The sequence below is a fragment of the Malania oleifera genome, chromosome 3 (assembly GCF_029873635.1).
Source record: "Malania oleifera isolate guangnan ecotype guangnan chromosome 3, ASM2987363v1, whole genome shotgun sequence".
NCBI lineage: Eukaryota > Viridiplantae > Streptophyta > Magnoliopsida > Santalales > Ximeniaceae > Malania > Malania oleifera.
The window spans coordinates 24,402,735-24,474,823 of record NC_080419.1 but is presented as its reverse complement, the minus strand read 5'-3'; the positions used below and the strand labels follow the sequence as shown (position 1 = coordinate 24,474,823).

Below are 72,089 nucleotides of genomic sequence, written 5' to 3'. Positions count from 1 at the left end.
ATCTGTAAAGCATATCTTTCTTTTCACAATTTAAAATATGTTGTATCATCTGTATTTTCTATTTTTCATACTGCTAATATCATACTATACTCATCATATACTATAAAATTATATACATATATATAACTGTGCTTTATCCCTAAGACTCTATATGTCATGATTTGACCCCTCATGACAAGGTTGTGCGGCCCATAGTTCATCTGGTCGGTCCTCCAGATAAGTCAATATACTCTACTCTACCTCAGCCCGGCCAAACTACATCAACTCCTAGGCTCGAGACTGGCTACTACCTCGTCAAACCGGCCCCCCTCCACCCAGTGAACTGGGGAGCTGCAACCTCTCTGAGCATGACTGACGGTACGCACACACTATCTGAGATATGTGGTTACACTCTATCTGTATATAGCAACGGTACCGTGTTCTGTAATCTATATATGTACTGTATCTGTCTGTAATCTTTCCACAAGGATCTAATACTATATACATATATACATATATACTCTTTTATTGTTTTCATCATGTTTCCAAAATTACCATAACGCTATCTTTCTGTACTGTAAATACTGTAATCTCTGTATACTGTATCTGTAGCATTTTGATGCTACCTCTGTATATCTGTCTGTATACTCTGTCTATATACTCTGTCTGTATACTTTGAATGTTATGGTAATAGGAAACATGGCATGCTATAACTCTATATACACTGTTCTATATAAAGCTGTAGTATATATACTGATCTAAATACAACTGTATACATGTATATGTATGTGTGCGTATATATATATTCGTTTCATGAAACTATTTGTATAAAAGTTGTATATGCATGTAAATTTCTCTATATAATCTCTGTGAATATATATCTATATATGTATATTCTGTATAACTCCATATACTGGGAAAAACTATATAAACTGTATATACTATCTATATCTGTGTATTCAGTATAGTATGATACATTATAAAGGCTATATAAATTTCTTCGTCTCATGAAAATCTACTCAGGTCACACAAACATTTAAACTCATATTCTGTAAATACAGTATAATAAACTGGTATAAATATATGTCTATGAAATCTTTGATAGCATTATGAAAATTCCTAGTATATATATATATATATATATATATATATATATATTTGTTTCATATATATATATATATATATATATATCTGTTTCCTGAAACTATTCGTATAAAAGTTGTATATGCATGTAAATTTCTCTGTATAATCAATGTGAATATATATCTATATCTGTATATTCTGTATAACTCCATATACTGGGAAAAACTATATAAACTGTATATACTATCTATATCTGTGTATTCAGTATAGTATGATACATTATAAAGGCTACATAAATTTCTTCATCTCATGAAAATCTACTCAGGCCACACAAACATTTAAAGTCATATTCTGTAAATACTGTATAATAAACTGGTATAAATATGTGTCTATGAAATCTTTGATAGCATTATGAAAATTCTTAGTATATATATATATATCCGTTTCATATATATATTTGTTTCATGAAACTATTCATATAAAAGTTGTATATGCATGTAAATTTCTCTGTATAATCTCTGTGAATATGTATCTATATTTGTATATTTTGTATAACTCCATATACTGGGAAAAACTATATAAACTGTATATACTATCTATATCTGTGTATTCAGTATAGTATGATACATTATAAAGGCTATATAAATTTCTTCATCTCATGAAAATCTACTCAGGCCACACAAACATTTAAACTCATATTCTGTATATACTGTATAATAAACTGGTATAAATGTGTGTCTATGAAATCTTTGATAGCATTATGAAAATTCCTAGCATAGTATATTTTCCTTACTTTAACTTTGAAAAGTCCCTATAAAATTCTGGCTCTATACCCGCAGGGTTCCTAGCTCAACATCCTGAAAAAAAAATCCCCCAGAACAAAGTATCAGTATTTTCTTACCTATAACATTTCTTATAACTGAGGGAAAGGCAAATACTGAACAAAATATCTTACCCTGAGATTGGGACAAAATCCAACCCAACTTTTCCAACAATCAGCTTCGGTAGACTTGCAAAGAACTTCATCAGGAGTGTCGTGGTAGCCTCATATCTTCGATCTGGCGAGAAATAGGCCTGAAAATGAAGAGAGAAGTGAGAGAGGGACGTAGAGAGAAAGAGGAGAGAGAGAGAGAGGAATCTTGAAATTAGATAAAAATTCGAGTTTTTCACTATTTATAGGGCCAGAATCGTCGACGAGACACATCATGTCGTCGACGAATCCTTTAATAATTTCGTCGACGAACCTTACCTCCTTATCGACGAAATTCAAACTGCCCAAAACCCTCTCGGTATTTTCTCGTTGACGAGACATGGCTTCGTCGATGAAGTCCCTTATGCACTCGTCGACGAATCCCCTGTATTCATCAATGATATCCTGTGCAAAAATCCCAGGTTATTATAGCTGCACCTTCTGATCTACTATCTATACCAGAAGCTCTTCATATGCTAATGAATCATTGATCTCTAAAGGCTCATAACTCAACACATGCGAAGGATCTGACACATACTTCCTCAGCACTGATACGTGAAACACGTCGTGAACTCTGGATAGTGCTGGGGGTAATGCCACTCGATGAGCAACCAAACCTACCCTTTCAAGGATCTCGAAGAGCCAAATGTACCGAGGGCTTAGTTTCCCCTTCTTACCAAATCTCATTACTCCCTTCATGAGAGCAATCTTCAAGAATACCATATCTCATGCCTCAAACTCTAGCTTTCATTGGCAAGTATCAGCATAACTCTTTTACCGACTCTGAACTGCCCTGATTCTCTCTCTAATCAGCTCAACCTTTGTAGAGGCCTACTGAATCAATTCTAATCCTAGTATCTGTCGCTCGCCTACTTGATCCTAGTACAATGAAAATCGACACCAACGACCATACAATGCCTCATATAGTGTCATTTATACTGGCCTGGTAGCTGTTGTTATACGCAAATTTCACAAGTGGTAGATACTGTATCCAACTATCCCCAAAATCCAGTACACACACCCATAACATATCCTTTAACATCTAAATAGTTCTCTCTGATTGTCCATCTACCTGCAGGTGAAATGACGTATTGAATGTGAGTTGCAATCCCAAGGCATCATGTAGACTCTTCCAGAATCGAGAAGTAAAGCGTGGGTTTCGATCTGAAATGATAGAAACTAGGATATCATAGAGTCAAACAATCTTCTGCACATATAGCTCTGCTAGCTTATTCAAAGAATAGCTGACTCTGATTAGAATGAAATGTGCAGTCTTCGTCAACCGATCTACCACAACCCTTATACAATTTTTCCCATGCACAGTCGTAGGTAACCCCGATACGAAATCCATCGCGATATGCTCCCATTTCCACTTGGGAATGTCAAGTGGCAAAACAGGTTCTGTTGGCCTATGGTGCTCTGCCTTGACCTGCTAACATATCAGGCATTGCTCTACAAAACGAGTAATCTCTCTTTTCATGTTCGACCACCAAAAAGATTCCTTAAGGTTTGGTACATCTCCGTACTTCCAGGATGTACTGTGTAGAGCGAACAGTGTGCCTCCTCTAGAATGACCTGTTTAATCTCGACGTTATTCAATACACAAACCCTGCTATGGAATTTTAATATCCCATCATTAAAGATATTGAAATCCGGCTTTAACTCACTTTGTACCCCTTCGATAACCTCTACCAGCTCTTCGTCCTTCTTCTGAGCTGTTTTGATCCTCTCCTGTAATGTACCACCAAGCTAGCAAGAAGAGCCTAATGATTTCCTTCCACAACCTCTAAAACCAACCTTTCCATGTCAATACGGATCTGATGTTGAACTTCCACTACTGAGATTGATGCATAAACTAACTTCCGACTCAGAGCATCAGCTACTATGTTTGCTTTTCCTGGGTGATAGCTAATGGTACAATTATAATCCTTTATCAAAGCCATCTGTGCTGCCTCATATTCAGCTCTTTCTAGGTGAAAATGTACTTAAGACTTTTATGGTCAGTATAAATCTCGCACCTTTCACCGTACAGGTAGTGCCTCCAGATTTTCAATATAAACACTACCACTGCTAATTCCATATCATGTGTCGAGTAGTTCTTCTCGTACTCCTTGAGTTGACGAGAAGCATGAGCAATGACCCTTCCCTGCTGCATTAGAACACACCCAAGACCTTTCTTAAAGGCGTCACTGAAGATAACAAATCCACCATCCCCAGATGGAATGATTAGAACTAGAGCAGAAACCAATCGTTGTTTCAGCTCTTGAAAACTCAGCTCGCACTCATCTATCCAATCATACTTCACGTTCTTCCTCATGAGTCGCATCAATGGACCCGCTAAATTGGAAAACCCTTCTACGAATCGTCGATAGTATCCTAAAAGACCCAGAAAACTTCTAACCTCCTGAACATTCCTCGGTATAGCCCAATCTACCACTACTTCTATTTTACTCAGGTCCACTGATTCCCCTTCTTTTGTCACTACATGCCCTAGAAATGCAATATGTTCTAGCCAAAACTCGCATTTCTTCAATTTAGCATATAACCTCTTTTCCCTGAGCATTTGCAGAACCAATCTTAGATGAACTTCATGTTCTGTAGCACTCCTAGAATACACCAGGATATCATCTATAAATACCACGATGAATCAGTCTAAATATTTGTGAAAGACCCTGTTCATTAGATCCATAAATGTCGCAAGTACATTCGTCAAACCGAAAGGCATAACCATAAATTCATAATGGCCATACCGGGTTTGAAATGTTGTCTTCGGAACGTCCTCTGCTTTCACCTTCAGTTGGTGATACCCAGATCATAGATCGATCTTAGAGAAAATCTGTGTGCCCTGTAGTTGGTCAAACATATCATCAATTCAGGGTAGTGGGTATTTGTACTTTACTGTCACCTTGTTAAGCTCTTTGTAGTTGATAACATCCTCATCAACCCATCCTTCTTATTTACAAATAACTCCGGTGCTCCCCGGGGCGAAACACTCGATCAAATATACCCCTTCTCTAGCAACTCTTGTAGCTGCTCTTTCAACTCTCTCAATTCTTCTAGAGCGATACGATATGGAGCTTTTGATATTGGTGTCGTACCTGGTACCAACTCTATAATGAACTCCACCTCACAATCTGGAGGTAATCCCGACAAGTCCTCTAGAAACACGTCTAGGAACTCGCACACTACATGAATCCCTTCCAGTTTATATTCCTTGTTCGGCGTGTCTTTCACAAACGTCAGGTACCCTTGGCGGTCTAAACACCACCTCTCTCCTATAGCAATCAATACTGGCATAACTGGCAAATAACCAGTCCATCCCTAAGATGATATCAAAGTCATGCATGTCAAACACAATAAGGCTGACTGGTAGTACCCTCTCCTGAATTTCTACTGTGAAATCATGGACTACTTTGCTACATACGACTACAGACCTAGATGGCGTAGCTACTACCAGTTCATAATCTAACTGTTGCACCTCTAATCCACACAATTTAACGAATCCCTGGGAGATAAAGGAATGCGTTGCCCCTGAATTGAATAATATAACAACTTTATGAAAAAGCATGTAAATGGTACCTGTGACTACATCACCAGCATTCTCTGTGTCGCTTGGAGTTAGGGAATACACTCTAGCCTGGGTTGTACACCCTATTGACCACCACACTGCGCCTAGGTATCTCCCTTGTATGGCTGTTGTGGGGCTTCGCTGTTCCCCCGCATGCGACAATCTTTCTCCAGATGTCCCTACTTACCATATCGCAATAAAGCCCCTATAGTATTCCAACATTGCCAGAGTGCCCCTTATCACGCGTAGGGCAACCACGATAGGATGTGGTGCTCTGAGATGTACCACTACTGCTCTTCTTCCAATTGCCCTTCCTTGCACCAAAAGAAGAATTGGGAGGCGCTGGCCTCTTTTTCGGTACCTGAACCTCTATGTCCTCCAACAAATTCTCCTCTGCTACTGTGACTTTGTCTACTAGTGTAGCAAAATCCTGCAACTTCAAAATCACTGTTTGCCTCTGAATCTCCTTCTTCAGACCCCTCTGAAATTTCCAGGCCTTCATTGCCTCATCCGGTATTATGAATGAAGCAAATCAGGATAGCTCCTGGAATCTGGCAGCATACATGTAATGACCCGAAGAATAATGATATTTAAATAATAGAGAGAAAGGGAAATTGAAACAAAAACAGAAGGAGGCAGCGCACTTTGGGAGGAATAACCGAAGAAACTTATCAGGTCCTCATCGACGAACACAGGGGATTCATCGATAAGGGTACAAGAGGGCCTCGTCGATGAAGACAAGTTTCTTCGACGAGAAGATACTGAGAGAGGATTTTTAGGGAAGTTTAAAATTCATCAACGAAGGTGCAGGTTTGTCAACAAACTTTCTACAAGACTTATTGATGAGGTGACGTGTCTCATCGATGAATCCGACCCTATAAATAGCAAAAACTCATATTTAAATACAATAAATTAAGAAAAAAATCACTCACTCTCTCTCTCTCCATTCGGTTCCTCTCTCTTCTCTCTTCGATTTCGGCTCCGTCGCTCATTGGATTGACGATCTGAGGCCATCATGACGCTCCCGGGAAAGTTCTCTCCAAATCTGCCAAAGCGGATCGTTCGTGGAAGTTAGTCGAAATTCATCCCTGAGTTGAGCTATGGATTTTATACCAAATTTGGTCCTACTATAGTTATAGGAAATGATATTTACGTGAAAATACCGAAGTTTAGTTCTATGAGTTATTGTTTTCAGAGAGTTGAACGAGGAACCCTGTGAGTGCGGGACCGAAAATTTTAGGGGGTTTCTTTCAGTGTTAGGTAAGGAAATAAACTAAAGCAATTATTTTTCATGCAAATTATTATTATTTATCAGTAAATTAATTTTCAGAAAAGCATGTATTATATCAGTATATTACGAAGGAAATGCACATTTGGAAAAATACTGCTATTATGTTAAAATGTATATATATATATATGAGATGCTAGAAATTATGATTTTAGAATATAAAGTATGGTTTTATACAGAAAATGTGTGGCATGAATATTACTTTACGTGAGAAGTATTATGATATGACTATGTTATGAATGAAACATGTTTTCAGGGATATGAAATATTATAGTACAAAATTATGTTAAAATTACATGATAATTGATTTATTATTCAGAATGATATGTATGAGATATTCGGCGCAAGGCTGTATTTATTAAATGTTCGGCGCGAGGCTGTATTTATGAAATGTTCGACACAAGGTCGTATTTATGAAATTATAGGAATGCTATCAATCTATTTATGTTAAATGTTATATCATCATGTACTATATGTTATCAGAATCCGGATGTTAGTTTAGTTCAGTTTCAGGAGCACGATACCGTAACTTATAGATAAGATATCTATGATAAGATTGGTGCTAACCATCCCACGAGAGGGTGAGAGATGGATAGTCGATGTGGCTTTCAGTGTAGAGTGTAGATGTACACCTAACAGTCTGGACTAGGGTATGGTGGGCCCATCGTACTTACAGACATTTTTGACTCAGCAGTGGTTGGCCAGCCATTATCGGGTCCCATTTTCGGGCTGCACAAACCGTCATGGGGGGTAATACATGACATTAACTAGCTATTCATCCTGAGTATGTTTTTCAGTATTATTAGCTATACCAGACAGTTATGATTAGTATGATTTATTAGAAATATGAAAGTATACGTTTTGCAATTATTTAATGATGAATGTTTTTCTGGTACAAAGATTGTACTGTATATCTATATTATCATTAAGTATTCATGTTGCCACACAACTGTATTTAGTTTATTTTCCCTTACTGAGAAGTGTCTCACCCCTAAATATTAAATGATTTTCAGGGAATCCAGAAAGACCGGCGGATCAAGGCCGCCATTGAGATAGAGTGGTGCTACCCCGTTAGGATGGTAAGTTCTAATCTAGGGGCGGGAAATTTATATTGTAGGTCCCTAGACATGAGTGAATTTTTGGAAATTTTTGGAGACTGTATATAAATACTATGCTTTGGGATTATAGTTAACTTTGGTATTATATATTTTGTGGTAATGAGGTTGATGATTTACATTCATTGCTACCTAGGTTTCGCTGTGTACGACAGGTGTCCCCACTACCCATGGGTTCGTGTTGACTAATTTATTTATTATGTTTTATTATATATTTAGATAAGCAGGTCATTACAGTACAACTACACTATTAGCAACTCCTGTGTCAGGCTCATGAATTCCTCTATCTTCGCGTTTCTGACCATAGCCGAAAAGTACTATTCAAAGAATAATTCTCTGAAATGGGCCCACTTCATCACGACTAGTATCGGTCGGTGCTCCTCCATCTTCTTTACCGACACCCACCATCTCTCTACCTCCCCTGACACACTTGAACATTGCAAAGGTTACTTTTTGCTTCTCTGTGCACTTTAGAACATCCGGGATCTTCTTGATCTCCTGGATCCAATTCTCAACTCGAATTGGATCTGAACTTCCTATGAAAACCAAAGACTTCAGTTGAGTGAACTGGTCGATGGAACATCCCATCTCAACTGTGGGACGGTCTTGCCCCCTATTCATTCGCACCACCTCAGCCATAAGCTATTGTGCAAAGTCTCGCAGTACACTCGTGGAGTCATTGCCAGCCTCATTGTAACGACTTGCTTAATTTACCACATACTAACCATATTAATTATCATTAATTTAAACCATAATAAAGTCAAATCGAACCAGTGGATAATGGGAACACACGTGTCATACACAACGGAAACCTAAGCAGTAATAAACGTAAATTTCATTCATCCAACAATAGAATACAATATACCAGAGTTACCTACATTCCATCATAATACTGTAAATGTATATCTACAATCCTTAAACACCAAAAGATATAACTAGGATCTAATGCCAAAAACTAGCCAATCCTAGCTCAAAAATCACCCTCCTAGCGGGGTAGTAAAATTGCCTCAACGGCGGACTCGATCCAGCTGTATTTCTGGGTTCCCTGAAATGATTTAAGTTGGGGTGAGACACCTCTCAGTAAGGGAAATAAACTAAATATAGTTGTGTGGCAACATGAATATTTACGTGCTATAATAAATATACAGTACATGTCACATGCTTAAAAACACTGATAATATCATAACTGAATAAACTCATACTGTACTTCACTGTTTCTAAAATCATCTAATATAACTAGTAATTTTGAAATTTACCCAAGAAGAATAGCTAACTGATGTCATGTATACCCCATGACGGGTTGTGCAGTCCAAAGGCGGGACCTGATAATGACTGGCCAACCACTGCCGAGTCAAAAATGTTTGTAAGTATGATGGACCCGCCACACCCTGGTCTAGACTGCCAGGTGGACGTCTACAACTCTACACTGAAAGCCACATCGACTATCCATCTCCCACCCCCTTTACTAGCAGGGGCAGTTAGTACAAGTCTGAACTGAACTGAACTGTATAACTACGGTACCGTGCTCCTGATAACTGATTTGAACTATCATCCAGGTTCTGATAACATATAGTACATGATAATATACTGTTTGAACATAAATAGATTGATAGCATTTTTTGAATTCTGTAATAACATAAATAATTACGGCCTTGTGCCAAATATATTCATAACTGCGGCCTTGCGCCGAAAACATGCATAACTGCGGCCTTGCGCTGGCTATCAATCACGGCCTTGCGCCCAACATAACATACATACTGATCTGAATAAATGTACGGTTTATCATATATTCTGAAATCATGGTTTACTATATTATCATGCTATTCTTGAAAATAACTAAAACATGTTTTTTCTGTAAAATTGACTTAACATAATACAATTTGCGTAAAATAATATTCATGCCACACAAACCGAAGAAAATCATGAATTCTGTTTTGAAAACATTTCATACTAAAAATACATATTCCTCTGTAACAACAGTATTTTTCCAAATATACATTTTCACAAATACACTTATATATAGTACATACTTTCTGAACATAAACCTGCTATTAAATAATAATAATTTTCATAAAAAATTTCTGTTTTAGTTTACTCCCTTACCTGACTACTGAAAAACCTTTAATATAACTAGTCCTACACCCGCAGGGCTCCCAGCTCAAGACCCTGAAAACAACATCTCCCTAAACAAAATTTTAGTATTTCTTCAAGTACTACATTTCCTACAACTGTGAAAAAGTCAAATACTAAATAAAAAGTCTTACCTTGAATTTGGGATGGAGTTTAAGTCAACCCCACCAACGATCCACTCCAGCAAACTTGAAGAGAACTTTCCTAAGAATGTCATGGCGGTCTCGGATTGTCGAATAGGTAAGAGACCAGTCCCATTCTAATGTCATTATTTCTATGCATTACAGTCTGTATTGTCTTCTAGCTGGCCCTTATTGACTTTGCCACTTTGGTTTGAGATCTTGAGCTTTACTACAAACCTTCCAAACAATAGAAATATTGATTTAGTTGTACTTGATTGAGCTTGCTATAGATGCACTCTTCATGTAGGCTTAGTTATCTAATTGAATCCTCTTATGTTTCTTATATTTCATTTTCATTCCCTTTGTGCTGCATTTGCTTGCTGAGATGACATAGGTCAAATGAGAAAACATACAAATTTAAATTGTATTAGCTATGCTTTATTATTTCAAACCCCTTCCTTTTATTACTAAGAATAAAATGTTGGGTTTTACTGGTCGAGTAATTAATGAAAAATAAACAAAGCACACACACACCCAAATATTGACACCAAAGTTACGTGGTTCGGCCAAATTCCGACCTACGTCCATGGGAGCGAGAAATTACTATGTACTGGGAAAAAATATAGAGGAGGAGGAGGATACAATAATCACTCAACTCTTACAACTCTCTTACAGTTCTCACTCTACACAGCCTCTCATCTCTCTCATGCACACTTATATATATATAGAGAGAGAGAAAGGGGAAGATCAAAAGATCAAAGTTGGTAGGCTGCCAAGTTTTGACATTCTGGGCAGCTGGTGTCAACAAGGTTGAAATGGAGCAGCCACAGCAAAGATTGACAGAGGAGCAGCCGGCGCCGAAAATGTTGAAGGAGCAGCAGCCGATTGCTCTTGATTGGGTATGGATCCATTAATTCTCCCCCTCCATACCCATAGGAGGAGAATAATATGTTAATCTTCAATTGACGTCCTTCCCAACTATATCCCTACATAGCTGGAGCTTCTCATAAGTAACCCCTTTTGTTAACATGTTTGTCGGATTCTCTTTAATATGAATTTTGACTAGCTTCAACAATTGTTGTTGCATCACTTCGGGTATCCAATGATAGCGAATGTCAATATGTTTTGTTTGGGAATGGTACTTTGAATTCTTGCTCAAGTCCAGAGCACTTTGACTATCACAATGTACCTTGTATTCTTCCTGTTTGACCCCTAACTCTTGAAGAAACTGCTTTAACCACAACATCTCCTTCCCAGCTTCCGCTGCGGCAATATATTCTGCTTATATTGTGGATAGGGCAACACACTTTTGCAATTTTGACTGCCATGATATAGCTCCCCCTGCAAAGGTGAACAAAAAACCTGATGTGGACTTTCTTCCATCAAGATCACCAGCCATGTCTGCATCAGTGTAACCCTCCAAGATTGGTTCAGCTCCCCAAAACATAAGCATAATTCCGATGTACCTTTCAAGTACTTAAGAATCCATTTCACAACTTTCCAATGGTCTTTCCCTAGATTGGAAAGAAACCTGCTCACAACACCTACAGCGTGGGCAATGTCTAGTCTCGTACACACCATTGCGTTCATCAAGCTTCCAACTGCTGATGAGTATGGGACTATTGACATTTATTCCTTTGATGAGTGAGACAACTTCTTGCTTAGCTTGAAATGATTAGCCAGTGGAGTACTTACTGGCTTAGCACTTTCCATGTTGAACTTTTTGATTACCCGTTCAATATACTTCTCTTGTGATAACCATAATTTTTTGGCTTTCCTATCGCGACTGATCCTGATGCCTAGGATCTGCTGAGCTGGGCCTAATTCCTTCATTTCAAATGACTTAGACAACTCCATCTTTAACTTGTTGATCTTGCTTGCATCCTGACCTGTCATCAACATAGAGTAGTAGTATGGCAAGATTACCATCAGGAAATATCTGAATATATGCATACTAATCTGCTGCAGTCCTCTTGTATCCGTGACTCACCATGAAAGAGTCAAATTTTCTATACCATTGTCTCGGTGCTTGCTTAAGGTCATAGAGACTTTTCTTCAACCTGTAAACTAGGTGTTCCTTCCTTGGAATTTCAAATCCTTCTAGTTACTCCATGTAGATGTCTTCTTCCAAGTCTCCATGTAGGAAGGTTGTCTTCACATCCATTTGTTCAAACTTTAGATTTAACTTGGCTACTAATCCGAGTATGACTCGAATTGTTGTCATTTTCACTACTGGCGAAAATATCTCGTCAAATTCAATGCCTTTCTTCTGTTCGAAACCTTTGACGACCAATCTGGCTTTATGCGTCACTATTTGTCCACCACCATCTTTCTTAAGCTTGAACACCCATTTATTCCTTAGTGCTTTCTTCCCTTTGGGAAGTCTTACCAGCTCATACGTTTGATTCTTATGTAAAGAATTCACCTCTGCTTTCATAGCTTCCATCCATTTGGTTTTGTCAGTATGAGATTAGACCTCTTGGAAACTTTCTGGTCCCCCCTCATCAGTGACTAAAAGATATTCTGATTTTTGATATCTTCTCGATGGAATCAGAACACGACCTCTTTCAGACCTTCTGGGCTCAACTTCTTCTGGAGGAGGAGATACTTCATCATCTGACTGATGTGATGATTCTGCAATTTCTAGTGAAGGGGGTTGTTGCTCCCCCTGCTCAACACCGGCTACATATGTTTCCAAAGGATCATCCTGCAATTCTCCATGGTTTGTGGGAGAATATGATGGTGTAGGATCCGTTACAATGACTAGAGCATTGGAATGAGGCTGGTTAGACTTTGTTTGTAGCTCAAAGTCCTCAAACACCTAGTTTTCATGGAAAACCACATCTCTCGATCTGATGACCTGCTTCCTCCCTGGATCCCACAATCTGTAGCCGGATTCATCATCTCCATAGCCAATAAAGATACATGGAATGGACTTCACGTCGAGCTTTTGCCTCTGCTCATTAGATATATATGCAAAAGCTTTGCACCCAAACACTCTTAGATGAGTGTAAGAAATTTTTCTTCTGGTCCATTCTTTTTTTGGAATTCCAAAATTAAGTGGTGCTGACGGTGATCTTTTGATAAGGTAATATACGGCACGAATAGCTTCCCCCTAGAATGGCTTACGTAATTTAACCATATTGAGCATACTTCTAACTCTCTCTATAATGGTCTGATTCATTCTTTCAGCTACACCATTATGTTGTGGGGTACGTGGGACCGTATTTTCATACCTAATACAGCATTCAGTACAGTATACTCTGAACTCGTTGGAAGTATACTCGCCTCCATTGTCTGTCCGGAGGCACTTCAATTTCTTCCCTGTTTGCCTCTCCACCATAACATGAAATTCCTTGAAATATTTAAATATTTGGTCCTTTGTTTTCAGAAAATATACCCACACCTTCCTTGAAGCGTCGTCAATAAAGGTAACAAAATACCTGTTGCTTTCGATTGATTCTACTTCAATGGGTCCACATACGTTAGAGTGTACCAAACTCAATGATTTTGACCTTCTCTTCATAGAGGAACTAAATGAAACTCTATGTTGTTTCCAAAATAAGCAATGATCACATGGGTTCAAAGCAATACCTTTGTGATTTTGATAAATGCCTTCTTCGCCAGTGTAAGGAGCCCTTTTTCACCCACGTGTCCGAGTCTCTTGTGCCATAAGTTTGGTGATGCTTCATCTTCCACTGCATTGATGGCATCAGTACAAATCTTCACTTGCGTCTTATACAATGTGCAGCAAATACGTTCTCGTGCTATTGTCAAGGTACCTTTTGACAATTTCCAAGTGCCTTTCCCAAAGTAGCTTTCATAGCCCTGTTTATCAAGGGCTGCCCCAGAAATAAGATTGAGCTAAAGGTCTGGGACATGTCGAACGTCCTTTAGTGTTATGGTGCAACCAATATTGGTCACAATATGCACGTCTCCAATTCCCACGATCTGAGAAGAACTAGTGTTCCCCATCTTTACTGTACCAAAGTCTCCAGATTTATACACCGTGAAGAACTTTTTGTGGGGAGTGGCATGGTAGGAGGCTGCTGTGTCTACCACCCATTCAATGTCGTGGTTCCCAATATGACAACATGCATCTTTATCAATTGAAAATACTGATATATCTTGGGTTAAGGTGACCGAGTTCTCACCTTCCTCCTTCTTTTGTTGCTGGCTACTTTGACCATGATGCTGCCGAAATTTTTGACAATCTTTCTTCATGTGGCCTTCAATGCCACAATAATAACAAGAGATTTTTCCTTTCTGCTAATTTCTACCATCACTGGATCTACTGCGATCTTGGGACCTTCCTCTAGATTTGCTTCTACCTCTGCCTCTGCCTCTGCCTCGACTTCTGGTACTGGTACTTCCTTGAGGTAGGCCTCTGGTTTCAGTAATAAAGGCTTGTGACTAATCTGCACCTGTCTCTTTTCTCCTGGCCTCCTCGTTGAATAAGGCATCTTTTACCATCGCCTTGGTAAGTTTGCTGTTAGGAGCTGAATTACTGAGAGTGATAACCAATGTCTCCCAACTGTTTGGTAAGGAGCTAAGGAGCAGCAATGCTTCTGCTTCACCGCCAAGATCCATCTTCACACATGATAACTCATTTACTAGGTTTTGGAACTCACTAGTATGTTCAATTATAGAGGTCCCGCTCTTTAACTTCAAATTAACAAGCCGTCTCATTAACATAGCTTTGTTGCGAGCAGTCTTGGCTTGGTACATGTTTTTCAGCTTCTCCCAAAGATTATAAGCATCGGTCTCTTGTGCGACGTGATGATATATTTTATGGTCAATTCATTGTCTGATTTGACCAATGGTCTTCCTATTCATTTTTCTCCAATCATCGTCTTTGACGGAATCTGGTTTCATACCTTTATAATCCAAAGGATCTGCCAGATCCTTACAATTAAGGATATCCTCCATCCAAGACCTCCACAGAGTGTAATTAGAGGCCGTGAGCTTGATCATAGTACTCAAGTCTAACTCCTCCATTGATTTTAAGTAATTAAAGACTAACTTGCTCATACAGAAAAATTGGGGCAGAATCTCAAGAAATCGAATGTACGGTCGAGTCTAAAATGGTCGAAAACCTTAGAAATGGCTTAAGTCGTTCGAAAAACGGACCTGAAATGGCTTCGAAAAGCCCGGTCAAAGTTCAGTAAAAAATGGTCAACTCTGGTCAACTATGCTGACGTGGCAGTGATGACATGGCAATGGGGCCCACCTTCTGATGTGGAAGTTGGATCCACTTGCTGACATGTCATAGTGGGGTCCACCGATGGCATGGACTGTACGGACTGCTAACGTGGACTATATGGACTGCTGACATGGTTGTAGGTCCTTGCTAATGTGGCACTGTACGACTGCTAGCGTGTCATCGGACGCTTGCTGATGTGGCCGCTAACTGTGCGGCTGACACGACACTGGCATGGCGCGATGACGTGGCTGCTTACTTGGCGTCGCATGGCGCTGACGTGGTGACTGGTTATGTTTGGGTCCCGGCTGACGTGGACTGGTGACGTGGCAGTGACATCACTCGTCTTCAACCTCCGTCCGTTCGCCAGCACGTAGCTGCTCATGCAGGAACCTGCCGAGTTTCTGCTGGCGCGTGAAGGTGCGTTTGGGAGCGTGTACGATGTCTTCTGAAGTCGTTTGGAGCTCTGATTGCCACCGTTAGCTTCGTCTCAATGAGAGGGTGCGATGGTGGCCTCAAAATTAAATTTTGAGCTACTGGACAGAGGCTCAAAATCTAGGAATTTTTCTCCGATCTGGAAATTCTACTCCAACCAAAGCTTTAATACCACTTTGTTGGGTTTTACTGGTCGAGTAATTAATGAAAAATAAACAAAGCACACACACACCCAAATATTGACACCAAAGTTACGTGGTTTGGCCAAATTTCGGCCTACGTCCACAAGAGTGAGAAATTCCTATGTACTAGGAAAAAATACAGAGGAGGAGGAGGATACAATAATCACTTAACTCTTACAACTCTCTTACAGTTCTCACTCTACACAACCTCTCATCTCTCTCATGCACACTGATATATATATAGAAAGGGGAAGATCAAAAGATCAAAGTTGGTAGGCTGCCAAGTTTTGACATTCTAGGCAGCTGGTGTCGACAAGGTTGAAATGGAGCAACCACAGCAAAGATTGACGGAGGAGCAGCCGGCGCCGAAAATGTTGAAGGAGCAGCAGTCGACTGCTCTTGACTAGGCATGGATCCATCATAGAACAACACAAACAAGGACTTGGTCAGGAAAGTGAAGGGTCATCTCAACACAAGGGGGAGTGACACAACTCATTTGAGGGAATAAAAGGGATGCAATTCCTAAGTAATGGTTCTTCTATTTCTAACTTGAGCATCAAAGAAGGCCTTGGAGTCTACTGGGGTTTTTTCGTGCTCTTTTCTTTTTTTCTCCCTCTTCATAGGCATTTAAGAATTTATTATAATAAATAATTTTATTTATTTTTAAGTTAATTGATTTTATTTTATATTAAATTTCCTACCATATTTCAAATACCTTGGTTTGGAAATTTTTGTTTTTAAAAAGGGGAAGGAGATCACCGGATTTAAGAATTTCAATTTCATACCATTCTCTCACTTCTCTAGCTTATATACACTTAAAATATAATCCCCTAAATAAAGAGGGTTTGCATATAGACAAATGTGAAAAATAAACTTTTCTTATTTTTTCTTTCCATTTCCTTCATTTGAAAACTCTTTTGTTCCATCTCTTTTAAGGGGGGAGGGGTAACAACATCGACATTGTTATTAGAAAACTCATTTTCTCTTTTCTCCTTGCTTACCTCTATCTCGCAACAATATCTCTCTCTTTCAATCGATTTCCCTTCTCTTCAATATCCCCAAATCTCCTTCCATTAATGCTACTTTTGATAAGAATGTTTGTCTTTAGTAAGAAGCAACCAAAAACCATTATTCACCACCAATTAACCATAAATTCATTTCTCTCTCTCTCTCTCTCTCTCTCTCTCTCTCTCTCTCTCTCTCTATGGAGCACAACACAATTTACCAAAATATTTTGTGTTCAAGTTTGATGGAAAATGTCAATACTATTAATTGTAGATATATCAGTTTCAAAATATTTATGAGAAACAATGCACGAGTCTATAATGAGAGAGTGCAAAGAGTTTATTAAGGAGCGTCGGAGAAACAATTTTATTATATATATCATTTTAATAAATGACAAAAGAAAGGGAATCAATATCTCTATTTATGTTTGTTCTTTGTTTGATTATTTATTTCATTTTACTTCGAACACTGCATTATTTCGATACATTTTCCTTTTCGATTATGTTTCTCATATAACTCCACAACCTTTCAGTTTCGATCAGCTCAACATAATACTATATAAGGAATATTAATATACGCTCATATATTGAATAAGTTAGTATTTTTGTCCGTTACATTCGTAATAATGTTTCAAAAGTATAAAAATTGGTATGAAAATTTTAAGTAAAAATGTTTTTCCAAAGTACAACCTCACATCAATTAATTAGTACGCTCAAATAGCAAACTTTTGTTGTACATTTGGCATTACATTAAAAATCATCGCAATAGAAATGATATTATAAATTATAAAAGGAAAAAATGAGCAAAACGTAGTACAACATAATCAATAATAGAAAATAAGAAGGATAGAAATTTACAAACGCAAAACTGGGTGGTGGCTCAACCAGCCACGAAATATATATATATATGAACCAGAAAAAGAATTATGCATGAGACCTCCCAACACTCGGATCAATGATTAACTATTCTATCTTAATTATTCGATCTTCCTAGGCTGGCTAGCTTCCATTCCATGCAATTGCATTATTAATTTCCTGTGGATACGCATGCAGATCATGAATATTGTATTAATTCATTAACTTGCAGTTAACTGATTAACCAGAGGACTTGGCACGACCACCACCACCGGCGGCTGCTTCCATCTGGTCGCCGAAGATGCGCTGCCGGAAGTCGGTAACCATGAGGGGGAGTCCCTGGCGGAGGGACACCGTCGGCTCCCACCCGAGAAGCTTCTTAGCCCTCGAAATGTCCGGCTTTCTCTTGTGCGGATCGTCCTCTGTGTTTGGCCGGAACTCTATTTTTGCATTTGGGTCTATTGTCTCCTGCACCACCTGCATGCATGCACATTCGTGTCCACACGCAAATTTGATCACTAACAATTAAATAAAATTCAATTAAAATAATTGTTTCCTTTAGAGTTCCATATTCAGATCCTCCATTTCAGATTTACGACTGTCCAGATTTCATACTGTCACCTAGGCAGCATGTTACTGAGTGAAGCCCATTAAACTAAATTGAAACTGAAAAATGTAAAAAGTACCTGAGCGAGCTCGAGCATGGTGAATTCGCCAGGGTTGCCAAGATTAAAAGGACCCACGTGATCCCCTTCCATCAACCTCATCAGTCCCTCTACCTGTTTAATTCCATTCCAACAATTAATTAATTAACATCTCTCTCTCTCTCTCTCTCTCAACCATTATTTGTGCATGTGCACCTTCAATACTCAATAGTACATTGTACGGCCACGAGCGTGACATTGTGAAGCCTACCGCGCACACAACCCTTGAGGGTTTATATAATAACTCCTTTCTTTTTTCTTTTTTCTTTTTTTTTTCTGATAACTGGAGACTCCAGCCACCGTCGTACCTAAGGAGTGAAATGTTACCGTCCGCCTATTAACGCATCCTTGGTAATTCACTGACGTAATGCCTTGAGGAGAAATCGAACCATGACCTTGGGGTCACCAAAGTTACAGTTCGCCTTACCACTTGAGCTGGCCCGACTGGGCACAATGATTCCTTTATTAATTTTTGATAATGATACATGTATTTTTTTTTTACTAGAAGTTCTTAGAAAAAAGTGATTGGATTTGTGCAAGAGAATGAAGAATGAGAAATTACTATATGCATCATGTGTATACACGGAATCTAATATGATTTTAGTATGTATATATATATATATATATATATATACATATATATATATATATTAAATTAGAGAATTTGTTTACATATGATAAAATCATATTCGATCCGGTTTGTACACTTCTTAAAATGGAATGAAACATAATGGGAAAGTAATAAATATGATATGATATATGATGGAAAAATAGGTGACATCAATCTATTTTTAAAGTAAAGCAAAATCTAATAGACAAGTAATAAAATTGTACAATGATGTAAGTTTTGCATAGTCATTTAATTTGTGATGACAACACTTCATTTTATTGTTATATTTTTAAAATTTAATATTATGTAAACCAAATCTTTATCTTAGATTTTTTTAAAAAAAAAAACAGAAGAATGAATGAATAAATATCTGCCTATATATATATAAAAATACATACTCTTTTATACTCAAAATTATATAGGAGACCTACCCGTTTACATGTTTATGTACATATATTTTAAATATTAAATATGTGGCAAATGGGTTTTATGCATATTAATATTAGAGTGAGACTCATTTTCAATAAGCGTATAAATTAAGAAAAGCCATGAATCCCTTGTAATAATTATTTTTGGAAGTAACATTGAAATTTCTAAAACGAGGAAAAAAAACCCATAGAGAAAAAGAGAGAGAGAGAGAGAGAGGAGCTTTTACCAGGTCAGACACGTATTGGAAACTCCTGGTTTGCTTCCCATCGCCATAGACGGTCAATGGCTCCTTCCTCAATGCCTGCTCATCATCATACATTTATTTATATTATAATTGTAATAATTAATATAATTAATTAAGAGAGAATTAATTAATTAAACAAGGAAATTAAGATTACTTGAGCGACAAAATTGCTAACAACGCGACCGTCGTCGATGCACATCCGAGGCCCATATGTGTTAAATATACGAGCAATCCTCACCTGCACATGCATTTTACGTACAATTTCATTTAACAAAATCATCAACATAATTAACTATAATTATTTAAGACATCCAAAAAATATAATATGATTAATAAATTTCTCTTTTTTGGCGGAAATGTGATCAGAACCTCAATGTCGAGACCACGGTGGTCATCCATGGTTAATAAAAGAAAAGGAAATGTCAGAAAAGAAAAGATCAGAACCTCAATGCCGAGACCACGGTGGTAATCCATGGTTAGCGTCTCCGCCGTTCGCTTCCCCTCATCGTAACAGCTCCTTACGCCTGCGCAATCATTCCCGATATTCAAAATTCAACCTTAAACCACACGACTCACACTTTCTTAAAATGACCATGTTGCCCCCATCGTCATCCCCGGAACTCGCCCCCCGACAGCATCAATTGCTCGACCTCCTCTGTTGCAACAGTGGTGGTAAACTGGTTATTCGTCAGGGAATCGAGTCCAGGTTTGAGTCGGGGCGAGTCGAGAGCGTGACTCACCGATGGGGTTGACGTTGCCCCAATAGGTCTCGACCTGAGGGTGCTGGAGGGGGTCGCCGTAGACCTCGCTGGTGCTAGTCAGCAAGAAGCGCGCCCCCACTCTCTTCGCCAGCCCTAACATGTTCAGCGTCCCCACCACATTCGTCTTGTAAATCCAAAATCTCTGTTAAGGATCCCATGCAAAATCACAAATAAATAAATAAATAAATAAAAAAACGCATGCAGTTGCCGGAAGATGGACAGACGGCGGACGGCGGTGAAATTAAGGATATGATGGTCTTGACGGGGTTGAACTTGTAATGGACGGGAGAGGCGGGGCAGGCGAGGTGGTAGATCTGGTCCACCTCCAGCAGGATGGGCTCGACGACGTCGTGCCGGATCAGCTCGAACCTCGGATTCCCCAAATGGTGCATCACGTTCTCCTTCCTCCCCGTGAAAAAGTTATCCACGACGATCACGCTGTCGCCCCTCGCCATCAAACGGTCCACGAGGTGGCTCCCCACGAACCCCGCTCCCCCTGTCACCACTATCCGCTGCCCCTTCCTCCTCAACCCCGCCGGCACCCTCCCCTCCTCTCCCCTGATCTCGTACGCCACCCGACGCGGCACCCGCCCCGACTCCGACGCCACGTACGCCCTCGGGCGATGACGCGGAGGGTGACCCGGCGCTACCGCGGTGAATACTAGGGCGGCGATGGCGATCCCGAAGAGGAGGCACCCCAGACGCTGCTGCCGGAGGATGTAGCGAATAGGGGACGATGTGAGTTTCGTCGATGGCGTGGGGTTTCCGGAGTCCCCGACGAGGCCGTCGGGTTGGGGTCCGTGGGGGGCGGCTCTGTGAATTAGCTCCGATCCCATTGATGGATCTTCTTCTTCTTCCTCGGTTACCTCTCTCTGCGTGTCTGTGTCTGTGTCTATCTGTGTATGTGTGTGTCCGTAGATGAATTTGTGGAGAGAATTTCCGAGTTTTGATGAGAGGAAAGATTGACGATTTCTAACCGAGAAAAGAAAAATTAAATCTCTATTGCTTCCGCAGAGAGATATATGTACTACTGACTTAGAGAGAGAGAGAGACAGAGAGGTAAATTCGTAAATGTACAGTAGCGTCATTGCATGAATTTTGGTAGCCGATGGATTATTTTCCCCAGAAACTTCTCTTTTCAATTTTCTCTTTTTTTTTTTTGGGAGTTTTCATTATTAATACCAAACCGCACGGCTCATTTAATCATTATAAATTTCAATTTTTTTTTTCATTTACAAGTCACTGATTTATTTTTAAAAATGTATAATTATGGAATATAAAATATATTTTAAATGTTGAAATAGGCTGATGATCACTAATTAAGTTCGCTTACAAATTAATACATTTAGGTTTATAACTTAATTTAAAGTTGAAATTATTGACATTCGATTATTCGTACAAATCAAAGTCTTAGTTTGTGAAATTTAGAAAAACTCCATTGAAATATTTGGCTAATTGATGCATTATTCAAATCTAACTATATTAATTTCGTCATTAATTAAATTGAAATCAAGATCCGATAATAAAATTTCCAATTATACATGTTTTATTCAACTCAAGTACATGCCTAAATTGAACAATGGATCTGAATTACAGTAAGCATTGTCAAGTTTGTATTGTTGGTATTAATTAAAATTAATGAATTAAAAGGGTGTATAGTCAAACTATGGTAGGACAAAGCATATTTTTTTTATTATTGGTCATCGAAGAGCTGAATTACTAATATACCCAAATAAATAAAATAAAGAGCTGACTTATTATTTTTTAGGGAGTTTGTTTCGTATTAATTAACCCCTTAAATGCATATTTGTTCCTATTAAATATTCAAATAACTTTTTAAAATTTTGTACCATAATTGGCCTTAATCACTGTTTGCCCAAAATAACAAAAATTCCTTGATTTCTAAATGCATACAAACGTCTATAATTTGCCAAGTATTAATATAAACAATAAATTGTATTTTTATAAAATTTTACTTAATTCAATTGGTATTATAAATTTAACACCAAAAACAACAAAAAGTCTAAGTCATTAGATGAATCATTTTTTGTCAATTCACCCGATCGAGAACATTTTTTTTTTTACTAGATTATGAATTATTAAATTCATATCCACTATCCCATTTCAAGTTATTTTAAACCTACCCTTACTTCATTTCATGTTAGAAATTAACAGCGACTCACTCACCGAGTCCTCCTCGCAAGTGTGTTGCTGTGTTTGCATCTCAAATGTTCAAACCATCAAATTCGTTCCTTCTTTATCTTATTTTCGACCAGTATTATGCCTAAATTATTACATATATGCTCGTTCTTTAATTAATTTATTCATTAATATTATACAACTCATCCACCTTAATATATACCCACATTTCAATAACTTTTTACTTTTTATACATATTATTTCTTAATTATCCAATATTTTGAACCATAAAAGCATAGTTGATGCTATATCGTCTTATAGAACTTTTCTTTTAATTATAATGTTACTTTTTGGAGCATGAATTTTGAACCTTCAATTTGAATTTAAATTTGAATTTGAATTTGAATTTAACATATTTGTTATTTTCTCGGATTCGGTGGTGGCGCGGAGGAAGAGAACGTGGAAGAGGGGAAGGAGCGATGGGAAAGGGAAGGTGGCCGTCCAGCAGACGCCGCGATGAGGTCAATGGAATCGGAATGCAGAATTTAGGTTAGGGGGTTTGGACCACAAGAAGGAAGAGGAAGGATTGAGTTAGAGCCACAGATTTGCAGCCATCTGCGCCCCAATCCCTCAAATGCTCTGCCAATGACACATCTCTCTCCGTCGGGGGTTTGGTGGAGTTCGCAATGGGGAAGGCACGTGTCCCTTGGATCTACCTCCACTGCAGTTTATACTTTTTTTTTTTTTAAACCATGTGCGGAGTTTTCACGTGTCCGTTTTACGGTTCACGTGACGAATCCCGTGCTTCCTTAAACCGACTCCACAACTCCAAAGAGAAGTAAATTTCAGGAGTATAAGGGCGAAAACGAACGCGGAAGGATTTGAACACCTAATCTCATGAGAGACACTCCTGCAGCCTGCACTATCACATGAACCACACCCTAGGAGTCACTGCAATTTATACTTGTCGTTGCAAGGGATGGTTGCCATCCTTATCAAAAATTATGGAAATAAATTTTTAATCAAAAAATTAAAAATAGAAACGATACCAAACAAGTCGTACAAATTTTTTTTTTATTAGATAAAATACATTAATCTCTTAAAGTTCAAAGAAAAGACAAACTGTTCCTAAGATTTTTAAAAACTAAAAAACTTCTCTAAAGATTTCTAAAAATTTCGTAAGTGCTCTTTCGAAATTTGTCAAAAAGATACAAAACGTCATATTTAGCAAAAACTAATGAGCCTTTTAAGAAGTGTAACCATTCAAAAATCAAATGTGAATAAAATTTTGTGAGATTTTTCGAACTTTAAAAAAAATCAGCAACCTTTTTGTCCAAGAGAAGTAAGTTTCTTTTGATCTTTTTTTCCTAAAAAAAATTAAAAAATAATTATTTTTTTATGTAATTCTATTATCCATTATTTTATTCGGTTGAAAAATGATCCTCATGACTTTCAAGTTATCAAAAGAATTGATTAGTCGGAGAAAAACTTTCATTTCAATAGTTATAATTAAAGTGTCTATGCAAACTAAAATTTAAACTTGTTAAAATTGCGTTTAAAGCTAAATCAACAGAAATCATTTAAGTTCAAAATTTCCAAATAAAGTAGTTAAATTTAACACCTGTGATGGCTTGTGGGTAGTAAGCTTCCCCTTAAAAAAGAAAAAAAGAAAAAAAAGCATGCCTTTCTCTCTACTCCTTTCTAAAATTTGAACTTTTGGACACTCCAATACAATATAATATCTTCAAACTTAAATCCCTCAATAAACATTAGGAAAATAAAAAATAAATAATATATATATATATATATATATAGAATCAATAAATAAATTTTAATTTTACACATCCATAACATTTCATTTCTCTAATTTTTAATTATATTAAAACAAATTTTTATTTTTAATAATATTTAATGTAACAAAATAGTAAAAAATTCCTTACTATTTTCTTTTCGTTTCCTTTTTCTTATAAAACCCTTGATCCAAATTGACACTTGAATTTTTTTGAAAATCAAAATTGGAATCCCATGTCCGGAGTTCAAAGAAATCTTGAATCCTAATCATTTATAAGCCCAAACCAAAGATTAATAATTTTGACATCAAACGTTACAAATTGGTACCATATTGATAGTCGCAAAGTTCCACCCAATATGTCTTGACTTGTGGAATAGAATAAGACATGAAAAGAAAGAAATGAAAATAAAAAATGAAAAAATTGACCAAAACAAGTAATAAATTTGATTTAGTTTTCACAATTTCATTCCATTCTATTGGCCTTATAAGATTTAAAATCTTATTTTGATAATAACAAATTAGAGGAATTTAACATATTTGGTTAACTGATGATATTTCAGGACTTAAATATGTAAATACAAGGTCAAGTGCACACAAGAATTATTGAAAGCTTATACTCTAAAAAAAGAAGATCTCATAAAACTTATACAATTAAAGCATGGATTCAAAGATAATTTGATGAAACTTAAAATCAATTGAAGTTAAAAATCAAGATAGACTCAAGAGATGGAAAAGCATGAAGACTTGAGTGCTTAGTATGTATAAGTCTTAAGAAGTCTCATGTAAGTATTTCAAACGATTTCAATATAGATATATGAAACTCTTAGGTTAATTTTTTGAACCTAGATATCTTTTAAAATACTTGGAAAATATTTTTATAAGGTCAAAAGTTATTTTAAAAAGGTTAAAATCATTTTTCGAATGAAAAGCAATAAAACAAGATTTTCCAAATTCGGTTCTTTTTTCTACATTTGCATTGATGAGTATTTTTATCTATCAAACACTCTTTATCTTAAAAAGTGTTCAACATGAAAGCTGTGGGATTTTATCTTAGCTTTCTGTTGATACTAAGAATGTTTAATTTGGAGTTGTATAGAAAAATTTATGACCAAAATACTAAAGGATGGTTGAAGCTGTCAGGTACCTGACAATGTTGACCAAGGCGACTGACATGTAGACAAAATGATTTTTGGAAAACCCGATCCGAACAACTGACTCTTCAACCCAGGCGACTGACTCGTTGAAAATTCAAATTTTAAAAATAAAGGAAACTTTCCAAAAGTGATTTCTTGGCCACCAAATTTTGTGAAAACTTGAAGAATACTCCAAGCAACTTGGGCAACATGAAAATATGTTTTTTAACTCTATAAATACATACTAAACTCAAGGATTTTATACACCAACAATTAAGAAATCAGCTATTGTTCAAATTCTTCCACATTCAAAGAGTTCTTGCTGAGCATACTTTGCTAAAAACTATTGCCACAAATTTGTTGAATTAAAGCTTGAGGCTCTTATGCTTAAACTAAGAATTTTCAAATCTAAAGAACCCCTGTGATATACTCTTGAGCTTCATCTATTTATATTGATTAATTGCTGAAGTATATTGTGTTATAACTTGTACTAATTAGCTCTTGTAGAGAGTGTCTTTGTACACCAAATTTGTTCTTGTTTTTTCTTGATGGTTCAGAATTGTTGAATCATTGTACCGAGTGTGGGGTATCGCTTGAAGAGGGAGCTCCACCCTAGTTGAAGGAGGGATTGTAAAAGGTTGCTCCTACTCGCAAAAGAGTGTGTAAAGTTACTCATACCCATAAAAGAGTGGTATAATGGAATCCTTAGGTGTGTTGCCTAAGGTGAGGACGTAAGCAGGGATAACCAAACCTCGAAAAATATTGGTTTCGCTCTCTCTTTCCCTAAATCTCTTTAATTTCTTACACATATATAAATTGCGTGGATGAATATTTAATTTATGAAAATTAACTCGTGATTGGGAATTGCAACGGGAGTACATTGATTAATCTTTTGCGGAAACCTCAAAAGGAGTAAGTGTCACGATCTACTCATTTTCCACATATTTTTTTTATAATAATATCATCATAAAATCAATACCACACATCTCACATTCCAACTCAACAGGTCACAATCCACCTAGACCCGTGGGTACCAGGGATATATCAGAACGTACAGCAAAAGCCTACGCAGCAGAAAATGTACAATCATTTACATACCATCATATCATACATCACAATGTACCAGAGTTACTACAATCACTGCACTTCCATAAATACATCCCAAAAATGAATTCTAGAGACAATTCCCACAAAACCATACTATCCCTATAAAAAACTTACCCTTCAAAAAGGGCAGATAAACCACACTATGTCAGCGGGGCTTTTCCCGCTCTCCTATCTAGGACTCCTAAAAAATTTATAAAGTTTAGGGGTGAGACACCTTTCAGTAAGGGAAATAAACTAATATCAGTGTGTGGCAACATGAGTATTCCATGTTCTACATATACCATATATATCATATTTAGTACTATATATCAAATCTGAGAAAACATATGTATATCAAAACATGGCAGAACATACTGCATTTTCATAAACACTTCTCATCTCATATCATAATAATAATAACATAAAAACATCCCTGGTAGGTTAGCTGGCTGTTGTCATGTATTAGCCCCACATGACTGGGTTGTGTGACCCTAAGGCGGGACCTGACAATGGTTGGCCGACTACTGCCAAGTCAATAGTCTAGTCTGTAGGTCCGATGGGTCTGCTAGACCTGGTTCGTACACCAGGGGCGATAATAGCACACTTCTTGAAAAATAACCACATCGACCATCCAATGTCACACCACTCCGTACAGCAGCGTTAACACAAATATCATGATCACGAAGACCATGAACACATAGCAACAGTACCATGCAAGTGCTAGTCTAAACCAAGCCAACCAGGTTCTGATATTATATACATATACTAAAACCGTGATACATAAATATCTCATATCATTAATTACCAAACCAATCATATCAATTTGCATATACACGTATATCATGAAAATCATCCGCCCGTACGCCGGTATTACACATTTTATCCTAACTCGGCCCATACGCCGGCAAATCATAACACAACACGTATGCTGGCAAATCACACACATAGCTCGGCTTGTACGCCGGCAAACCATTGCACAGCCCGTACGCTGGCAATCACACATATAGCTCAGCCCGTACGCCGGCAAACCATAGCACAGCCCGTATGCTGGCAATCACACACATAGCTTGGCCCGTACGCCGGCAAACCATATCATAAAAATCTCGGCCCGTACGTCGGTTTTCCCCATCATAAAAATTCATATCATCCACATTCCCAAAAAACAGTATTTCACAACATTTTATACTCATGCCACACAAGCGAATTTTCACATATTCAATCATACAGTCATTTTCACAATATTTTGAAAATATAAAACATATATATAAATATATATACATTTTTCGCAAATCAAATACTAAATATATATACATACATTTTCTCAAAACAAACTAACTTAATTTATCCCCTTACCAGATTCCTGGAAAGCCCCTAATGAAACTGCCCCGCACCTGCAGGGTTCCTAACTTAACACCCTGAAAATGAAAAATCTCAGAATTAAACTTCAGTATTTCTAAGCGTATAACATTTTCTACAATAGCCACAAAGTCAAATTTGGCTTAAAAAGTCTTACCTCAACTTAGGGATGATTCCCAACGTTCCCAATCAACACCCCTGAAAACGAAAACTTCCAGTATTAAACTTTAATATTTCAACGTGTATAACACTTCTTTCAACTGTCACAATTCTAAATATTGAGTAGAAGGCCTTACCCTGGATTTGGAATGGAATCCAACTTCGTTTCCCTGATGATCCACCCCGATAGACTTGTAGAGAACTCCGCCAGGATAGTCATGGTAGCTTCGGATCTTCGATCCAGCGACTGGTGGGACCCGAAATGAAGAGAGAAGGGAGAGAGAGTCGTAGAGAGAGAGAGAGATTTCTTAAAAATGAAGAAATTCCTGGATTTTCCATATTTATAAACAGCGGAATTCGTTGACGAGCCCGTCCTTTGTCGACGAGTCCTTCACAAATTTCGTCAACGAAATCCACCCCTCGTCGACGAAATTCAGTCAGCTCAAAAACCCCTCTCAATATTTTCTCGTCGACAAGCCCCCTGTGTTCGTCGACGAATTCTCTAAAGCCTTCATCGACGAATCCCCTGTATTCGTCAACGAAGTCCTACTGATCCCCTTTTCCGTTTTTCCTCCCAAAGTTCAATGTTGTTGACGGCCTCCTTCTATTTCCGATCTCTATTTCCCTCTTTTTATTATTTAAATACCATTCTAAATTTGGGTCGTTACAGTACGTTAATTAATCTTTTGTGGAAACCTTGATTAAAGGAAGTGTGTTGATTAATAAGTATCAAAGCTCATTAACTTACTGATTTGTTTCATACTTAAAAGTCAAGATACTTATTTGATATCAAAGTTTGAATTTTGAAAGGTTGCTGAATTACTAAGGTTGATTCTTTATTAGCATACTATATTGTTTGACATATTCAAGAGCAAAACTAAAATATGATATTGATTGTGTATTCACATCAAGGTTTGAACTTGAAATTGATATATTGAAATGCTGAAAGTTTAAAGTTGAGATTTATTTATTTGATATTTTGAAACTCAGTTCAACATCATATTCATTCAATAATTAAAGAAACTATGAGTTTTTACTCAAGCTGATCTTTAACATAAAAGATTGATTGGATTGAATTTTTAGATAAAGCCTTGAAAACTAATATGAATCTTGTGAAATAAATTATTCTATTGAAACAAAATTACAATATACTCAAGATAATTTCAGATATCAATATTGACTTTGAAGTATACTAAAAAGAAAATCTGATATGAATATTCGTCTATTGCAATTCTGAAAGTTGAGATTAGCAATATCATCTTTTGTTGGTACTTCAAATAAAGTGGTTAAAAATAATTGTGTTGATTGGTTTAAGAGAGTGATTGTAATCAAATCTTAACAAGGGGTTAATACTTAAGGAACTTAAATTTTGCAAAGAAATTTTTAAATCCCAATTCACCCCCCCCCCTCTTGGGAGTACACCTTCCTTTTTCAATTGGTATCAAAGCGGGTTTGTAGTAAACCCTAACTAAAAGGTACATAAAAATCCCTATGGCACACCTAAGTGTATCTCCCTTTGCTAACGGTCAATCCTCATATAAACCTCCTTTCTTTTCAGGGTCAACTATACTTTTTGGAAATAACGAATGAGGATATATTTACAAACCATGGATTGAAAGGCATGGAAAGTTGTCGCACATGGTGACTATATCCCCACTAAATTAGTTGATGGCAAAGAAGTACCTAAAGAAAAAAAAGACATGATTGATAATGATTTTAAGATGCTACAAGTTAATTCAGGTGTCATGAATGCAATATATTGTGCTTTGGATGTAAATGAGTTTAATAGGGTCATGACATGCAAGTCAGTCAAAGAAATTTGGGATAAGTTAGAGGTAACCTATGAAGGAACAGTCGATGTTAGAGATAGTAGAATCGACATGCTCACAAGCAAGTATGAGACCTTTAGGATGAATTCAGATGAAATTATCTCTATCATGTATACCAGGTTTACTCACATAATAAACTCCTTAAATGCTTTAGGGAAAAATTACTCAACATATGAAATGATTCGAAAAATCCTTAGATGACTTCCACCAATTTGGGAAGCTAAGGCCACTGCAATAACTAAAGGAAGAAATTTGAAAAACACTTCCCTAGATGAATTAATAGGTTCTCTACTCACTTATGAGATGGCAATAAACGAAAGAAGTGGAAAATCTAAAAACAAGGAATCCATTGTATTTAAAGCCTCAAGTGAAAGCTCTAGTGATGAAGATGAAGAAATGATGGATGTAAATGATATAGCCTTCATAACCATGAAACTTGCAAAAATCCTTAGAAAGAAGAATAAATTTACAAGAAAATTCAGAGACTCCAAATCAGATGAAGAGGAAACAAGTAAAAAGGAAACTAAAAATTAACCCCTTACTTGTTAAAATTGTAAGAAAGTTAGGCATATTAAACCGGATTGTCCACAGTTTAAGAGGGATTCTAAGAAGAAAAAGAAAAAGGCAATGAAGGCAACTACATGGGACAATACAAGTTCCAGTAGTTCAAAAAGTGAATCAAGTGACCAAGAAATTGCTTATACTTACTTTATGGCATGGGATGATGATAAAGAATAAAGTTCCACATCCAAATCATTAAATGATTCATACAATGAATCTTGCTCATCTAATGAATCCAATGATGAGAGTATGACATCTTATGAAGAATTACAAAATGAACTATTCAAGGTTCATAAAATTCTAGTTAAAGTAACTAAACAATACACTTCATTGAAAAATAAGAATGAAACTGTTATGAAAAAATTAGAATCTAAAAATCTTGCTAAAAGAGAAAAAGGATTTAAAAATCAAGAAATTAGAAAATAAGGATGAAAATGTGATGAAAGAATTGGAAGATCTAAGATCCCAAACTTTCAGTGATAATAAGAAAGATTTATATATTTCTGAACTAGAAAACAAAATAGCAAAATATCTCAAAATCAAGAAAAGGGTAAAAATGCACAAGACCCGAAAATCTGTGATCTTAAAAAGAAAATTAAGGATCAAAATAAAATAATTTACAATTTCACTAGAGGAAAAGAAAATCTTGATAAAATGATTGGCGCACAAAGAATGTCCTTGAATAAAGAAGGCATAGGATTCAATGGAGTTGCGAATACAAGGAAAAAGAACCTCTACATGAGGTACTTTGCAAAAGCCTCCAAAGACTATGCTAGTACCTCCTCAAATGCTTATACACATGCCGCATGTTTTTATGTAAAACAAAGGGACATATAAAATTTGAATGTCCACTAAAGAGAAAGGGTGTGAAAATTAAACAAGTTTGGAAAGTAAAAGAAACATTTTTTGGTAAACCATCTGAACGCAAGAAATTATGGGTATGTAGATAAAATGTCTAGTTCACAAACTAAGGACTCCTAAGATATTAGGAATAGTCTACAAGATTCAAGAGAGTCAATTCAAATATAAGAAGAAAATTTATCCTTGATCAATCTATGAAAGTTTACAAAGTCAATTAATATAAGGATATTGAACAAGTTGAAACGAGGTATGAAAATCTTAAAGATGAGTTTCTGAGCTTATTGATGACTATTGAAACAAATGAATACAAAAATGGTATCGTTGGCCACAAATTGAAAAAGTTTGGATTGTACAAGGCTTATCTTCGAAATCTTGCTTCAAAAAGCCAATTTAGAAAGTCATTTGAAGCTTGATAAAATGATAAATCAAAAGAGAGAGATGGAGTTGCAAAATTGAAATAACTAACTAAACATGAACATGTTATGATATTGATGGTATTGATATGATATTGGTATTAGTCTAAAAGATATTAGTATCCATAAGCACTTACATGAAATTAATTGATATTTGAGCATGACATGATAAATTTAAAAGCATGATTAATAATCTTGACACCTTCATGAATACATAGTTTATACTTCAAGAGTGAAATTATGAATTTATTGAAGATGAAATACATTTCATTCCAGGGGAGTTAAATTTGTTAAGCTATGAAATCATGATTTATGGAGATTATTGAAAATTCTGATATATAATAATATATATTTTTTTCATGCTATTTTAAGACTTATTGTATATCCTTTTATGCATGATGAATGCAAATTTTTGCTTATGGTTGCTCTTTACCTTAGTACTTATATATTTTCTTGATATCTTACTCTTTTTGATTGATGTCAAAAGGGGAAGAATTTTTGGGCAAAAATTGAGCATGACACTGCATATCTAAGCATGAATATTGGCTCAACTATGAAATGAAATATATAAGCATGATAATTGATCTTGAATTATGACATGATGTGATATTAAGCTAATCTAGATATGTGAGAATGATATTGAAATTAATCGTGAATTCTGATATGCTTATTGAAATTGATCTTGATATTGCAAATATTGTTAAGTTGATGCTTATTGTAAGGGGGAGTCTTTTTAAGGCTTGCTCATTTTTGCTCATTATTTGTCATCATTAAAAAGGAGAGATTGTTAGTCTTACAATGCTTAAATCTTGTTTTGATGATAACAAATCATAAGAACTTAACATATTTGGTTAAGTGATGATATTTCAAAATTCAAGTATGTGAATACAAGGTCAAGTGCACACAAGAATTATTGAAAACTTATACTCCAAAGAAAGAAGATCTCATAAAACTTATACTATTAAAGCATGGATTCAAAAATGATTTGATGAAACTTAAAGTGAATTGAAGTTTGAAATCGAGATAAACTCAAGGGATGGAAAAGCATGAAGACTTAAGTGCTTAGAATGTATAAGTCTTAAGAAGTCTCATGTAATACTTCAAACGATTTCAATATGGATACATAAAACTCTTAGGTTAACTTCTTGGACCTAGATGCCTTTTAAAATGCTTGAAAAATATTTTTATAAGGTTAAAAGTTATTTCAAAAAAGTTTAAATCATTTTTGAAATGAAAAGCACTAAAACATTATTTTCCAAATTCTATTCTTTTTTCTACATCTACATTGATTAGCATTTTTCTCTATCAAAAACTTTTTATTTTAAAAAGTGTTCAACATAAAAGTTGTAAGATTTTCTCTTAGCTTTCTGGTGATACCAAGAATGTTTAATTTGGAGTTGTATAAAAAAAGTTATGACCAAAATACTGAAAGGTGGTTGAAGTTGTCAAGCACTTGACAATGTTGACCTAGGCGACTGACATGTAGACAGAATGATTTTTGGAAAACCCTAATATATTATTGAGTTTCATCTATTTATATTGATTAATTGTTGAAATATATTGTGCTATAACTTGTACTAATCAGCTCTTGTAGAGAGCGTCTTTGTACACCAAATTTGTTCTTATTTTTTCTTAACGGTTCAGAATTGTTGAATCGTTATACCGAGTATGAGATATCGCTTGGAGATGGGATTCTACCCTAGTTGAAGGAGAGATTGTAAAAGGTTGCTCCTACCCACAAAAAAGTGTGTAAAGTTGCCCCTACCTGTAAAGGAGTGGTATAGTGGAATCCTTAAGTATATTGCCTAAGGCGAGAACGTAGGTGGTGATAGCCGAACCTCGTAAAATATTAGTGTCGCTGTCTCTTTCCCTAAATCTCTTTAATTTTTTGCTCATATGTAAATTGCGTGGATGAATATTTAATTTATAAAAATTAACTTGTCATTGAGAATTGTAACGAGAGTACGTTGATTAATCTTTTGCAGAAATCTCAAAGGGAGTATACTAATTAATCTTTTGCAAAAACCTTAATTAAAGAAAGTGTGTTAATTAATAAGTATCAAAGCTCATTAATTTATTATTTTGTTTCATACTTAAAATCAAGATACTTATTTGATATCAAAGTTTGAATTTTTAAAGGCGCTAAATTACTAAGATTGATTCTTTATCAGCATACTATATTTTTTGACATATTCAAGAGCAAAACTAAAATCTAATATTGATTGTATATTCACATCATAATTTGAACTTGAAATTGATATATTAAAATGCAAGTTTAAAGCTGAGATTTATTTATTTGGTATTTTGAAATTCAGTTCGACATCATCTTCATTCTTTAATTAAAGAAAATCTAAGTTTTTACTCAAGCCGATCTTTAACATAAAAGATTGATTGGATTGAATTTTCAACTAAAGCCTTTAAAACTGTTATGAATCTTGTGAAATAAATTATTCCATTGAAACAAAATTACAATATACTCGAGATAACTTTCAAATATCAATATTGACTTTGAAGTATACTGAAAAGAAAATCTAATCTGAATATTCATCTATTGAAATTCTGAAAGTTGAGATTAACAATATAATCTTTCGTTGGTTACTTTAAATAAAGTGGTTAAAAAGAATTGTGTTGATTGGTTTGAGAGTGATTGTAATCAAATCTTAACAAGGTATTAATACTTAACTAAAGAAACTTAAAATTTGAAAAGAAATTTTTAAATTCCAATTCACCCCCTCTTGGGAGTACACTTCCTTTTTCACATTTTTACCTACCAAACGTGCAATTATTGCATATTTAGTACTTAAGAATGGAATGAAATTAAATTTATAATTTAATTTTTCATTATTTCTATTTAAATTTTCATTATATTTTACTTCTACATCATTCTATTCCACTAACCTGACAAGACGTAAGAAGAGTGGGGAGGGATATGGAGTGATAGAGATGCCAAACCTTCCATTGTATAACTCAAGCTCAACGAATATAGAATAGGCATCAATCTGAATTCAACAAATATATTTCCCAGCTGACATCTTCCCCAGGCCAGATGAAAACATCATTTGGTGTAAGAGAATCTACAACATATAAATGAGATGTGACAAAAATTGGGAATCAGTTTTTTTTTTTTTTCCGAATGTTCTCGGTGGTAATCTCCCATGCTCCTGATGTCGGTGACATCAAACATCCAGAATTAATTCCCCAATAAATATATAGCCACGCTGCAGAAATGACTTACAATTGCACATCAGATTTTCCACAACAAAGGAACAAGCAGAAACGGTATGATATGTTACCAACCAGATCCACAAGGTACCTAAAATCGTCGCATGTCTTTTGGCGGCTTGAAACTGAGGGGATGAGTTTCTGGGGTGGCATTCTCATCTTCTCTCCACATTTTAATTGTCTTGTCAGCTTCACAAGTAACAAGCCTTGAACCAGTTATGTCGTATGAGAGAGCGTAAATGCCAGCTTCGCTATCCAGCGAACCTGGAAAATTAAGATTCCATCAGTATTCACTTCTCTCCTCGCTTTAGGAAAAAAAAAATCTCCTAAGACATGATATAATTCCAATAACATGAATGGCTAAAACCAAGAGAGCCTAGAGGCGGCAAGAGACACATACCAGGCTGTACAATTGTTTGGGCTTGCTGGAAATTGTGACCACTCTTCCAATCCCAGAACCATAAACTCCCATTGTCACCTTCGATAAAATTAAAAGAAAATTTAGAAAAGAAAAGACGAGAGAGAGAGAGAGAGAGAGAGAGAGAGAGATTGATTCGCATATTTGTTCCATGCACCATGTGAACGTTATGATGCCATTAACCAGGTGGCAAGATGTCATGTCAGTTCAGCGGATCAAAATATGCAGCCACCACAATCATGGACTGCAGCTGAAATCACCAAGTAAATCCAGGTTACTTCTCTTTCTTTTCTTTATTTCTCTCCTCCCCATCCTCCACTAATCAGCCCCTTTCCGCAAAAATTCCACTGATATTTCAGTGGGATCTGCTAAACTCCAAGGCATCATTGTTGGAAACCCAATAGTTCTGCAGAAATTTCACAGCATTGCCTTACGAGTCACAAGTTTCTATAATGGTGGCTTTCCATTATCCCACGGAATGTCACAAAGTAATGTGGAAATTTAAAGCCATGTCATTTGTCACTAATTCTTTTTAATCTGGCCGTCCCAATTTTCCCCAGCAGGCAAGACATCAATCTAAAAATATTATGGCAAAGGAGAGATCATGAGTTCATCATGTTAATTGATGTCCTTGATAGTTTATGCATTGCTCCAGAGGAGTCTGATCATTAGAGGGTTCTAAGAAGTTCTAGTGCAACTCCTTTTTCCTACCTTCAGCTAATCTTAGATGAAATGTTAAAGTGGCCCCTAAGGTCAAGGCTTTACTTTGGCCAACATTCCTTAATAGGACCAATATTAATGATACATAGGAGGCTGCCTAGTAAGGGGTTATTGCCAGATGTTTACATAATGAGGTTTTCTAGCAGTAGACTCGGTACTATTTGTTCATGCACTGTTGTGCTTCGTGGTCTAATTGGAATAAAATTTTGGAGTTCTTGGTGATTGGTGGTTTTGTCTTCACACTTGGGAGACTTGGAATGGGTAAAAAGAAGATGATCAAGAGTGGTACATTATGTTTGCAAAACTGCAGTTCATTTGTTTTCTGAAAATTCTTAAAGATCAATATCTTCCTTTGCATTTGATAAGATGCTAATAATAGCATTTTTGCAGTTCAGTTTCAAAAGATTTTAAGAGACTGCTGTTAAAAATTCTCCAGCATGATAGAGGCCCATTTTACATTGATTTCCCTTTATTTATTTATTTTTATTTTGCCTTCTTTGCATTTCACTGTTGGAGGATGCTTTATCCTTTTTAATAAACTCTATTTTTATCATAATGAATATAGAAATTCAAACCAAAATGCAACAGTACCTGCAGTAGCCATCACACCATCTTCATTGACAGCCATTGCATTAATGATAGTTTTCTGCTGAGAACTGCTTAAAAGAACAAGTTTGTGAGAAAATTGAACAAGGGGGTTGATTGAGAATTTAACTGAAACAAAAGAAATTTTCTACAAAAAATTTAAGCAAATTTCCACAGGTCAGATATGCACCTTTCTTTCAAACCAGAAATAAAAAGGCAGCAACATAATCTCCAAAATACATTAAAGCTGAAATACCTTTATCTTGAAAAAGACTATTCATATGCTTAAAAAAAGGTGGACACATTCTAATGTTAAAAGAAACAAAAGTACAATTGACCACTTCATTTCTGTAGAAATACCCTGTCAATTCCACTGCATCCACATAGTTTGAAAAGGGCAGAAATGATATAAACAGTACAACACATATTTAATTTCACATTACTTTCTATAGACAATCGGCAACCTAGTCATTTACCACCATTCAATCATAAACAAATATAAATAAGGAAACAATGTCAATGGGTTAAATGTTCTTAGTGTACAAGAGCAAATTACTCATCTAGAAAATGTTTAGCATTAAGTATAAACAGTTTGTTAAAAAACTCACAGCATGTTGTGCAAAAATTCTCCTTTTGGAAGGCTGAATTTCTTTATGTTGTCAGCTGATGCAGATGCAAAAGCATGCCTGGAATAACGCAAGAAGAAATTAGGGGAGCATGTTACAATAAGATATAGTTACAATAAGACAGTTCTATTTCTCCACAAAAGAACATACTCATTGGGATGCAGTGCCATTGCTCTCACAGATTTTTTATGATGCGTGAGAGTTACCATCGTTTTTCCTGCAATAGGAGAGCAGAGAATATGTTATATGTGGCGATGAAAATATTAAAAAAATAATAATACATTAAATAGGACATTTTAGTCCAAAAAATATTAATTACCATATCTAAGATCCCAGAACTTAATAGTCGTGTCATGGGAGCCAGTTACGACTTGTGGATCCTAGAAACAGGTACCATAGGTGAGTTTTATAATAATAGGAATATTTATTGCATAGACATAAGATTGCGCAAACTGCAAATCTATTGTGCCCATATATATAAATATTTTATCATATTCAACAACATCAATGTCAGACCCCCTCTTGCCAGCATCCCCAACTAAAACATGTGTGCATGTGCACATGTATACATCTTAGAGATTAACCCTCTCACATTTCTCCCTTGTTTTTGCAGAGAGAGATAATTAGGAAAAACAGAATATTTTATCATATTCAACAACATCAATGTCAGACACCCTCTTGCCAGCATCCCCCACTAAAACATGTGCGCATGTGCACATGTATATATCTTAGAGATTAACCCTCTCACATTTCTCCCTTCTTGTTTTGCAGAGAGAGAGAGAGAGATAATTAGGAAAAACAGAAGTCACCAGGATCCCCAAGTTTGAGAAGGCATCAACAAACACTAATATAAATTGTAATAAAGTATTTTACGTACTTTATTTGTAGCAAAAGGAATCTAGAGGAAAGGAAACAAAACGTAACTTCATGCATATTGTGATTAAACTTCCCCATTTACGTAGAGATTTGCATACCGTAGGTCGAGTGAAAACTGAGCAAACTGTGTTATCATGCCCCGACAATGCATGAATTTGCATCTTGCTACGAATATCCCAGACCTAAGGAATGTTGATTTGTTAGGTAATCATCTTTCTAACCCAAAAATTAAGCCAAACAAAAATATTACTTGTTAAGATTTAAGTGCCATCAAATTCAATATCAGATGTAACATTGCAGGTGAAAGCCAATAAAACAAATACCCGGCAGACAGAGTCACGTCCCCCTGTGAGCAAAATGTCAATGGTGGGATGAAGAGCCAAGCAGTAAACTCCACTTAGGTGGCCATGATAAGACCTAATGACCTAAACAAAGAATTATATTAAGCAACCATATCCACTAACTTCATAACCTTTTAAACCTCTGAAATGAAAGATTCCAACCTTATTCTGTTCAAGATCCCAGCATTTGACTTGCTTGTCATCACCAGCAGAGAACATATAGGTATGCTTGTTGCTAACAGCTAGACCTGCAAATTAAAAAAACAAAAAAAACAAAACAAAATTATACCATTATAAAGCCAAATTCACAAAGTTTGCAGCATAATCAAGCCAAAAACAAATTTTAGTGAGGAATTAACCTCTTATTTGTTCAATGTGTCCAGTTAGTGTGAGCTTTAGTCTTCCACTTGCTACATCCCATATCTAGTCATCAGCCAAAATTCAAGAAAAACTCATCAGAAGCTAATTTTAAGAAAAGGGGAATCCAAGCTTTTAAATTTGAAAAACAAAAAAGGCACACGCCATGCACAGACCACAGAAAGCATTAATATGCATATGCATAACAAGGCATTAATTTTGGCTTTCACAGTTTTTAATTTGTGAATTTCAGGAGAATTGTCTCCTAGTCCCAATCTGTAATCCAAATTAAGGCATTGTGGCAATCATTGTTGTTTTCAAATTTTAAATTCAACAGTTGTTTTCAAACTTTAAATTCAACAGGTACAGCATTTCTGTTGGTCAAGCAAGGCACAAGGTTCCTGCTAATACCAATGTCAAGGGAAGGTAAAATAATTAGAAGTTTGGGATTAGTTTGTATACAGTTGGCCAGGTCCAGAATTCATCCAAGTCCAGAACCGTGTATATGTAAACAAATTTTGATCAAAGGCTCAGGAAACATTTCTTGAAACAACTTTTCCCTCTATTTTTATCTTGAAAAATCTGTGTTGATTTTCTAAAGATTTTATTTTAGGGGAATCTTGTAAGGAAATTGGAAGAACCGAACTGTCTTGAAATTTTCCAAATGCTGTTCTTTAAAAGGGAGAGTCAGCCTGCTTCTTTCTTTTGGAAATTTTATTTATATATTTTTATTGAATTCAAATAAGTGTACTTGCTTGTTTACAGGTAAATAAGCTACAGATTCTACAAGCTTGGACCCACTACAATATAGGACAACATGCATCATGTGCAGTGCACTTGTGCTTGCCCCAAAGGTGCACACTTGATGCAAGCTGCCTCATCTAAGGTTACGTCAGGCACAAGGCCTGGAAATGGATGACCCTTCAGCATGTATTTATTTATTTATTTATTATAAAAAAATGGTAAGTTCAATAAGGCAAAAAATCAGTTGATACGAATTTGTGAATCAACTTTTTATGCAGCAATAAGCACCAGTTTAGTGAACGAAACCAACAACATCCAAATACAATTGGCGTTGCATATTTTATTTGGCATGCTATTTAAACTAGAAAGTAGCATATCAAGATATAGTTGCAAAATCACTATACAAATGGCATATTTAGCATTTTAGTTCAAAGTTACACCAAATACTACACAAATTTTATCCAACTAGTAGAACGAAAATTGGTAATATTTTTAGCAACTGATATTTATACAAATCGTAAAGTGCAATGAAAGAACTTAATTTTATATTAGACAAAATATTCAAAACAACTCTAGAATCACTGCAAGGAAATGGTGGGCTTATGAAAAAGTAGGCCACAGTGGCTGCTCCAAACTACTTTGTCGGCTTAAGGTGAAGCAAACTCCCACTCACTCACAGAACAGAAGGAAGCCAGCATTAAAACTCAGAACTCTAATTCCTCTCATAACTCAAACACTCAACATTCATCACCAAAACCTTTCAAATTCTCCACATGCACAATAATCTGAAAAATATAAAACTCAAGCACATGAGTACTATTGAGCATCAAATAACACCATCCAACATGCATTGACCCAAACTGAAAATAAAAATAAATTGCACTTAACAATGACTACTAAAATCAAGTTTATTTTCCAATAGGAAAATCCTTAACAGCCAAATACAAAAAATGAAGGTCAAAGTTTAATACCTTAATTGTGCGATCTGCAGAACCAGTGCAAAACCATGTATTACTAGGATCAAAAGCAATAGATCTCACCCATCCCAAATGGCCACTGATGACCTACATAAGATAAGGATTGTCAAAATTTTATGGCAAAAGCAAGATTAAACATATAGACAGATATATCATATATGGAGAATAAACTTACCAAAATGCAACAAGAAAACCAATATCTGGGCAAATAATGGACAGGAGAAAAGCTGTCTTGTGGAGATTTTGTAACCCATAATGCATGGGAAAGAGGACAGAGGTGAACACAAACTTGTCCAAAAGGAGAAAACCATACAACATAGCTAGTGTATAGCTACACCAAATACAATGAGAGGAAATATGATGTCTGAGAAGCAGGGAGATTTTCCTTTAGAAGACAGGAAGAAATGGCTAAAATTGGTAAGCATATTGCAAAGAGATGTAGGCCTGCCCAGTCTGTTCAGAGTCATCAGACAGAAGACTAGGACGACAATAGAAATGTATGCAAATTTATACATTAAAAATAACATAAAACATAAGTTCTTTTGAAATGATTTCATTATCATCCTGCAGTATAATATGGAGAAAAAATAGAAAACTCCATTTTAAGTAGGTGATGAAATAAACAACTCCCCGGCACAACAATAGCACCTCATACTTTAGAAAAACAAGGACAACTTACCCTGTAGTTTTTCCACGGAGGACGCCACACAGGGCGTGGCCATTTGCTCGGGATTCTTTCCATAATTGCAGAAGTTGAAAAATTCCTGGGAAACAGTGACAATAATTGTCTTGGTTAGAAAGTGTTGTAGTTTGGCTTATTTGAACTTAGAATTTTCTGTATTTTCCAGGAATACATGGTATCCAGCCATAAAAGAAAGACGAGAAGATGGCATTTCATAGAAAACATCTTTTTTCTTTTTTTCTTTTTTTCTTTTTTTTTTGGATAGCGAAAGAAGATGTATTCATTAGAATAAGAAGAATGTACAAGATGGAGAACAAGAAATACTCCTCAACAAATGAAAGAAAAATAAATAAAATAAAACATTAATTCAAAACGCAACAATCAGACTAAGAAAGCCAACCAATCCCATTGGATATCAAAAACCTCACTCCTTTAAAAACAACCAGCAGAAGCACACCAAAGCAAGGCAAAATAATGAATCTTCTTCCATAACAAAGATAAGGTGCTTTTTCCCCATAAATGTACGAGCATCTTCATTCAATCCACAAACCTCACAGAACTGGAAAACTGCATTCATCCACAAAGCATGTGCATCCTTCCTTTTACCAAAACCAGAAAAAGAAGTTGCTAGCAAATCCTGCACCGATTCCAGATAAACCCAATTTTCTCCCAAAAGTCCAAAAACATTATTCCATATTCCAAGAAAATGAGCAGTGCAGAAACAAATGAGACTCAATTCAGACTTCAGAACTATCAAGACAGAGAACAGATATCAAGGAGAAAGTGCCGTTGGACTTGGAAGTCTCCTATTCTGCAACAGATTGTCGGTGCTAACTCTATTAAGAAAACCAATCACATACAAGCCTTGATCTTTGAGGAACTTTGGCTTTCCAAATAATTTAATAGGATGGAAAGTAAATATTAGCATTAATCAAGTAATCACAAAATTTGCGAGAATAAATCCCCAAAGAGTCTAAAAATGAAGAACAACTGTGTGCCCCAAAGGAAACACAGCAAGTCTCCAATAACAACGAGAAGGAAGACAACTCATCAGCATGGAAAACATCTTTAGAATGTTTCAATTGCTAGTTGTGTGCTTTAAATGCTTGTAGTAGGAGCATCGTCAACAGGCCATTGACTATCTGAAAAAACTAGCCTATGTTATGTCGTCCTTGCTTGTGTAGAGACACTAAAACAAACAGAGGGACAAAGCTTGAGCAGGTTAAAAATTTCTAAATGGAGCTTTATTAGTTGTCAATTAGATAATTTCAGTTACAGTTGTGTGAACTATTAAACTATCCATGTTCGCTAGACTTGAGCATTATTTTCTTCTATTAGAACTTCTAAATTTTGACCACATGTTTATATTTTCATTAAGCAAATTAAACACATATGGAATAGCTTTAGTGCCAATCTATTGCACATGGAATATGTCCCCTATCATGTTCATAATGCCACTGAAGAAAATCTTTAGCCAAGTTAAAATGAGGATTAGAAAGAAGTTTTTAATCCCATCTATGGATTCAAATTCATGCAGTGGGACATATATGAATAAGCTAGGGGACTTTGAGAGTATTTCCATAACATAATAGTTTGTTGCTAATATTTAATCTCATTTATGGAATCATTTTCATGCAATTAGACCTAGATGAATAAGCTACGGTTTTGACAGTATTTGCATACCATAATAGTTTGTTCGTGGACTTTAGAGGAAAACGTGCCCACACATTCAATTTAATTTTGGTGTCACTCGCAGAATATAGAAGTCCAAATTCATTAGGATAATTAGGTGCTCTAATTTAAATTAATTAGGAATTCTAACTCAGATATTAATGGAGATTAATGCCATTATCCCTATTACCAAATGAGAATGAACCTAAAGGGTCATGGAGAAAAGTGGCAAACTGCAAGTAAGAAGAAAAAAAAAAAGAAAAAGAGGTCAATTTCATGTGCACTGAGGAGACCCGCCCCAGGGGGGAGGGGCGTGCAAAATTGAAAATAAAGAGAATGAAACCCTAATTTGGATTGGTTATGGCCCTATGGGGGACCAAAGGACCTGCCCTCTCACAGAGAGTGAGCGAGTGCACATGGGAGCTTCTTAGGTGCATTTGTTTCATGTCAATATGCTTGGAAAGTGGGTACTAAAAAGAGATAGTTATCAAAACCTAAGGTTGGTATTCTCCTATTTTATGTTTTTCTCATTTTTTTAAAAGAAAAAAAGAGATTTTATTGAAGAGGAGAAGGCACAAAAAGGAACATAAGATATCCTCCTTAGAAAATATAAAGGCAAAAAAAAAAGAGAAGAAAATATTAAAACACTGCCCAACAATCACATTGTACATCTACAAAGGCATTCCTGTGAAACAACCAGCTACAACAGCCCACAACAAAACCAAATACTAAATCCTATGCCAGAGCATGGATGAAGAGTAAATATATGTGTTGTTCATCCCCAACCAAATCCCTGACAAGACAGTAAAAGGCCTGCACTTCTACAACACCAAATCATCTCTACTCCTCCCAAAACCTCCTCCCAAAACCAGAAGATGATAGGAATTCATCCAGATTCTGAACACACCCATTTCTCTCCAAATATACCAAATAAATTGTTCCACACCTTTCATGAAAAAGAACAATGAAGGAACAAGTGAGACAGATTCAAAGCTATCAAAACATAAAGAACATACATACGTAAATAAAGCCTTAAACGGCCTCCTACCCTGGAACAAATTGTTATGTGTCAACTCTATTAAAAATAAGTAGCAAAATAAAAGCCTCAATCTCAGCAGGGCCTTCCAAATAGTAAACAGTGAAGCGTGAAGGATATGTTTATATGAGTCAAATGCTCCAAAAAGAACTTGAATCCATGACTGATAGTCCATCCAAGAGAAAGAACGACTATCCCCCAGCAAACATAATAGATGTAGCTCCAACACCTTCCTATCATTAAGAGACCTACAGAAATGAAAATCCCCATTTGAATGAAGGAAGAAATGGGTTCATGATGTGACAAGGAAAGGCTATACAAATGAGGAAAAGAAGTGTTATCTTTCTTGTTTTAGTAGGTAAATGTAGTCATATCAAGGGTTATCTCTGTTGTATTTGCATGCACTATTTTCTTACACTAGTGACTATAATTACAGATTCTTAGATATTGAAATTTAGAAAAATGCGTAACAACTTTCGAAGGGCCATAAATCACATCAGAAGATAAGACAGCAGCAAGTTTCATCTCAAAAACATGCTACCAGGTCTAATGTATGAGTTTCCATCCAATCATAAGTAATCAAAATTAAAGAATATTAGTGTTAACATATTAAAAATATAAATTATGAATTGGACCCTAAAACATCAATTATTTTTTTAAACAAAGAATTGTGTTAGACAGAGAAAGGTACAACCAAAAAGGAAATAGAAACAAGGGGAACAAGAAATCCACTTTTTACAAAAGGAAAACAGCTATAGAAACAAGGATAATAGATACAATACAAAAAGAAACAAAGCCATGAGCCAACCAATCCCACTGCAAATCTTCCAAAGACACATTGAAAAAACCATTTGCCAAAACCCAAAGAGACGCAAGAAACATCACTATGCTCCAAAGCAAGTTAATAGACATAACACACCTTTAAAACTTCCGGCATTTCTCTCCAGCCCCCTACCTAATCCCTAATCATAACAGTAAAGAAAGGCTTCAAAGTGAAATGGAATCCCAGTTCTCCCCAGAAATGCTATATAACTTATCCCTAAGAACTTGAGTGAAGGGACAGCATAAAAAGATGTGAGAACAGGTCTTCCTACTCTTAGAGCAGAGAACACAAACTTCAGGGCCATATTAGGTCTACTCTTCTAAAGCAAGTCATTGGCATTGAATTTCTTAAGGATCGCAGTCCATGTAAAAGCCTTATTTTGTAAGGAATTTTAGCTTCCCAAATCACAAAATAAAGGCCAAAATGAGCAATAGTAGGATCACAAGTCAAATAAGAAAAGAAAAAATTTCAGGAAAATTCCGCAAAAGAATCTAAGCTCCAAATTCTTTTATCACTCCCCAAAAGGTCATGAAAAGAATCAAGTACATTAAGCAAAAAGCCAACTCGTTAATTTCCCTCTCCTTAAAGTTCCTCACAAAATGGAAATCCCAAGAGCGCCCTTCCTCTCACAAAAGGAGGAAGGCACAATAAGGGTTTCATGAAGAATACATGGCTGCAAAAGACAAGGATATGCAAGAGCCAAAGGTGCTTCCTCCAAAGGATCCCCCGAAAAATGAAGTCTCTCCCCATTACCAACTTTGCACCAGACATTAGGAAAGAATGATAAATCTGAGACACATTTGCAAGGGCTTGAGTAAGTGATAAAAAAACTCCCACTTTAGCATCCCACCAATTTTGTAGACAACCAAATTTACTGCGAATTACCTTATGCCAATGAGAACTAGGTTCAAGAGGAAAACACCATAATGACTTCCCCACCAAGGAAATGTTTTTAGACACCAAATTATCTAGACCCAAGCCTCCTTGCCTTTTACATCTACTTTCAATCGCCAACTTACAGGATAGTCTTTATACCTTTCAAAACCCCAATCGAAAAAAATCCATCATCAACTTCTTTAATCCCTGCGCTCTCACTGGAATTTTGAAAAGGGAAAAGTAATACAACTAGATGGAGAACAAACAAGAATGGATGAGAGTAATCGGTAAAGTGAAAAACAATCCCTCCTACCCATCCAGTCTCCTAGCAACTCTCTAAAAAAAAAAAACCAAGTCCAAAAAGAGTCAGCAGAAGGTTACCTCCTAAGGGGGTACCTAACTAGGTGATAGGCCAACTCAGAACGGCACAACCTGTGAACCAAGCAAAATAGTTAGGAGGGATTGTTTATAGGCATTGTGGATCAATACCTACACCCACAATACTGCTAATAGAGAAGTTAATTCTTAAACCTAACACTTTTTCAAACACCTGCAAAATAGTTAGCACATTGGAGAAACAGCCAATATCCTCTGAAAGAAAGAGATTAGCATCCTCTGCAAACTGAACATGTGATGTAACAAATCCACATTACCTACCTTAACCCCTCGCATCATAGCTCTATCAACACCCCTGTCAATCATTCTACTCGAGGCATCCACCACAACAAGAAACCAAGCCTTAATTCCCATTAGGCAGGGTCAGCTACATGAATCCTTATCCAAGAAGCTCCAGCTACTTTGTCATAAGCTTTTTCGAAAAATCATTCAATGTTGCATCTAGAAGCTGTCTATCACCAATAAAAGCACACTTCCTATGGGAAATGGAGTCCACCAAGATTACAGTCAGTCTCTTGGATAAAACCTTAGCCAAAATCTTTCAGATGCCAGTCACAGACTAATTGGTCTAAAATCCTTAACTCTAATTGCACCATCTCCTATAGGCACTGGAGTGATAAAAGTTGAGTTAGTATTCCTCCCTACCACCTCATCAACAAAAAAATCATCAAAAAACCGAAACAGGTCACCCTTCAAGAAACCAACAGTCCTGAAAAAAATGCCATCACAAACCCCACTGGCCCCACAGCCTTAACCCCATCCATCTCAAACACTGCATTTCTAATTTCCTCAAAAATCAAAAGGCCTTTCTAACCACTCTGCCTTGTTCTCCCATATACGGCCAATCCAGCCCCTCAATCATAGGCCTTCCCTCCTCTGAAAAAGGCTCCTATAGAAATCAGTAATCAAATCTGCAATAAAACCAGGATCCTGAGCAACCAGCCCCCCATCATCCTCTTAACTCTTTTAAAATTCCTTCTTCTACCATTCAACATCCTATGAAAGAGTTGGTTGTGTTACAATCCACTTCCTTAACCCAATTCAGTTTACACTTCTGCCTCCAGCTCCTTTATTTGGGGTCTTCCCTTAAAAGAACCTGTTCAAACAGATTAGATAATTGAACACTTCAACCAACTACTTCTGAAAGAGACCCATCCTCTGCTAATCTATTAAGCACACCTATTTCCTGAAGAATACCTTTTTTCCTCTAGATTCTAGAACAAACATAGTTGATCGCTTATCATGTAAGGATTGTAAAGTTATCCCAAGAGAAAGCTTAACTACACAACTTAGACTTTTAGTCTTAGATATATGTATTGAAAAATGGAAGAGAAAGGTTAATATAAATCAGTGCAAAAGAACTAGTGGTGTAACCTAAAGAGAGAAAATAAACTAAAATCTAAAGATAAAATGATCAAAGATGGTGATCAGACAATACAGGATAGTGTAGATACAAACAGTTTTTGGAGTAGGATAGCTAACTCTATTTAAAAGATAGCAAAAGAGAGTTTAGGTGAATCACGAGGAAAATTCTCAAATAGCAAAAAAAGTTCGTGGTAGGATCAAGTTGTCTAGAAAGTTGCAAAAGATGAAAAAAAATTTGATATAAAACATGAGAAAAAAAAAAATACAAACATGGAAAGTTTTGAAAAGTATAAAAGGCAAGAAAAGATGCAAAAAAAGCCGTTAATGAAGCTAAACACGGATCATTTACTAATTTATATGCTAGATTAGATATAAAAAAGGGGAAAGAGACATATTTAAACCTACTAGAGCTAGAGAAAGAAAGAGCAAGGGCTTAGGTAATAAAAAATGTATAAAAAAATAAGGACCATATTGTCTTGGTTTGGAAGAAGACATAAAAGAAAGGTGGCGAAGTTACTTTGGTAAGCAATTTAATGAAAACCAAGTAGAATGCTTAAATTTAGAATTGATAAACGAGGAAAGGCTAAAAATATGAGATTTTTCGCAAAATTAGAGTAAATGAAGTTAAGTTTGCATTAAAAAAGATAAAAATAGAAAAGCTATAGGACCAGATCTACTCTTGGAAAAATCTTTACTATAGACAATTTTTATAGAAAAGGTTTCCCTTTGGTCAATAGATGTTTTTTATGTCTAAAGCAGGAGGAACCGGTTGATCACGTCCTTCTACACTGCTCTTGGACCAAGAAATTGTGGAATTTAGCCAACTCCATGGTAAATCAGAAGAGAGTAACTGCAGCTATAATGGGGGTGGATTGTGGGCTTGGAAAGGGATCAAATTTAATGAGGAAGGACGAAGATCTCTTTCCCTCATTCCCCTTGCTATTTTCTAGGTGATGTGGAGAGAAAGGAACAGAAGAGCCTTTGAAGGAATTATATCCCCTATTCAGGTTGTCATCAACCATTGGATTGTTATGGTCTCTAGCTAGCATTCTGGGCTAGCAGTTGGAAGGAACTCCTTTGTAATCTTCTATTTTCTTGATACTTTTCAATAAGGGATGTTTCTCTCTTGTATTTTCTTTTGTACTTAGGTGGCATCCTCTTGATGCCTCTTTTAATATAATTTCTCTTTGTTGATAATTTAAAAAAAAAAGAAATCCTGATTGAAGTTTGGAAATATAGTCAACTAATTTTTTTAATACAATTATAAAAACTATGAAAATGTCAAGCAAATGGGGTTTAATTCCTATATAAAAAAATAAAGGATACTTTCAAAATTGTAATAACTATGGTGGAATTAAACTTATGAGTAATACAATGAAACTGTACGAAAGGGTAGTAGAAACAAAATTAAGGTTAGAAACAAGGGTCTAAGAAAATCAATTTGGTTTTATGCTTAGCAAATCTACTACAAAACCTATATATCTTTTAAAAAGATAATGTAAAAGTTTAGGAAAATGGACAGGGACCTGGATATGGTTTTTATTAACTTAGGGAAAGCATATGATGGTGTACCTAGGAAAGTTCTCTGGTGACTTTTAGACAAAAAAAAGAAAAAAAAAAAAAATGGCCGTATGTAATAGGTATACTAATGTTATTAAGGATATGTGTTATGGAGTAATGACTACCATTGGGAATACAAGTGGAAAGGCTAGGGAATTTTCAATCACAATAGGTGTACATCAAAGATTGCTTTCAGCCCTTATCTTTTACTCTAGTGAGGGATGAACTTATTAAGAGTATCCAAAATGAGGTTCCATGATATATGTTGTCTACAAATGATATTGTCTTGATTAATAAAACTAGGGATGGAGTAGAATCTTAAGTTAGAATTATGAAGTGAAGCTTTAGAATCTAAAGGTTTTACGATAAGTAGAAATAAAACAAAATATATGAAATGTAATTCAATCATAGTAGGATGAATATTGGAGAAAAGGTTAAACCTAATGGTCAAGAAATCAATGACTAGTAAATTTCAATACCTTGGATCTATCATGCAAGTTAAAGGAGAAATTGTTAAACATGTAATGCATAGAGTTAAAGCAAAATTAGTAAAATGGAGAAGTGCTTCAAGTGTACTACATGATCATAGAATACCCCTAAAATTAAAAAGGGAGTTCTATAGGATGGTTGTAAGATCAGCTACGCTAAATGGATCAAAATGTTGGGCAACGAAGAAAAAACTCATCCAAAAAGTAAAAGTTGTCAAGATGAGAATACAAAGGTGAATGAACAGTGACATTTAAAAATAAACTAAGGAATGAATATATTCGTAGTAAGTTAGGAGTAGCTCTTGTAGAGATGAGGGAAGGGCAACTCGAATGGTTTAGGCATCTACAACGTAGGCCAAATAGTGCGCCAAAAGGGAGAAGTGAGCTAGTTACAGTAAAAAGTAGAAGGGGAAGGTGTAGATCTAAATAACTTGGAATGAAATAGTAAGAATTTAATAGCCCTAAAATTGTTGAAGGAAATTGCTCATGATTGTGTAAATTGGCAGAAAAGGATTCATGTAACTGAACGCACCTAGTGGGCCTTAAAGCTTTAGTTCATTTTGTTGAACATAGCCAAAAAAAATAAAAACAAAAGCCAAAAAAAGAAAAATCAACATTCCATCTTTTGAGTTTCTCTTTCAAAAACCACAACTTTCTTCTAATACAAAACCCTTCCCAACCTTCCATGGTGCACTCATCTGACCACTTCCTAGCCAATCTCGGCAAATCAGGATGTGTCAGCCACATATTCTCAAAATGAAACAAAGTTGGAACCCATATCACAAGAGATGCAAGAATCAGTGGGCAGTGATCAGATATCACTCTGGGAATCACTTCTCGAGTTAAGGGAGGATAAGCATCCACCCTAACTATAACAAAAACTTATCAATCTTTGTTATTGACCTATTACCAATAGCAAACCAAGTAAACCGAGCATTCGAAAGAAAAATATCCCTCATATAACAATCCTTGGTAAACAAGTCATAACCCCTTGTCAATAGTCATTTCTTGACCGAACTATCAAAGCTAAGCAACTAGATCTCCCCCAGCCCGTTTCGGCCTTTTTCGCTCCTTTTTGACCAATTTTGACTGTCCTAGGTGATTCAAAATAGTTTGAAAGGGTTATAAGCGACCTGAGTAGATTTTGAATATTAAGTGAGAAAACAAAAAAAATTGTTCAGCCCATTTCAAGCATTTCCACTCCTTTTTTACCAATTATGACCATCCCGGTTGATTCGAAATAGTCTGAAAGGGTTAGGAGTGATCCTGGTAAATTTCAAATTTTTGGTGCAAAAATGGAGAAAATCCCTACTCTAGAGTTTTTCCCCTTTTCTATGTTGTTCTACATTTTTTGATTTTTTTTTTTTTGGGACTTCATTAGTATTTTCTTCCCACTTTAGTGAATTAATTTTTTTTTTTCCAAAAAAAAAAATTTATTACTTTTAAATTATTTAAAATAATTTTTAAAAATCAAAAATTCAAAAAAATCAAAAAATAAAGAGTGCGTGCGAACACGCATAGGTCAAAATAGTACCATTTTGGTTAACTGGTCAACAATCAACACGCACATATGGTCGCATGCGCTGATGTGTGCCAGCCCATGCGCACGTGTGCGAACGCGCATGCACAAAATGATGTCAATTTTATATGGCCCTTTTTAAAATGAAAAGGGCATGCGTGGAGCTCACATGTCTCATGTCCGTCCAACCTCCCATTAGTTTTAGCCACTCTCCCATAACCCTTAACTAACCCCACTACACTTATCTGACTCCCCCACTCTCTCCTAACTTCCTAATCCCTAAAAACTAGCCCCCCATCCCCTAACTTCTCCATGAAATCCTCCCCCACTCTCTCCTAACCTCCTAATCCCTAAAAACTAGCCTCACATCCCCTAACTTCTCCATAAAATTCTCCCCCACTATCTTTAATAGGGGAAAAGATCGTACAGTTCCCTACCAAGACAATAGAAACTCTCAACGAATCCATAGCACGCCGGGCATAAGTCTGATTAAGGCTAGCTTCTTGTCGTTTTGGCATGCTTGAAGACGTTTGGCTCTCCATGTGAACCTTACCCTCTCTCTTTACATCGTCAAGAAGTGGGTTCATGAAACATGTGAAGAGAGAGGCTCGATGGAGCAGCGGTGGATGTTGCGGGTCATTGTCTGGGCCAAGAGCCATAGTTAGTTTGTTGTTTCCAATTTGGTTCTCTCTCTCTCTTCCTATGCATACATCTTTCATATAATGTATTAAAAAAAAAATCGTCGTTCACGTCATCTCGTATATGGATTATGGAGTGCATTTTTTGAAAGAAAAAAATAATGCATTTTTGTGTGAAATTTTACATTATTTTATAACCCATACAATTGTCCTTTTGTGAGATACAATCATTTTTCAAAATATGCATACAACTTCCATTTTTTTTTTTTTTTTAAAAAGGACTTTTTTTGGGGTTTACATAGCTATATTCATGTGTGGCTTTGCATACGCTCCTTCATAAAATTCATGTAGTGTTGTTACCCTCACATGTAGTTTTGCAAATTTCCTAGATAGATCGCATTTTTGGAAAAACTTGATTATTTTGTTTTCATAAAGGTTGTTGACTTTTTGAGTCCTATCCCATTTTGATAATGACAAACGACAGCATCTCATTTGTGCGTTGAGTATTTGAACAAGTTTATATTTCCGTAAGCACAAATGACAAATGCAAAATGGAAGCCATGAAGCTCTTACACGCTCACATCATCTTGGCGCATTCCATGGAAACTGAAGAGCAAAGCTTGAAGACTTGTTATATTTTTCAGTTGTATTGTGTATAGGTTTAAATTGTGCATGCATAATCATTGTGAAGAAGCATTTCATTGTACGGAAAACCTTTTTTTGAAACAGCCCTTCGCGGTTCAAGTTGTGAACCGTGACCAAGTGAGGGCACGTCACTTGGAGAGGTGGCTCCGCCTAGAAGGAGTGGTTTACGGTGTGATTCATACTGAGTGAGGGTACATCGTTCAAAGAGGGGGGCTCCACCCTATTGAAGGAGTGTCGAGCGTGGGGTATCGCTTGGAGAGGTTGGTCCACTTATAAGGACTGGTGTAAAGGGTGGCTCTGCCCTATTGAAGGAGTGGTTATAGTGAAAATCCTGGGGGGGTTTGCCCAAGGTGAGGATGTAGGCGGGGATAGCCGAACCTCGTTAAAATCCTTGTGTCATTTTCTCTTTCCCTTATCTCTTTATATTTCCGCAAGTATATGTGTGTTTATATTCTATTGTGATTGCTTTACATACACGCAATTTATTTTGATTGGGATATTTTTTGATGAATCAGCAAAGTAATTAGCTAAAGTTTTTAAAACACAATTCACCCCCTCCCCTCTCTTGGGATTACACCAATCCTCACAAAGGTCTTGGTTTTGCAGCTGTTAAGATTGAATAAAAATGAATGACCTAACTTGAAGATAGGTCTCTCCCTCTATTTATAATAAAAATTTAAATACATTCTACTAACAATAATACCCTTACTAACTCTTAGTAACATACTAACACACCCAATAATAATAATACTAAAATACGTATATAACCTCTAACACTCCCCCTCAAACTGGAGCATAAATGTCATAAGCTCCTAGCTTGTTACAAATGAATCTAACACGAGCAACCCCCAACGCTTTGGTAAACAAATCAGCAAGCTGCATGTCCAACTTCACATAAGCAGTAGTAATGAGCTTCTGCACAAGTTTCTCCCAAACAAAGTGGGAATCAATTTCAATGTGCTTCATCCGCTCATGAAAGACCGGGTTGGAGGCAATATGAAGAGCAGCTTGATAATCACACATCAACTTCATAGGCTGAAAATGCGGAAAACCCAATTCTTCCAACATGTTCTTCAACCAGGGAAGTTCACAAGTAGTGTGAGTCATAGCTCTATATTCTGATTCAACACTTGATCTTGCCATCACAATTTGTTTCTTACTTTTCCAAGAAACCAAATTACCACCAACCAAGATACAATACCTGGTGGTTGATCTCCGATTAGAAGGTGATCTAGGCCAATCTACATTTGTATATCCACGGATATAAGTGTAACCTTGATCACGATATAAAATACCTCTCCTAGATGCAACTTTAAGATATCTCAAGATCCAAATTATTGCATCCCAATGACTTGTCCTCAAGAGAATCTAAAAACTGACTCACAATAGTTGTTGCAAAAGATATATCCGGCCGATTAATAGTGAAATAATTCAACTTTCCAACAAGTCTCCAGTATTGTCTAGGATTAGGTACCAAATCACCCATATCCAGCATTAACTTCTTGTTAGGATCCATGGGTGTATCAACCGGTTTAGATTCCAATAAGTCAATTTCATCTAACAAATCATGAACATACTTCCTTTGTTACACAACAATCTGATATGAGATCTTGATACTTCTATGCCCAAGAAGTATTTCAACGGTCCTAAATCTTTAGTCTAAAACTTCGTTTGTAGAAAAAGTTCGAGACTTTGAATACCTTTATCATCACCACCTATAATAACAATATCATCCACATAAACAACAAGAAGGATCCTACCCAATGAAGTATGACAATAAAACACAGAATGATCCACAGCACACCATTAAAGACCAAAACTCAAGTACTACAGCACTGAAACGACCAAACCATGCTCTAGAAGATTGTTTTAAACCATATAGCCTTCTTGAGTCAACACACTGAGCCTGACTCGCCCTGAGCAACAAACCCAGATAGTTGCTCCATATAAACCTCCTCCTCAAGTCACCATGCAAGAAGGCATTTTTTACATCTAACTGATGCAAAGGCCAGTGAAAAATAGTAGCCAAGGAGATGAACAAACGTATTGATGTAAGTTTTGCAACCAGAGAAAAAGTATCAGAATAATCCAAACCATATACCTAAGTGTATCCCTTAGCAACAAGACGGGCCTTTAGACGAGCCACAAAACCATCAGGGTTGACTTTCACAATTGTAAACCCAGAGACAACCAACCACAAACTTACAATGTAAACCCAGAGACAACCAACCACAAACTTGTTAGGAGGAAGAGGTACCAAGTCCCAAGTACCATTGTCATGTAAAGCATTCATCCCTTCAACCATAGCATCCCTCCACCCTAAAAGGGTTGAGGCTTCCGAAACAGATTTAGGAAGGGTAGTAGAGTAATGACAAAACAATAATAAGAGGGTGATAAGGAGTCATTAGAAACATAGTTGGAAATGAGGTGTTAAGTACATGTGCGTTTACCTTTCCGAATAGCAATAGGAGGATCAACATCATGGGAAGTGCATCAGACGAGCAAACCAAAGGCGTGATAGTAGAAGCTAGAGGGGACTCTCTTCCTTGGAGCCGCAGTCATGAATACACGGCAAATTAGGATGATCAAGGAGATGAGAAGGACTCAAACTACATACAGACTCCAATGGTTGGTTGGGCAAGGACAGCAACGTAAAATCTGGAAGATTAGGCAAAAGAAGAGACTCGTTGAGCTCACAAGCACTTAGTGACTAGGTGTAGTAAGGTGTAGACTCAAAGAAGGTAAAATCAGCAGAAACAAAGAAGCAATGTAGCACAGGACAATAACAATGATATCCCTTTTGAGTATACGAGTAGCCCAGAAAGACACTTTTTATAGCACAAGGATTTAGCTTACCCACCCCAAGAGTTAGCTAATGAACTAAGGGCGCACACCAAAATATACGAGGAGGATGAGAAAATAAAAGTGAATTAGGAAAGGGAATGGAGTAGGAAATTTTATCACTAAGAACAAAAGATGGCATTCTATTGATCAGATAACAAGTAGTAAGTACAACATCACTCCAAAACATTTTAGGTACATGCATTTGATAAAGTTAAGTGCGAGTGATTTCAAGAAGATGTCTATTTTTTTGCTCTGCAACCCCATTTTGTTGAGGAGTGTGGGCACAAGATTATTGATGAACAATACCAAACTGAGTCATATAAGTAGTGAATTGTGCACTGAAAAACTCTTTAGCATTTTCACTTCAAAGTATTCAAACTAGCAAACCAAATGGAGTCTTTATTTCATAACAAAAGGCACAAAATACATAAAATAACTCTGAATGATTTTTTATTAAATAATAAATATAACCAAGTCATTACTGAATAATCATCCATAAAGGTTACAAAGTACTGAAAGCCCAACTTGAACACGACCCTATTAGGACCCCATAAATCTGAATGAACTAACATAAAAGGGGTTGCAACCCATTTTATTGACTGGGGAAGCGAAAGAAACACAATGATTCTTTCCCAACTAACAAGACACGCAATCAAGACTAGACACAAAACTCAAACTAGGAACAAGACATTTTAACTTTTCCAATGAGGGATGACCCAAGTGACAATGAATTTGGAAAGGTGTGGCAACAAAAGTGCAGGCGATAAAAGGAGATAGCGGCTCAAAGTGATAGAGTCCACCAGCTTCACGCCCTCTACCAATCATCTTCCTTGTCTTCAAATTATGAATAACCACAGAATCAGGGAATAATGTCACTAAACAATTCATGGATTTAGTAATTTTGCTAACGGACATAAGATTTAAAGGAAACTTGGGAATATATAAAACCCAAGGGAGAGAAATAGAAGAAAATGGGATTTACAATCCCAATTCCCTTGATTGCAGTAGTGGATCCATTAGCAAAAGTAACATAAGATAAATTTGCAGGATATTGAAGAGTGGAGAAAAAGCTAGGTATACCTGTGATATGATCAGTGGCAGCAGAGTCTATAACCCAAGAACTAGGACAAGAAGTACTGGATGACAGGCATATTGCGTGCTTACCTATTTGGGCAAGAGATGCAATGGGAAGAGAAGCTTGTTGTGACGCTTGATACTGCTGGAACTTGGTATACTCTTCCACTGACATTGAGACAATACATTCCCCCCCCCCCCCAACTCGACCCAAAAGTGAGGAGGCGGTAGTGGCTGCATTGGCTGCCCCCAAAGGTGTGAAATCAGTGATGGCTGCATTGGCAAAACCTGAAGGTCTCCCGCGAAGATCCCAACATTGCTCAATACTATGATTATTCCGTCCACAATGAGTGCACTTGCGAGGAGTACCTCTACCTCGTCCGCCTCTACCACTATGACTACTCCAACCACCTCGATAACTTTTGCGGTTGTTTAGTAGAGAACTAGAATCACTCTGTGTAGCAAAAGCTGTCCTCTCAAAGCCAGATGCAAGAGCAGGAGAATGCGTGCTAAAGGAAGTACGAAGGACACGAGAATAAACATCAACAAATGATGGCAGCTCAGCACTACTTGAGTATCTAGGACTGAACTGCCTCAAACTCAGGTCTCCAGCCTGCTAAAACACGAAGAACAGTCATCTCCTCCCTCTACTTCTGCAACTCATGAACGTCAGCAGTTATAAGTTGCACGACATTAAGCTCCTCATGAATACACTTCATCTCTCCAAAATAATCTGCAATGCTCCTATCTCCTTGTAGTAACTGAAAGTACTCCTGGGATAAAACAAACATACATATAATGTTACTAGAGTAAAGAAGTTTGACATAATCCCAAATCTCCTTGCACATATCTAGATGCATACACATATGTGCAATCTGTGGCGCCATCGAATTCCATAAAAGGGCAATAATCAACGCATCTTCTTGAACTCACACATTTTTCTCTTCTCACCAGAAGAATCAGATTGGAGCAAGTGGTCATATATCCCTAAACCTGCTAAATAAATCCGAACAGCTTTAGACCATTGAACATAGTTCTTTCTATCCAACCTTTGAGTCATTATTTGCAGCAGCAATGTAGGAAATAAATTTTTGGAATTCATAGATTCCATCCCAACACTCACAAATCAGCAACCCCAATCACAGCAGATACAAAAAGAACAAACAAAACTAATCCGGACAAACAATCACAAACTATGTGAAGCACCGACACAACGACGGACAAGGTGAACAACTCACCAATGGATATAGCGCTGCCACGGAACTCACAAATCAGCAACCACGCCAAAAAGAAGAAGAACAATCAATCATTGGAACAATCACAAACCATGTGAAGCACCGACGCAACCATGGACAAGGTGAATAACTCACCGACCAATATAGCACTGCCACAGCCTCACGACTGAGCATACAAACACTGCTATGGCTCCAAAAAAACTCACAAGAAAGTCTTCACAAACCTTGAAAAGAAACTAACGGAATACCACGAGTGCATACTCAAAAAAAATTCAATTTTTGGGCCAAAAAAACTGGCCTAACAGCTTGATAATATGGTCTAAATAAGGAATTGGAGCATGGCAGAAGAAAAAGAAAAAAGTGGCCAGAACTGCTCTCACGCGCCGGCGCATAGGGTTGGCCTTGCCGGCATTTGGCTGGCACATGGGGGCATGTGGCGTGCCCTCCGGCGATGGGGTTTTGTGGGGTGGGTCATCGGGGGAGGGGGGTCTGAGTATAGATATATGGTTGGTTTTGTGATTTAGTATGGGATGGAGGTGGATTAGGGAAGAACAGCCGCGGGAATGGCGTTTTCCAGCAACAGCTGAGGGAAATATGGTTTAGATAGCATCATGCTCTGATTCCATGTTAAGATTTGATTAATGAACGACCTAACTTGAAGATAGGTCTCTCCTTCTATTTATAATACAAATTTAAATACATTCTAATGACAATACCACGCAACTCTCACAAATTAACATGCCAACATACTAAAGGGCATCCCTAGGCCATAAGGCTCCCTGCTTTGCAAGGGTAAGGGGAGGATCGTCACAGTGTATGCAGCCTTACCCTTACTAACATACTCAATAATAATAATACTAAAAGAAATATATAACCTCTAACAATAGCTTTAAAGAAATTTGCATTTTTTCAAAAATCAAGGGTTTTCTTCTAATGTAAGATGAAGTCACCTCTTCTTATTAATATATGGATATCGAAATTAGGATGGTTGGATTCAAAAAGTGTTTGTTTAAGTAATAGGACCCTCGTAAAATTAATTTCCCCGCATGAACCCCACAAAAACCTCTTTAAAAAAAAATTTGAACTCATTTTCTCCCAAGTTGTGATTTATAAAAATATACACCCTTTTCAAAAGGAACTATTTTTTAAGGAAGTAATGGGGCCTTCGTAGGATTAATTTCCCTGCATGGGCCCCACAAAAGCCTCCCTAAGAAAAGGCCAAACTCATTTCCTTGATCTTGAAATTTTTTTAAAAAAAATTAGGTCCCATATTTTTTTTATTAAAAAAAAATCATCTTTGAGGAAGTGACCCCTGTGAGATTAATTTCCCCGCATGGGCCTCACGAAATCCTCTTTCAAAAATCATTATCGATTTTGCCTCATTCATGAAAATAAATCCCGGTTATTATTTCCCAGGATTGGATTTCATCCCAAAATGTTTTCTCAACCTTGAAAGTCTTTTGGATTCTCCCAAACTGAGTTTTCCCGAATTGTTTTTCGAAATAAGGTCATCTCTCTTTTTAAATTAGGCACCGTTTCCCAATTTTTCAAAACCCGTTTTCGGGTTGGCCACCCTGACTCAAAAAACCCGAATTCCCCTCATTTTTTCTAAAAATTGAATCTCTTGTTTTCTTCTTTCAAAGCAACAACCCTTCCTGGGGGGAATTCATTTCAAAATATCCAAACCCAATTTTTTTTTTTTCTCAACTACATTGGCTTGATCCCGGGCCTCATGTACACAGGCAGCTTATCTCGAAGAGGTAGTTCCAGCCCAAAACACTTTCTTTCTTCCTTCTTTCTCTTCCTAAATGAATTTTCAACCAGTTTTCAAAAAGGATGAGTAGTGGAGCCTCCGTGGGGTTCAATCCTCCGTAAAGATTTCACAAAATGTCTTTTTTTTTTTAGACACACACACACAAGTGCAGTAACCATTCCTCGAATAGGTGCCGATAGGGGTATTGAAAGGTTGATCATCACTGAGATGGTTGGCTAATTACCTTCCCTATGCACAAATGCACTCCCAAACTCAAAATCTAATTTTTGTAGACCTTTTCAAGGTTTTTCTTTATTTTCCCTGTGTTTTTTTAAAAAAAGTAAGGTGGCGACTCCATGTCATGTGATTCATTATTTTTCCCTTTTCCCAAAAAACTGCTCATTTGGGACTGCCCTTTCCCTTTTTTCGGCACTCTAGATGGATTATGGTGTCAACACCCCTCATGCTAAGGGTAATTCTAGCATTAATGGACCTAGTAACATTGAAATCTCCTCTTAGACACCAATGAGGATAGCAAAGTTGTAAAAGCCATATACCACAACTAACTCCTCCTATAAAAATACCCCAAATATCCTTAACCGAGGACATTTGGATCCATAACCCGAGGAAAACCACCACCGTCCCTTACCCTTAACATATAAAAGAGCAGATACATCCAACTTACAAGCGAATCTAGTATCCCAAATAATTACAATGCACCCTGAGGAACAGAAGAAACTAACCAAAATGCAATCTTTAAATGTGGAGTCCCAAATGCTCCCAACAAGAAAACCATCCACCACCACTAGCTTAGACTCTTGTAACATAACAACATCTATGGAAGATGTTCACAAGATAAAACTTCTTTTATGTTTGTTTGTGCTTTCCATTGCATCAAACATCTTCATAAGCCCCAAAGAACCAAGGAACAAAAATAACAAATTCAAGCAAGTTTAAATTCTAATAAATACAAAATTTAGTATCAAGAGAAATGCAATGTTAGAATGCTAAAGACTTGCTTGTTTTGCATATATTTCAAGTGTTTAAGAAAAACCACAAAAAAGATAAAGCTAATACCTTTCCGATGACCCGGAAGCAGAAACCAAAGCACCACTTTTACCAGCAAGGCCGCCATCATTTCTGAGAAACATTATAATGGCACAAATTCAGTTCAAAAAATAAAAAAATAAAACCAGTCACACACAGCCAAATACATGTATAGGAATCTATAAGCCTCTGGGTAGTAACGCAATTCAATATTAAACCACTTGTCTCTTCAGGAAAATCCCTAGTAGGATCCTTTGGGCTTAAATCTGAATGTACCCAAATGCAAGTGGGGAAAGTCAAAGAATTCGATACATTGGGACACAAGCAAGATACCAAAAGCTAGTGTAGGCAAAATGCAAATATGAGTGAAAACAGACTGTCTGAAGAACAGTAATCAGATAAGGAAATAAAGAAAGGGGGCAAAGGAAGAGTACACATACAGTCCCTTTGGTTGCACAGATGGACCAACAACTAAAGCATTTTGAGCCCCTCCCACCAGAGGATCCCTGGAATCTTCTGTACCTTTACAATAACAAAAACAAAATATTGCGCACAGAATTTTATGCATGTTAACCTCGCAAAACTGTAACAGTGAAACCAATGTTATCTCATTAAGGCAACATTTTAAGCATTCCTGATCTTCTATTTTTTCTCAAAAGGAAGATAAAAATCTATGGATTAAAAAATAATAAAATAGAATTAACAGCCTTTTTAGATTCATTATTAGGATTCAAACTGATTTGGTAGGAATTGATACGATTCGTACGAATTGAATTGCGAATCATAAGACTACCAACTATGTTAACAGGTCTATATTCTTCAGCACTCTTTCATGTGTGGATGCTCGGTGTAGCAACATTTGTTATAAATATGAACACAGCACAGTTGCCGCATAACTAGTTAGATAAAAATCCATACATTGTTTCAGTCAGGTTTAATCGATGACTAAACATAAACTGAAATGCTCTTACAATTTTGTAAGAGAACAAGACCTTACAGAGTCATAATATTTCTCACCTCTTTAAAACAATTTTCAAATAAAAAAAATACAAAAAAATTGCACATCAAGAAGAACAAAAGAAAGATTGTCCCACAAAAAATTCCCGTAAAATAACAATTCTAGAAGAAATTCAGATAACTTAAAATGCTTGCACATCACCAAAGATGCAACTTCTACAGTTCCACCAGCAAACTTATCTAGAGGATCTAAGCAATGACATTCCTAGATCAGAATCTAATTAGATGACTACCGAGGTGGTCAAGTATACTCATGGGTAATTAATTATTATATGACAACTATAGAGTCCACCTTACACACATATCAAAGTTCAACTTTTACATCCTGCAGTCTTCGTTTAAAATCATGCGAGTAGTAACTTTAATATCTTGATTCCTAAAACTGATATAAATTTATTTTTCAGATTTTCCCTTTTTTATTCACATATTTGAAAGAGTAAACATGTTAGAAATTATATACACTAAACTAATACAATGAAAAGCGAGATAAATGAGCTGCAAATTTAAGCAAAAAAAATTACCAGAAAATTGACCCCAAAAAAAGAAAAAGAAAAAAAGTCAATTGAAACTTTACTCTTGTCATCAACGAAGCTCTTTTCCTGCATTACTTCCCCATCTTTATAGACGTACATGCATTAATAAAATTCTCCAATTGCATCCTTTGTTCTATGGAGGGTAACTCGCTTTCATGGGATTTTCTTCTATTCTTTTCTTTCTTTTAAGTCACAATAATACAGAAGTGGATGAACCTGTTAGCTTGACTCAAGTTCTTTAGCCATTTTATTCATCCTTTCATAACGTGATGTTAAAATTTGGAAAGGGGATAATCCTGGTATTCTTTCTTGCAAATCCCCATTGTAGTTGTTGAAATACCCCATCTTCCTCTTCTTCTTCCACTCCTTCAAGAAAGCAATGTTGAAGGTTAAGAATACCTCAATAAAATTAAGGCATTCACCCACACCTTGGTTCTTAATAGGATTAAGATTAATGGTTTGTTGCAACTTGCAAAAAAGGATGCCTAACAAGAATATAAGAGCATATATTTGTGCAATGTGCTTAGCTTCTAGCCAGACAAATGAACACTTGCTTCTTCATTCAAGTGGCCATGGAGCTTTTGCATAAGCTTTTTACAGTTTTTGGACAGATGTTGATGAGTCCTTATAATCTGGGTGATTTTACAAGGGTGAAGCATTTGTGAGCTCTCTATATAATGTTGAGAAATGTAATGTGCTGGGGCAACCTGCCAGCTTTCCAATACCTTAAATTCTATGGAAGGAAAGGAAAGGTAGAATTTTTTAAGCTTCAAGTAACACCTTCCTTCTTGTTGTGGCCTCACTGCCTCGTGCCATAAAGTGGATTTTTTGCTTCTGTTGGAGCTTTAGCTTTAGGGGTGTTTTGGGATCTTTCTTTAATTGACATGCAAGGGATGGAAGTTCTGATTTTTTTTCTTCGTTGTTGAATGGCATCTTGTTCACCTGCTTCTGTAATCTCTTCTTCTTTCTCAATAAACTTCTTTTTCTATCCAATTAAAGCACTAATTGCACCATAATGACCAAGTGAACGGAAGTAAGCAACAATTTGACCCTCCCACCTTCCCTAAATGTATTTATCTTCCATCATTTTTCGTTCTCATGATAAAAATAACTAACTGCAAAGTGAACATTCACACTATCCATTCAAATAAAGGAAGAGCTACTTTAAGGCAGTCTACCCAAGATCCAAATATCCAACTATCAAGCACCCTTGCACACTGTAGGGTGCTACTGCTCTTCTAACAATAAGCTGACAACATTTGGAACCCACGGGGGCAGAGCTAGCAACTTATGTGCATGATTGATGAAGCTTAACTACTAAACAATTTATGTGAGAAAAAAATGGGGATGAAGAGGGAGCATGAGCATGAGCATTAAATTTAAGGGGGCGGAACAAGGATCTGTGTACTCTGTCCCTTTACCCAAAATTAAGCCGCACAATTACTGTTGACTTCATAAATCATAACTTAGTACCGCAAGACCTGGCAACCACCACCAAGCTCATACTATAAATTTCCTAACCAATTTACTAGAATAGTAAAAGAAAAATACCTGGCAGAGCGAGGGTGGTGGAAGGACCCGATGCTTGTTGACCTTGATCCGGTGGAACAGTATTGGCTTGGGTAGAAGGCTGATCTGTTCCACTTTTTATGCCTCCATATTCAAAATGCATCTGTAGATATCAAAATAAGCTCCCAGTATGATCATGTTGCACAAATTGCAAGCTCAAAGTACTGAAACCATTATTGTTCTAATATAAAGATGACATTTATTCTCAAAAACTGGCCTATCTAAAGTCTAAGAATGAACTGCAAATTTGTTTTTGAATTGATAAATAGAAAGACAGATAACAGACCTTATGGCTCATTCGAATCTTCTTACTGCACCAAAACCCAGAAAAAAATTTCTTCAATAATTAGACATGCTCAACTTGTCAGTTATAAATTAAAACAGGAGTTGGTAGAAGACGGTAAAGTGAACAAAAAACGCTAGGCTTGCAAGGAAAGGCAGCAAACAAGGGAGGGAGAAAGCAATAGATACCTATCAGCATCAGGAGGGGCGAGGTGGCCGTGGACCGGGGAGAACAGGTCGAGAGCTCGCTTCAAGGATTTGAGGCTGAGCTTCTTCAGCGATTGGGGCTCGACCGGCTCCATTTCCATGGTTGCGCCCGGCATTGCTTCTCCTTCCCACGCACGGTTCGCTATGTTCGCCGGTAAACTGAGGGTTTTAGATCTCCGATGTACTGTTACTGAGAGACGGACGGAGACCGGGACGGAGAAAGAGAGAACATCTGCGAGACTCGCGAGAGAGACCGAGGGTTCGCGATTCTTGAGACCTCGAACCGACGCCGTATCGCTGTTGCAGAACAAACCACCGCCGAGTGTATTTTTAGGAATGCAGCTTAATTTTTTTTATTATTATTATTTCTAATTTTTAAAAAATAACTACAAAAATATGTCACTTAATAATAATTCTTAAATAATTATTTTTTAAATATAAAAATTCCATTGGGAAAATTTTTTAAAAATATTATTTTATTTAAAAAATATATTAAAATTGAGATAAATATTAATTGACTTTTTTTTGTTGTTGAAATAAAACTATTTGTTATAATTAAACAATGCATCAAGATATAAGTAGCATGTGTTAATCATCATATAAGATAGACATTATGACCTAAGTTTTATAAACAATCAAATATTCTTTTTCTATTTTAAGTATCCTTCACTTCTTTTGTTCATATAAAATGCATAAAGAATAGGGAGGATAAAATAGAAAAATTAGAGTTACTTTTTTCTCAAAATTAGAGAGAAACAAAAAAATACTATATATAATAACTCAAATACTTTTATCCCTATGTTTGGGGTAGGTTTGGATTTAGATTTTGTATTAGATTTGAATAAGATATAGTATAAAATTATATTAAAATTTGTTTAAATTAAATTTTAAGGTCCGAAATTCATGCTTCCAGACGTGGAGTATGACAAATTTAAACAAAAATCTTAGAAAAACACTTTTGTAGATGTAAATTGACATTTTTTTAGCTCAAAGTTTCTCTTCATTTTGACCTATTACAACACCCATAAATCGCTATAAATATGGATTTTATTGTTGTTATTCTTTGCTGCCTTCATATATATATATATATATATATATGTGTGTGTGTGTGTGTGTGTGTGTGTGTGTATTTGCAAGTCAAATCAACCACATGTTTATTTATTGTGTTATTACAAGTAGCTCCAAGAGAAGCACAAGTCAAGCACATACTAACAGTGTAATTGGGAGCATCTTCCCATAAGTAGACATGTTAAGTGACCTACTTGCTCCTTACATGATCAAGAGTTTCTTTTAAGAGGTAATGGACTAGGCTTATTGAGTGTCAGCTATGTAACTATGATTACTTACAAGGGCAAGTCAGGTTAGCCATGCGCTAACAATATAACCAATATCACCTTCCTATGAACTAGTTGGTTAACCACATGCTGACTACGTGATCAAGAATGATTTATAATATCAAACCACGTTAGACTAGCATGAAGAGGACATGTCATACCGAATATATGCAATTGTGAATCAACTTGTAGAAATTGGTCATGTAGTTTGAGAAGGTGAAAAATATTTTTTCTCCTTATCAGAGCATAAGGGATATGATCGGTGACTAAAGGAACATTGATTTTTCGTGACGATAGTCATGAGGGTGGATTTTGAGTGACTAAAGGGCAACAAATCAAGGTTTGCCATCCAATGTCCTCATAAGATAAACAACAACACAATAATTCCCCCCTCATCCTCGAAAGGGATTCAAATATTCTCACTCACTCTCATTTGCTCTTACCTTCTTGTCCGCCTAATCTCATACTAATTCAAGCATTGTAAAAACCATTCAAAATTTAACAAGAGTTCCCAAATTTCTTCTTTTTCTTTTTGTTATTGCATATATTGGAGCTAATCAAGTGATTTTTATAACTTATTTTTTTTCTTTCTAAAACCACAAGAGGCAAATTAAGTTTTTACTTCAAAGTTGGTGCTCGCACATATAAGTTTTTGGTTCTACGAGTAAAATATAAAAAGCATTCATTATATAATTATGGAATTGAATAATTTGTTGAGAAAAAAAATATTTTTAGCTTTTAAACGTCTAAAATCTACAACTATAGAAAAATTTCAAAAAGAAGTTAAAAGTTGAAAAAATGACCATATAGAAAAGTTTTTAAATTATTTTAACATTTTTAAACAAATATTAAAAAATGTAATATAGTAGCATTTTGAAATTTTTCAAAATAAAAAATTAATCTATATTTCCCAACTCACTACTCAATAGGTCCTCAGCTGTCTTCATTTTATTTAAAAATCATTCTACTTCATAATAACCAATCAAGGGCCTGTTTGGTTAAGCTTTTAATGCAAAATTAAAAATCTATGGAAAATATTTATTTTCTAATGACCATTTGGTTAAAAAAACAACAAATATAGTTATCAGAAACCAAAGCACACCTTTAAAAAAATTCAAATATATATATATATATATATATATATCATATTCTTATATAATAATAAACATCATTATTACTATTATTTTTATTTGAATAAGCATGAAACCAAATTTAATCTACGAAATCCATTGTCCCAAAGGCAAGGGAAGCACAATACAAGTGTCATAGTAATAAAACAAAACACACAGCTCTGGTTGCTTAATAAGCAATACACAGCTGAACAACAGCCCAACTTTAATTCCTATTATATATCGATTCAATTATGTCAAAAGGTAACCGAAATTGCTCATCGGCCGGGACAATAGTAAGAGATGAAAATGAATGGAGATTAATTTCATTCATGCATTTCTCTGTAAGGACCTGCCTTCAATCTTTGCGTGAATATTCGTCTAAATTGAGGAACTTTGCATATCGATCTGCCTTCGCTCCAGTCCTGTGGTCGTAGTACTCAACAACTGCAGCTCCAGCTAATGCTGCAAGTGTAAGGGCCTGCGCATGCAACCTGGATTAACAGAGAGGAAACAGCCTGTTACATTCATTCACCATGGCCAATGGAAATTAGGAGAAGCTGCAGCTATGAACTATTATTTATATCGAATCATTACACACCATACCATAACCCCGATCATAGATACTCTTGCAAAGAACAAAAAAGGGCAAGGGCAACAGCCTAATTGGAATTGAATTCCTGCAATTTCACCAACTAATCCTCAAACAAAGGCAGTCGGAGCAAGAGCACTGGGTAGATCTAAAAGCACTGCCCAATAATTGGTTACAATATTTCATTCTCTCCATGAAATACAAACAAGTAGAAGAAGAATAAAAGGATCACAAAGAAGGCTCAAGTCTCATGACATCGAAGTAAAACATTACAACACAACCCCCCAAAAATAGGTACCCACACTCCAAATGCCAATTACATATATGAAACATACGAGGGCGTGACAGAAACAAAAAATTATAGTTTTACATATTTAAATGGAAATAGTGTCTAAAATGTTCAGATGATTTTAGACAATCTATTTCTGCAGAATTCTTCATTCTAAAGTCGTTGGGGGTGGTTTTACTAATTTCAAAACAGAACTAGAAGAAGGCTTTTACATTTTTTTTAAGACTCAATTTTGGTGTGCTAGGCTGGGCTGTCGTCCATTTGTTAATCCTGTCCCTTGACCAGTAAGTTGGATTAGGCACCCAAAACAACCCATAGTTTAAAATTCAAAGCCAACCCATGTGACCAAACCTGATTATAGAAGACTAACATATAATGTATTTAGAATATTATAACAGTACAACTTTTCCAGGAAACAAAATTTTCCCATAATTATTTAAGAATATTATTATGGAAAATGAAATAACAGATTCCCAGTAACAACTATCGACAATATTTTCAAGGCAAAACCAACTGCAAACAAAGCATAATTTATTAAAATTGCTACTTCTCTAGAAATCTTGAATATCCATAAACAACTGGGTGGATTCCATTATCTATTTTTAGCCATGGCACCCCAACAATTTCTACCATTTCATTCATGCACTTGCAAATATTCAAGTGTATGGACAAAAAAGGAGCCCACACTTCAAAATTAAATGAGTCATGGTGGGACCCTCATCTAATAATATGCCATCATAATACGATATCTGTCTTTTAATATATTTGTACCATGTTACTACCACGCGACAAGAAAAATGTATTATAAATCTTGCCAAGTAACTCAAGCTCAAGCTACAAACATTTAAATGTTTTTCAGGTTCATGTCATATCAGGTAGTATGAAATCATCTGGTTGGTTATTATCCAATTTACATTATAAATTGCCAGAGTTTCAAAAAATGTAAGAAATCCTTCAATTTGATGGTGTTAAATGATTAGAGTGCAGTGATATGGGATTGGAGATCCAGATAATTGAAGGCAGATCCTGGATTGTGGCAGGCACTACTGGCCTGAACTGGTAGCAAATGTCCAAGAATCTAAAAATCATTTCTTCTATCTGAAGTTGCTATCTTGAATAATTTATATTGTGACTAGCATATGACACTATATCCTACATTGGGAAAACTTAAGCAAAAAATAAATAAGTAATAAAAATATATCAATAAAAGAAAGAAAGCAAACACAAATACAAACACACCAAAGACACGCATATTATCAATAACCATGTACATACACACATTACCAATAACCATGCACCAATGTCCATGAATTGCCATTCAATTGAAAACAGCCAAAATCCATAATCTATGTATAAATTTTTTTTTTTTTTTGAAGAAAAAAAACTGAACCTAAGGAATTAAAGCCATGATCCTCAACTGCAAGACAATTGACTATTCAAGCAAGTCTTCATATAACCAATTTCATCATCACTAACAACATTCTGCCTAAGCATGCCCAATATCCTGCATACATATGCTTAACATTTTGATTAATATATCATAACACCTAACTAAGAATAGGATTATAGGCAAAATTAACATAAAACACCATCATGGCTTCAGCTTTATTTAGGTCACATGAGCTTACTGCAAAGTATGCTTCCGAAGTTTGATTAACTGGGTTTGATGAGGAATATGTCCAAAAACCAATCATTTATAATATATTTAAAGAATTTCTATAATGGAAACAATTACACCACATTTCCTCTTGACATCACAGACTTTCAAGACGAAAAAAAATCATTAGTTGCTCGCTTGCTGCATGTAACAAACACGAATCTTAAGAAGAACCCTTATTCTAATAAGACATGGGTTTAAGAATCAATTTCAACAGGTTTCAAGACAAATAGATATCAGGCAGTTCTTATGGGAAAATCCTGCAAGTAAATAGCATGGATTCAGAGAAGGATCTACAACTTTAGAGCAACAAACAACCCTATTAAATAAACATCAACTCAAGAGTTGTTCAGCATATTCATTTACTTAGCTAATCAAGCAATAGCATCAACAATTCGACATCCCTCTACAATCTATCAACATGATGTTCCAATCTTCATTTTGGTAATCATGCTAACTGTTCAGGCACTTTGGAGGTTGGGACAATTGAAAAAGGGAACCTATGATACAATTATGAAATCAACTCCTTCTAGCATCAATCACCATCTTACAATACCTTTGATCAAAATTCAAACTGGAGGATATGTAAGCCCAATGAGCTAGACCCACATTTATTCCGTCCATTCCACATTGAAGACTTTTACCCATAAAAAGTCTGTCTCTGCATAATTGCGATTGGATGTACTTTGCTTCCTGTCAAGTATGTTCAGAATCCCTTTCCTCAAACCCACATACAAAGGCCTTAGGTGAGGAGGCAGAGCCTGTCAAGGAAAAGGGCCCAACTGACTATGTGCGCTGCTACCAAAAGGTTTCTGTGGGTGCCAGCAGATACGGTAAAGACTCGATCTAATCCTACAGCCCGTTTTGTACTCACACCCCCCCCCCCCCCAAAAAAAACTTTTCACTGTCTCCATCTTGGGGAGGTGAGGTCAGGCATATCCGGAGTTAGGGTTTGAACAGTAATTATGATCTTCTCTACACATCCATTTCATTCATAGTGAAAGTTCTCTTCTCCCTCAATGGATATAAGCTTTCAACACCATACCACATGAATCTTGGCATTTGCCTTGTGTTGTTTTTTGTTATTTGTTAATCTATAGGTTTGATCATATAATCTCCTCGTTGATTTACAGAGAAGTGGACGGTTTTGCATTCTCCCCACAAGAAAACACCAAACACTACTTTTCTTCTTCCTTTTCTATTCGCTTATGCTTTTGTTGTTCCTTTGTTTAGATTGATCTAAAGGCAATTCAAAATTTGCTTCCAAAATACAGAAAATTCTACATATATATATATATATTCCAGCCAAACAACGCCCAAGAGATGCGCTGTAAAGTTAGTTGAATTGGTTGATTTCCCGCTTTCATATGGTGTAACGTTACGACGAAGAACAAAGAACTTTCAAACTGCTTGCATTTTTCTTCCTGGGTTTTCTCGGCAACCAAACAGAACCCCAGAAAACAAAAAATAAAAACCGCGAAAACGAAAGAACGCCCTACACAGATAAACATAAAAGGGTAAACTGTACCTGGCGTGAATGATCTTGACGCTGGTTTTCATGCTGGGTTGGGACCAATTGTACGCAATCGAACCCACTACACCGCTCAGCCAAAGACACCCTTCATTATCAACCAATCAAAAACAAATCAAAATTCCCCCTCAAAGTACATAAACAAATCTCATGAAGTTGATAAAAAAATCAAAACTTCAAAAAGAAAGGTTAAAAACAATTATTTTTTAAAATGGAAAATCATATTCAACTATGAGGCATAATACCAACGGCTCGGAGCTTGTGATCCACGATCCATTCCCTCACGGACTCCATAGAGCTCTTCGCTTCCGCCATTTTCAACTTACTTTTTTCTTTAAGTCTGTTCTTGGCTCTGTTCGTGATGAACGGACGAGCACCAGAGGCGTGAGGTGGGGGGATGCTTATGCTTTATTGCGCGACCCGACGAGGTCCGCCCCGCCCGGGTCCATACGAGGCCCCACCCGGTCAGAAACGGCAGACGGGTCTCGTGAATTGGCAGCGTGTTTGGTGTGCTTTACTTTCACAGAAAAGCCATAGGAGTCATCGGAGGTGGCGGAGGGAAAGAAATGGTGGGCGTGAAGCCACGTATAACGAGCGATGAAGAAGGAACCTGCAAAGGTCTGGACTCTGGACGGCGCGGGGACGAGCTGGGCCCATTGGGCCTAGATCCATTTTAACCAACAAATACCACAAGCCCAATAGTCCTCCGAGCGATCTTTTCAACGACGCCTCAACGCTTAATAAAATCACTCCAAATATTGATTATGTGAAACTCATTATTCAAAATAATTTATACATAAATTTTACTTATCATCAAAAATCTTTTATGTGATTTCAAAAATATTACAGTCTTTTCCCGAGATTTTAAAAATATCTTATGTCTTTCTTAAGATTTCGTAAAAAAAATACAAATTTTTTATAAAAAAAAAAAATTATCTCTTGTAAAATCTAATGAAAGATTTGTGTCGTGTCTTTTTGACAAATTTCAAGTGAGATCATTGTCTTTTTTGTCAAATTTCATAAGCGGTTAATATCTTTGAACCAAAAAAAATAATAGGAAAATTGACAAAGCTAAAATGGTCAAAAGTAATACTCACTATTAATATAATCATCTTTTTAAAGAAATCATAATTCTGAACAATAGTCATAATGCGTAATTTTTTACTCTTTCTTTATTTTTTATTTTTAAAATTTTATATTATATTTGTTGGAGTGTCAAGCTTGAAAAAAAAAAAAGAATCCAGGTTGTCCATTTTGAGAGAGATCCAACGGCTGTTTTTTACACTTTTTTAATGGGGGGGCATTGATGTTATTTATCTATAATTAATTGTAAATGAAAAAAAAAAAAAAAACAACAGGGGGCGGGAGGGTTTTAATTTCTATTTTGACAGCTTCAGAACAGATTCAGTGTAGCCGAGACTTCCTTCCATTTTAGAACTGAGA

The 72,089-nt window shown here is 36.2% G+C and overlaps 4 protein-coding genes across 6 annotated transcripts; all 4 read right to left on the bottom strand.

Moving 5' to 3' along the window:
* Nucleotides 1-3,508: 3,508 nt before the first annotated feature.
* Nucleotides 3,509-4,349, bottom strand: LOC131151214 (uncharacterized). Its single transcript, XM_058102467.1, has 2 exons — nucleotides 4,173-4,349; nucleotides 3,509-3,763 (listed from the first exon to the last, which is right to left on the bottom strand). Exons 1-2 carry the CDS (start codon nucleotides 4,347-4,349, stop codon nucleotides 3,509-3,511), a joined length of 432 nt encoding a protein of 143 aa, XP_057958450.1.
* Nucleotides 4,350-17,835: 13,486 nt separating this feature from the next.
* Nucleotides 17,836-21,670, bottom strand: LOC131151160 (UDP-glucuronic acid decarboxylase 2-like). Of its 2 annotated transcripts, none has more exons than XM_058102408.1 (7): nucleotides 20,904-21,670; nucleotides 20,659-20,803; nucleotides 20,363-20,442; nucleotides 20,073-20,156; nucleotides 19,901-19,975; nucleotides 18,618-18,710; nucleotides 17,836-18,408 (listed from the first exon to the last, which is right to left on the bottom strand). In XM_058102408.1, exons 1-7 carry the CDS (start codon nucleotides 21,513-21,515, stop codon nucleotides 18,172-18,174), a joined length of 1,326 nt encoding a protein of 441 aa, XP_057958391.1. In that variant the 5' UTR covers nucleotides 21,516-21,670; the 3' UTR covers nucleotides 17,836-18,171. The 2 variants fall into 2 exon arrangements, with proteins under 2 accessions (XP_057958391.1, XP_057958392.1); XM_058102409.1 differs by having other exon boundaries at nucleotides 20,659-20,821; nucleotides 20,943-21,663.
* Nucleotides 21,671-34,950: 13,280 nt separating this feature from the next.
* LOC131151856 (protein pleiotropic regulatory locus 1) lies at nucleotides 34,951-64,466 on the bottom strand. 2 transcript variants are annotated; one of them, XM_058103306.1, is made up of 18 exons: nucleotides 64,117-64,466; nucleotides 63,932-63,956; nucleotides 63,628-63,748; nucleotides 60,967-61,048; nucleotides 60,557-60,619; nucleotides 41,554-41,638; nucleotides 40,869-40,961; nucleotides 39,156-39,219; nucleotides 38,959-39,044; nucleotides 38,779-38,880; nucleotides 38,554-38,637; nucleotides 37,899-37,959; nucleotides 37,730-37,796; nucleotides 37,562-37,639; nucleotides 36,960-37,024; nucleotides 35,631-35,708; nucleotides 35,322-35,494; nucleotides 34,951-35,169 (listed from the first exon to the last, which is right to left on the bottom strand). In XM_058103306.1, exons 1-17 carry the CDS (start codon nucleotides 64,248-64,250, stop codon nucleotides 35,322-35,324), a joined length of 1,461 nt encoding a protein of 486 aa, XP_057959289.1. In that variant the 5' UTR covers nucleotides 64,251-64,466; the 3' UTR covers nucleotides 34,951-35,169. The 2 variants fall into 2 exon arrangements, with proteins under 2 accessions (XP_057959289.1, XP_057959288.1); XM_058103305.1 differs by having other exon boundaries at nucleotides 34,951-35,226; nucleotides 64,117-64,451.
* A 2,158-nt stretch (nucleotides 64,467-66,624) lies between these two features.
* On the bottom strand, nucleotides 66,625-71,300 carry LOC131151855 (uncharacterized). Its single transcript, XM_058103304.1, has 3 exons — nucleotides 70,892-71,300; nucleotides 70,644-70,734; nucleotides 66,625-67,071 (listed from the first exon to the last, which is right to left on the bottom strand). The coding sequence occupies exons 1-3, from the start codon at nucleotides 70,959-70,961 to the stop codon at nucleotides 66,936-66,938; spliced, it is 297 nt and encodes a 98-aa protein (XP_057959287.1). The 5' UTR covers nucleotides 70,962-71,300; the 3' UTR covers nucleotides 66,625-66,935.
* Nucleotides 71,301-72,089: the final 789 nt, after the last annotated feature.

Bases quoted from the DNA above. Each gene is read 5' to 3' on its own strand.
- LOC131151214 (XM_058102467.1), bottom strand. From the start codon at position 4,349: ATGAGGAAGAACGTGAAGTATGATTGGATAGATGAGTGCGAGCTGAGT. The intron at 3,764-4,172 runs GTCATTGCTCAT...GGTACATTACAG, and splicing joins TTCTAATGCAGCAGGGAAGG to GAGAGGATCAAAACAGCTCA.
- LOC131151160 (XM_058102408.1), bottom strand. From the start codon at position 21,515: ATGGGATCGGAGCTAATTCACAGAGCCGCCCCCCACGGACCCCAACCC. The intron at 20,804-20,903 runs GTCTGTCCATCT...TGGATTTACAAG, and splicing joins TAATTTCACCGCCGTCCGCC to ACGAATGTGGTGGGGACGCT. The intron at 20,443-20,658 runs GTGAGTCACGCT...ATGATTGCGCAG, and splicing joins GGGCAACGTCAACCCCATCG to GCGTAAGGAGCTGTTACGAT.
- LOC131151856 (XM_058103306.1), bottom strand. From the start codon at position 64,250: ATGCCGGGCGCAACCATGGAAATGGAGCCGGTCGAGCCCCAATCGCTG. The intron at 38,881-38,958 runs GTTGGAATCTTT...TTCTTTGTTTAG, and splicing joins GGGATCTTGAACAGAATAAG to GTCATTAGGTCTTATCATGG. The intron at 38,638-38,778 runs GTATTTGTTTTA...AACATTCCTTAG, and splicing joins GACGTGACTCTGTCTGCCGG to GTCTGGGATATTCGTAGCAA.
- LOC131151855 (XM_058103304.1), bottom strand. From the start codon at position 70,961: ATGGCGGAAGCGAAGAGCTCTATGGAGTCCGTGAGGGAATGGATCGTG. The intron at 70,735-70,891 runs GTATTATGCCTC...TTGATAATGAAG, and splicing joins TCACAAGCTCCGAGCCGTTG to GGTGTCTTTGGCTGAGCGGT. The intron at 67,072-70,643 runs GTACAGTTTACC...CTGTTAATCCAG, and splicing joins GTCAAGATCATTCACGCCAG to GTTGCATGCGCAGGCCCTTA.